Source organism: Aegilops tauschii, chromosome 7 (assembly GCF_002575655.3).
Source record: "Aegilops tauschii subsp. strangulata cultivar AL8/78 chromosome 7, Aet v6.0, whole genome shotgun sequence".
NCBI classification, from domain to species: Eukaryota; Viridiplantae; Streptophyta; class Magnoliopsida; order Poales; family Poaceae; genus Aegilops; species Aegilops tauschii.
The window spans coordinates 127,759,035-127,831,123 of NC_053041.3; the positions used below are offsets into that span (position 1 = coordinate 127,759,035).

Here is a 72,089-nt window from a genome sequence, read left to right on the forward strand (position 1 = left end):
CCGACCCTCTCCTGCTCCTCTCGCCGGATCTCGACAAGAGCCGTCCCTGCACCCTCTCGGTCCCTCCAGGACACGGACGATCACTGCTCCATGATCCAGACCCGTACCAGGAGGCGAAAGCTTCCAGCGAGCCACGATGATCCGAACTCCTCACCACAGATCCTCATTTGGGGGGCGAAGCGAGCACGCAGTGGCTCCGCCGGAATCCAAGCAGATTCTTCCTCGGCTTTTACGAGGGACTGGACCGATCTCGGGGACGGGCCCGCGGGGCTGATCGCGGAGCGCCTGCTCGCCGGCGACGTCGCCGACTACGTCTGCTTCCGCGCAGTCTGCCGTCCATGGCGGCTCTGCTGCACGGACACGCGCGCACACGGCATCCTGGATCGCCGCTTTCACCCGCGCCACTGGATCATGCTCAGGGAAACAGGAGACTCGCCGCGCCGCCGATGCTTGAACGTCTCCACCGGCTGCTCAAGATACGTGCACCTGCCGGAGCTCGACGGCCACGACGTGTTCGGCCCCACCACGGAGGGCCTCCTCGTCCTCCTCGACAGGGCCACCTGGGTGGTTCGCCTGCTGAACCCGTTCACCCGTCAGACGGCCAACCTCCCGCCGGCCACCACTCTCATGACCAAGAGGGATCGTCTGGATTCGTTGCAGGTGTCAGGCGCTGGCCTAGCCGACGACTGCACCATCGCGGTCTATTTTAGATCGATAAGTACGCTTGCAGTCATCAAGCCAGGCGATCCGCACTGGACAGTGGTTGACCGTGGCACTTGGCTCTTGCCAGCCATGTCTTTCGCCGGCCGCTTCTACTGCGCCACCACCTCGGCTGTTATGGTGGTGGAGACTAGTGCGGATCAGCCACCGCGACTGGTCATCGCCGCCAACCTGAACAGGCTGCTTTCCCCGATTATGGAGGAGACTATCCATCTGGTGGACAATGGCGGGGAACTGGTACTTGTGGACCGGCAATGCATCGGCGATATCGTCAAATAGAAAATACACCAGAAAATGCACCGTGTACCGAGTGGACTTGGATTCAAGGAAGACGGTGCGCATCCGTGGGCTCGGTGGACGCGCGGTGTTTATGGGCACTGAACTTGCTCTTTCCATCTCACCATCGGTGTTCCCGTCCATCGACGCCGATGCAATCTACTTGGGGTTTGATAGGCGGTTGATCGGTATGAGGGACAATAGCCTAATTCATCTTGTGGATAAAACCGCTGACGCTGAGCCTCGTCAACTTGGAGGAAGCATCGATGGCATGCCACTTTATGAACGCCTGTGTATTGATATTTATCTATATTGGTGCGTCGCTAGTTTTCATGACACCTTAATGGACATGGTCTGTAGCACCTTTCCTAACCGTGCGTTGGAAGCCCACACTCAACCCAAGGTCCAGACAGAAGCAACTCGACGCATCAGCAAGCGCACGCGCAAGCCAAGCAAGCGTTTCTCTGGCAGAGAGTGGGTGACGTCGTTGGAGTATAAAAAGGAACGACATCCAAAGAAGTGACCACATCGGAGATCGATCGCGGAATGGCAATGCAGGGCAGTGGACAGGTAAATTGCACACGGAACTTGCTCCGTCCGTGGGCTCGGTGGACGCGCGATGTTTATAGGGACTGAATTTGCTCTTTCCGTCTCACCTTCGACGTTCCCCTATATTAATGCCGATGCAATCTACTTGGGAAATGAGGGGCAGATGAAAGGTAAGATGGACAATATCACAATCCATCTGGTGGATGACATAGCCGACACGAATAAAGTATCGATGACAACATTTTATGAACCTCTGGGTCTTGATAACTATCTATCTTAGTGTGACACGGTTTATCGTGACACCTTAATGGACACAACGTGATCCATGGCTGATGAATACCTAGAAAACTATAGACGGGCCTCTCTCAATGCTCTTTGTTTGCCATCACGGAACCCGCCTGGCCGGCATATACGTCTATCGGCGGTGAACGAGGGACGGGTGAAGTCCAGCCATGGTGCCGTCCACAGGGCCCAGTTCCCGTGCCTTAAAAGTTGTAGACTCCTTTGAGAAAGGTCCGAGTGTAGATTGTAGAGAAGAACTTTGCTCATTGTACAATACTATTTACAGTACTAAATCACAGAGTACCTAGGATCATGATAGTTCGCGGTCCTTTTCTTTTTACAGCGCTGCTATACACACGATGGGCGGTGGACGATATGTGAACGACAATGTAGATCAGCTCGTCCATGCACAACACTGAAGTGAAGCAGACGGTTGGATTTGGCTGTCGTTCCCTTGTCGTGCAGGGACTGTCGTCTGTATAGTAGTTTCGTTCTTTTTATCTTAGATTATCATTCGATTGTCTTTGTCGGAGAACATGGAGGCGAAGGAGCACTTTATAAAGCCATCGGCGATCGATCCATCCATCCATCCCCAGCTTGATGCAAAGCGGCTCCATGGAGCATGATCACATGACTACATGAGCCCGTAGGCCACGTACGTACATAGGCCGGCCGGCTGCCTGCTTTCCTTTTCGTCTCGTCTCTCACAGCGTGCATGCATGGCGTTCATCTGCTTTAATTTAGCACCCTTTACAATACAACCGCACCTGCAAAGCCACCCACGATTAAAAGCACCCTTGCTTCACTCGCACTCCATCTATCTTGTTTCATGAGAGCTGTATTGTTACGCTCTTGGTTCGATCTAGTACAGGAAGTCTCTGATTTACACGAATTTGATAGGTAGCTAGGGTTCAAGCTGGAGGAAATGGGGATCGGGGGAGGAATAGCCGCCGCCGCCAGAGTCGTCTTCTCTCTTCTTGCCTTCTCCTTCCGTGCCTTCTCGCTTACGTACTCGCTAGGTTTCCCACTGGTGGGCCGGGAACCGAGAGCTGGGCTTGCGGTTGCGCTTGTTGGGTTCCTGGGCTGTTCCTTCATGAGGGCCGCGGGTAGAGGTGCTGGCAGGGGCGTAACACTCTCCCCTTCTTCAGAAACAGCTTGTCCCCAAGCTGGTGCTTTCGGGTAGTGCTGGCGCAGCTCGCGGTACACTAGTAGAAAAAGGGTCAAATGTCAAGCACATTAGTGCCGGTTTGCTTTTGAGCCGGCACTAATGTGTGCATTAGTGCCGGTTCCAACGGCTAGCCAGCCGCTTTCATTAGTACCGATTCGTGGCCGACCTTTAGCACCGGTTCGTGCCACGGACCGGTACTAAAGTGAGTGGTGGCAGGATGTTGTCAGTCCGGGGCCCCTCCAGCACCTTTAGTACCGGTTCATGGCACGAACCGGTGCTAAAGGTCGTCCTACATAAACCCTTCGTCCACCCGAGCTCGCTCTGTTCTTCTCCTTTCCCCTCTCCTCTCTGTTCTTCCCCTCTTCCTCTCGAGCTCATCACACATTTTGCCCAAAATTTGTCAAGATTTGAAGGCCCCCATCCATTCAAATGATCACAAAGGTTAGCAACTTTGTCCTTTCATCTCTCATTGCTAGATTAGCTCTTGCAATACTTTGTATAGTGATTAATTTATGAGTTTAGTAATTTGGTAGAAAATATATGTGCTAGTATTTGATTTATATGCAATTTGTGGTCAAAACTAACACTTAGTTTGCATATGTAGGTGTGGTTTACTTAGTGCCTTCTAAATCTCTGTCGTAACCACAGTCGATCGCCCGCACCGTTCCGTCGCCGGCACCACCTTGTGGTGAGCCTCTTGTTCATGAATGTTTTACATTACCAAATTGATGTTACTTAGTGCCTTCTAAATCTCCGTCGTAACCACAGTCGATCGCCCGCACCGTTCCGTCGCCGGCACCACCTTGTGGTGAGCCTCTTGTTCATGAATGTTTTACATTACCAAATTGATGTTTGTGTGATTTGGATATATAGTTACTCGTATAATTATCTTACCCGTACGTTGTTTGTTATACATAGTGCCATGGTTTGATATCCGTCCCCGTCGGCCCTCGTCCTTGTTATGATTCGGATGTGGTATATTCTCTTTTAAAACTAGTTGTTGCATTTCGTGTTTATGACAAATAATGCCCATCAAGTTGACATAGATATTTTTGTCTAGGAGGTTTGTGAACCGGAAATTCCAACCGACCCTATTGTCGAGAGGTTAAATTTAGTTGAAAGAGAAAACGAGTATTTGAAAAAAAAATGAAAAGAATTGAGGGGGAGAAGATGGAATTGGAGTTGCATGTTGCCGATGTCGTCGATGATCACAAGATCAAGATGGAGAAAATGCGCTTGAAGATTAGAAAGGTTAGAAAATATGCCATTGATAGTGAGGCTTGGTATCATTATGCTGTTGGATCAATTGTTACCTTAGTTGCGATCTTGATCGCATTTGTTGTTGCATTTAAATTCTTTAGTTAGAGAGTTATTTGTTTGTTGCATTTAAGTCTTGTATGAACTTTATGTATGAACTTGTATTAATTTGGTTTATTCGGTGTTGTGTAATGAAGATGAGCCAACAATGGATGTACGATGACCGATGCTCTCCTGAGTTCATTAATGGCGTGCAAACTTTTCTGCTTGCGGCTGAGGCAAACAAGCGGGCGGATGGTTTTATGCCTTGTCCATGTTTAGTCTGTAAGAATGATCACAATTACTCTACGTCAAGAACCATTCACGTCCACCTGTTTAAGTCCGGTTTCATGCCCCACTATAATGTTTGGACCAAGCACGGAGAAAGAGGGGTTATGATGGAAGACAATGAAGAAGAAGAGGACAACGACAGCTATCCTGGCCATGGGTTCCCTGAATACGATGATTCAACAATGAGGGAAGAAGCTGAGCTGGCAATGCGGGAAGAAGCTGAAAAAGAGGCATCAGATGAGCCCGCTGATGATTTAGGTTGGGCCATTGCTGATGTAAAGAGAAACTGCGCAAGTGATTTGGAGAAGAAGAAGTTGCAGCACATGTTAGAGGATCACAAGAAATTGTTGTACCCGAATTGCGAAGCTGACAAGAAAAAGTTGGGCACCACACTGGAATTGCTGCAATGGAAGGCAGAGAATGGTGTATCTGACAAGGGATTTGGAAAGTTGCTGGTAATGATAAAGAATATGATTCCAAAGGACAACGAATTGCCCGAGAGTACGTACGAAGCAAAGAAGGCTGTCTGCCCTCTAGGGTTAGAGGTGCAGTAGATACATGCATGCCCTAATGACTGCATCCTCTACGGCGGTGAGTACGAGGATTTGAACGCTTGCCCGGTATGCGGTGCATTGCGCTATAAGATCAGGCGCGATGACCATGGTGATGTCGAGGACGAGCGCCCCAGAAAGAAGATTCCTGCCAAGGTGATGTGGTATGCTCCTATAATACCACGGTTGAAACGTTTGTTCCAAAACAAAGAGCATGCCAAGGCGATGCGATGGCACAGAGAAGACCGTAAGAAAGACGGAAAGTTGAGAGTACCCGCTGACGGGTCGCAGTGGACAAAAATTGAGAGAAAGTACGGGAAGGAGTTTGCAGATGACGCAAGGAACGTATGGTTTGGTCTAAGCATAGATGGCATTAATCCTTTTGGGGAGCAGAGCAGCAACCATAGCACCTGGCCCGTGACTCTATGTTTGTATAACCTTCCTCCTTGGTTGTGCATGAAGCGGAAGTTCATTATGATGCCAGTGCTCATCCAAGGCCCTAAGCAACCCGGCAACGACATTGATGTGTACCTAAGGCCATTAGTTGAAGAACTCTTACAACTGTGGAATGGAACAGGTGTACTTGCATGGGATGAGCACATGGGGGAAGAATTTGACTTAAAGGCCTTGCTGTTCGTGACAATCAATGATTGGCCTGCTCTCAGTAACCTTTCAGGACAGACAAACAAGGGATACCGCGCATGCACGCACTGTTTGGATGATACCGACAGTATATATTTGGACAATTGTAGGAAGAATGTGTACCTGGGACATCGTCGATTTCTTCTGAGCAGGCATCCCGTAAGAAAGAAAGGCAAGCATTTCAAAGGTGAGGCGGATCACCGGACGAAGCCTCGCCACCGTACTGGTGCTGATGTACATGATATGGTCAAGGATTTGAAGGTAGTCTTTGGAAAGGGTCTTGGCGGACAACCTGTTCCGAATGATGCTGACGGACGCACACCCATGTGGAAGAAGAAATCTATATTTTGGGACCTGCCCTATTGGAAAGATCTAGAGGTCTGCTCTGCAATCGACGTGATGCACGTGACGAAGAATCTTTGCGTGACCCTGCTTGGCTTCTTGGGCGTGTATGGAAAGACAAAAGATACACCTGAGGCACGGGAGGACCAGCAACGTATGCATGGAAAAGACGGCATACATCAGGGTCATGCCAGCTATGCTCTTACCAAAGAAGAGAAGGAAATCTTCTTTGAATGCCTGCTTTGTATTAAGGTACCGTCTGGCTTCTCGTCGAATATAAAGGGAATAATAAACATGGCAGAGAAAAAGTTCCAGAATCTAAAGTCTCATGACTACCACGTGATTATGACGCAACTGCTTCCGGTTGCATTGAGGGGGCTTCTACCGGATAACGTTCGATTAGCCATTGTGAAGCTATGTGCATTCCTCAATGCAATCTCTCATAAGGTAATCGATCCAGAAATCATACCAAGGTTAGAGAATTATTTGGTGCAATGTCTTGTCAGTTTTGAGTTGGTGTTCCCACCATCCTTCTTCAACATCATGACGCACGTCCTAGTTCACCTATGCAAAGAGATTAACGTTTTGGGTCCTGTATTTCTACACAATATGTTCCCCTTTGAGAGGTTCATGGGAGTCTTAAAGAAATATGTTCATAACCGTGCTAGGCCAGAAGGAAGCATCTCCAAGGGCCATGAAAATGAGGAGGTCATTGAGTTTTGTATTGACTTAATTCCTGACCTTAAGGCGATTGGTGTTCCTGAATCGCGGCATAAGGGCAGACTGGATGGAAAAGGCACGCTAGGAGGGAATCAAAAAATATGTATGACGGACATTCTCTCACTGAAGCACACTACACAGTTATACAGAATTCCGCTTTGGTGGCTCCGTATATGGACGAACACAAGAATTTTCTACGCTCCAAACACCCGGAGCGGTCTGATGACTGGATTACACGTGAACAAACCAGGAGTTTCGCCGGCTGGTTGCAGACACGTACCATGCATGACGCCTCTATTGAAGATGACTTGTACTCGCTGTCCCAGTTACCATCTTCGAATATAATGACTTTCAAAGGGTACGAGATAAATGGTAATACATTTTACACGATCGCCCAAGATAAGAAGAGAACCAACCAAAATAGTGGTGTCGGCTTTGATGCAACAACCAAGACGGGAAAGGAAACATATTATGGTTACATAGAGGAGATATGGGAACTTGACTATGGACGTGGTTTGAAGGTCCCTTTGTTTCGGTGCAAATGGGTCAATATGACACGATATGGGGTAACGGAAGACCCGCAGTATGGAATGACAACAGTGGATCTCAACAATCTTGCGTATGCAGACGAACCATTTGTCCTAGCTAATGATGTGGCACAGGTTTTCTATGTGAAGGATATGTCTACCAAGCCGAGAAAAAGAAAAGATAAGGAAGCGAATGCATCATACGATGAGCCAAAGCGCCACATAGTTCTTTCTGGGAAGAGAAACATCGTGGGAGTGGATGACAAGACAGACATGTCAGAAGATTATGAAAAGTTTGATGAAATTTCTCCATTCACGGTGAATATTGACCCGAGCATCCAGTTAAATGATGAAGATTTTCCATGGCTACGACGCAAAGGGACATACGCGAAGAAAAAGTTTCACACCCAAAGATCTGGGATGTGATCGGCTTCACTATCATCACTTCTTCTGTGTTTCACACCTAGGAGGGAATCTCTGTAATAGTTAGGGTAGTTAAGTGTTTTGGCATTTGAAACGCGAAGAAATTTTATGTGCAAACAAATTCTTTCATGCATTTACTGATTTTTTCAGCTAAATGACCCTGAAATTGAAAAGCATTTCAAATGAACTCAGAAAAGGTTGAAAGTTGGCATGGTATCATAATTTCACCCACATAGCATGTGCAAAAAAGTAGAGAGGGTTACCGCAAAAACTGGATGCACTTCGTGTATAAAATGGACAATCTCTTTCGAAGTATCAGGGTTTCAGACGAAAACTCATCCGTTACAAAGGCATTTCATTTTTTAAATAACCTAAGCATTACCAAATTGAATATAATGATAAAACACACTAATATTAAACATAAGAAAAAGAATCACTGAAAATCTATTTTCAAAGTTAAGTTATTCACAAACTAGTGATTCACACAAATTTCAAATAATTCAAAATGTAAACTATTCAAATTTGTAAACTATCGGCACTAATAGAAAGTTTGTAATTTTTTGTACCTAAAGCAAAAATATTCACAAAGAAACTCTAAATACAGCAAAAAACAACTCAAAAATAAATAAAACAAAAATAAATGAAGCAAAAAAAAATAAGAAAATAAAAAAGCCCGCCTACTGCGCCACAGCGGCCTGCATACGACTAGAAACCCGACCTGTTGTTGGGCCAGGATGCAGGCACGCAAAGGCCCAATAGGCCCACAGGGCAGCATAGAAGAGGTAGGCCCACAAGGCCTGCAATAGAGAGGAGCTCGAGACAGCTGCCGCAGCGGGGCTTATAAGCAGGTCCGGGCGCCCTTCGGCTAGCGAGGTGGGACTAAACTTGCCCGCACCGCACCTGCGCCACCGCACCCCTTTAGTACCGGGTCGTGGCTCCAACCGGTACTAAAGGGGGTCTTTAATACCGGTTGGTGCCACCACCCGGTACTAAAGGTGTGCGCTTCCCGCCGCTTCGCCTGGCCAAAACAGACCTTTAGTACCGGTTGGTGGCTCCAACCGGTACTAAAGGTGGGTTCTATATAAGAAAACACTTCAAAAAAATTCGGCAGTTCGTTCTCCCTCTGCTTCTTCTCCTCTGCCCCGTCGCCGCCGCCCCTCGTCGCCGCCCCCTTCGCCGCCCCTCGTCGCCGCCCCCGTCGCCGTCCCCGTCGCCGTCCGTCGCCGTCGCCCCAGTCGCCGTCCCCGTCGCCGTCCGTCGCCGTCCCCGTTGCCGTCCCCTCTGCCGCGCCGTCCCGCCGCCTCGCCGTCGCCGTCGCCGTCGCCCGCGCTGTGAGCCCCTCTCCCCGGCCCCTCTCTTCCCTCCAATTGAAGCCACCGCGCCGCCGGGGCCGTAGGGTGCACACGCGCACGCGCGCGCACACACACACGCACACACACACAGGCACACAGAAACACACACACGATTCTGTTTTTCTGTTTTTTATACAAATGTTTTAGATGAATTAATTAATTAATTAGATTAATGTCAAATAGTATATAGAAATGTTAGAAATGTTAGAAATTTTAGAAATGTTAGTTTTATCTAGATGAATTCGATTAATTTCAAATTGTTATAGAAATGTTAGAAATGTTATAGAAATGGTAGTTTTTAGTTTCTTATAATTTTAGTTATAGAAATGTTAGCAGTTTTTCTGTTTTTTGGTTATAGAAATATTAGAAATGTTATAGAAATGTTAGTTATATATATAGAAATGTTAGAAATTTTAGAATTAGTTTTAGCTAGATGAATTAGATTAATGTCAAATTGTTAGACGATGATCGATGTTTTTTTTCAGTTTCTTATAATTTTAGTTATCACAATCCAATCATTTAAAAAATGTTACTTTTTGCGGGCATATAGTATTTGTTCTCGACGATGCCCGGCCCGCATCCTCACCGTCGACCCGTTCGCGACAACGTCCGGCTGACCCATGTCCGGGATTGGGCTCCGCCGGGCTGGCACTGGGAGGTGCTACCTGGAGGGGCGCGCCGCTTGGTGAGGAACCCGGCCTCGGGTCCCGTCGTCGACCCTGATCTCCTTTGGTGGCGTTCGCGTGGGCCACATTCGGTGCAGAGGGAGCCGGCCCCGCCGGAGGTGGTGCGTCGTCGTGTCAGGGAGGAGGACGAGCACGTCCATCGCTACATGGCTGTTATGGACGACAGGTTCTCCAATACCTGGCAGGTTCTTTGGGCAGATGACCGGAGATATGATCCTGTGATGGTTCCTTGTCTTTGGGTGTCCACCGCCCGCGCCCCAGGAACCGCGAGTGGCCTAGATTCTTCTATAGTATTCGATCTTTATTAGCTACCTAGCCAGTGATGTATTCGAGATTATATATTATTCGAGACGATGTATTCGAGATTATATATTATTCGAGACGATGCATATTATGTACTATATGATTCAGTTTTTCCTTATTGATTGCATCCATGCATTATAATTTGAATACTAAATTGTTTTATATTTCTTCGGTATTAGTTAAATAAAAGTTATGGCGGACAATACCGGCAAAGAGGGAGAAGAGGCCCTGTTCGAGATCATACGCAGCCCTAGCAGGCCAGATGATCTGAATGAAGAAAATGACGGCTCCCAATATCTGAACAAAACCGGGGAGGGTGATGATAAGATATTCGATCTCGACGACCGAGCTGATGAAGTCATGAACTATGATTATGATTATGATGACGCAGACAATGATTATGATGACGAATACAATGTTGATCTTGAAATAACAAAGACTACCGGCGAGGTATATTTATATAAGCAGGCATCTAGTGATCATCACATGTTTTTTTTATTTGAAGATATATTAACGAATCGATCTTTCTTCTTTCAGCCCTCCGGATTGAGCAAATCTGCTTCTACAGACAGCAGGACAAAGCGCGGCCCGGGCAAAAAGTTGAAGGAGGGTGTAAAGTACAACATCGATTCCATCAAAGCTAGTGGCGAACCCCTCATGCCTAAGAACATTGCGAACAAGTTCGTTCGTCAGTGCGGAGTTCTTGTGAAGGACCAACTCCCGATCTCCATTCAAGAATAGAAAGAGCCAAAAACTAAACGCCCAGATGTTACTTGGGTCGACGACAGAGCAAAACAAAAGCATTGGGAATCTCTGATGGAACATTTCACCCTAGCAGATTATTTCTCTGATGCAGATGTGCAGAAAGTCAAGGACGCTGCTCTTAAGAAGATGGCAATTGCATTCAACACCCACAAGAAAACTGTATGGGCCAACTACCTCGCTGCAGAAAGGAAGACTCCAGAATTCAAGGGAACACTGGAGAAGCAAAGAGAACACTGGCCCGCTTTCGTGAAATTCAAGGAATCAGAATTATCTAAGGAACGGTCGAGAAAAAACAAGGCCAATGCCGCAAAAAAGACGCAGTTCCATAGGCTGGGTCCAGGTGGCTACGCGGTGGCAATGCCTAAGTGGGATAAGTCTGAGCAAGAGATGGAGGATGCAGGGGTCACTCCAGTTACTAGGAGCTGGCCCCCCAGGTGCAGAACTTGGTTCTATGCGCATGGGGGGGGCGTTGGACCCGAAGACAAGCCTGGTTTCGAAGAAGGCAAGTCTAAAAGGAGCAGAACAAAAGTTACTTGACGCAATAGAAGATGCTCGAAAGGGGGTGTTCACGCCCAACAGAGAGAACGACGAGCTTACGCGCGCCCTGGGAAATCCTGAACACCCGGGAAGAACATGAGGCAAGGGCGTTATTCCCTGGTATGAGGGCTTTTCGGAATGGAATGACGACTACAGGACCCGTGCAAGAAAGAAGATGGAGGAGGAGAAGAAGAGGAAGCTGGAGGAGGAGCCGAGGAAGCAGGACGCGGAACGCCTTCAAGGCCTAGAAGCAAGGCACGCGGACTTGGCACTCAAATTCCAGCAGCAGCAGCAGATCGACTCACTTAGCCAGGAAAGGGGGTCTCAGCAGCGGCAGCAGCAAGCGGATGATCATGCAGCATTGGATAGCACCGTCCCATCCATGCCGAGAAGCAGCGTTGGTTCCGCCCCGGGCGACGCACTGCTGGATACATACCCTGTGGATGACATCATAGAGAACACTAACTGTGAGCTACACTTCAAAATGAAGAACATATCCATGAAGGTGGCGGACGCCGTTGCTTTTACAATTACCCCCTGAAGCAACCTTCCATTGCACCCCGATTCCAGAGGGCTATGCTCGTGTCTTGGTTGATGAGGTGGTGGACCCATATTCAGGGCTAGATCTTGACATTCCTGGAGGTGATTACGAGCACACACTGAGAGAGGCCATACATCGTATCATCCTATGGAGAAAGGATTGCATCATCTTTCGAAGTCCACCGACACCGCGTCTGCCGACTCCTCTCGAAGTCCGCCACCATGTCAGCAGACTCCCGCTCCTCCAAGTCCACGAACGCGTGAGCAGACTCCTGCTTCAAGTCCGGCACAGCGTCAGGCCATTCCTCCTGTTTCAAGTCTGACACCGTGTCAGGCCACACCTCCTGCTTCAAGTCCGGCATAGCGTCAGGCCACACCTCCTGCTTCAAGTCCGACACCGTGTCAGGCCACACCTCCTGCTTCAAGTCCGGCACAGCGTCAGGCCACTCCTCCTGCTCCAACTAAGCCACGTCAGCTGTCTCCGCCGCCTAAGCAATCGCAGAAGAGACACGCCGCAGTTATGGTGCGTAGCGGTACGAGTCGAGGTAGTACAGAAAGTACAGGCGAGACAAGCGATATAAATATGGTCCAAGCAGCCTCACTCCTCTTCCTCAGAGGCCTTACGACATGACCGAGGAGCAAAACGATGCAATAGTGCGGGCCGAAGTGGACGCTCATTTTCGACCGAAACCGGCAACGCCGCCGAGGGAGAAAGTGCCTGAGGAAAAGATTAACCACTTCATTCGTATAGCTAGACCACCAGCTCCCAAGCCTGTTGACTCAGACTATGAGCGCCAAATCAGGAAGGCACATCGAGCACGACTACAGAAAGAAGCGAGCTCGAGCTCGAGCCAACAAGCAGCTGTCAAAAAATGCGGGAAAACCGTTCCCCAGCTGGGAGAACAGGCGGCGCAATCGACCCCCCCCCCCCCGCTTGTTGTGCCAACAACTCATGAGAGTACGCGCGCCCAATATTATTGTGGGCAAACTGTTTACGTTCCCGAGCTGGGCGATGTGGTAATAACCGAGGAGCATATAATGCAGGCTGAAATGCTCAAGATCACTGTTGGACAACTCCTCGAGATCGAGCCCATGTCTCCGCTTAGAGAGGAGGAAATAAAACGGAAATATGTCCGGGGCCAACCTTTGGTCGAGCCCGAGGAGGTCAAGAACCTCCCAACGAGAATGTATGAATTGCATGATTGGTACATGAAAATTACCAAGATTTCCAATCGAGAGTCCCTCATGGTGCAAGTCGAGGAAGATCATTACTTCAATAAGAAAGCTCTGTCCGTTGAGTATTCAGAACTATTTCAGTTATTCAATCAAGATGCACTCGACAAATCTATCGTCAGTTGCTATTGTCTGTAAGTGATTTCTTTCTGTAATTTAAGTCTCAAGCTAGCTCTAGTGCTCATTGATTGATCATTAATTACCTGTAATTATATATCCTCACTATATATTCTTTTCTGTGGTATTATGCAGGATGAAGATTTATGAAATGAAAAAAGCTGGACGCTATGGCATTGGGTTCATTGACCCAAATACCGTTAATGAATACACATGGAAATTGGAATGGTGTAGACAAGATGTAGAGAAATGCATGCTAGAGTTCTTGAAGCGCCTCAATAGCAATGAAGATATACTACTTCCTTACAACTTTGAGTGAGTCACACTGTCTTGTACTACAAATTCTGTTTTTGCTTACTAGCTAGATGTTAATAAGTAGTTTAGGGTTATAGTTGATTGGTGTTATGCACATGCCCGCTTAATTTATACATGCAAACGTATGCGCATGCAGCTTCCACTGGATCTTGTTAGACATTAAAGTTGACGAAGGAAAAGTTGAAGTACTAGACTCACTACTTAAAAAAGATAGTGACTATAGCATCGTGAAAGGGATAGTCAACAGGTAATTTCAATCATTATTAACTATATCTCGGCCTATTTAGTTCGTCATTTCCTGATATGAACTATTTTTAATAACCCCTTTATTAATTTTCTTTGCCGGCGGGCAGGGCTTGGGCAAAGTACATCAAGGTGACTCCAGGAAAATGGCAACAAAAGCTATGTTGGTATCGACCCAAGGTAAGTAATTAAGTAGTACTAGCTAGCTACCATCTCTTTAATTCTTGTTTCAATACCATTAATTAATTAACATGCTTGATTAATTATTATCTGATTAAATTCTATTCTCGTAAAGGCCCTGAAGCAAGCGTCGGGGACTGAAGTGTGTGCATACTACGTTTGCGAGAACATTCGCATGTTGGCGTCCGAAAGGAGCAGATCTGATGGACAAGACTGGGTACATTTGCCAGAACACTATTCACAAATCTTACATGATTGTCGATATCTAGTCACACAACTAATACACATGCATATTGATCTCCTTCTTAACAGTTCAAAGAGGTGCGGGACCAGCTCCTACCAGAGGAGCGCATACGAGCACTTCAAGAGGAAATAGCGGGATTTTTGCTCGACCAGGTCATAGATCCCAAAGGAGAATACTATTACCCGCTACCGCCCCCATGAACCACTTGTCATCGTGCTCCGAAGGCACCAAGGCAACATGTAGGAGAAATTGTATATATATACATGTGTATGTGTGAATAATTAATGGTGGTTGTGAGACATTCGATTATATATATATGATCGATTCTATGAGAAAATCTATTTATATATATGCATAACGTGTACAATATGTAGTATCGTAAAATACCAGCAAACAAAAAAGAATTAAATGGAAAACACAAAATTAATGGAAAAATAAAAATTGAAACCAAACCCCCCCAAACATTTAGTACCGGTTGGTGCTACCAACCGGTACTAATGGTCTACCAGCACCCGGGCCTGGCTCGTGCCACGTGGTGGCACTTTAGCGCCGGTTCGTGCCGAACCGGTAGTAAAGGGGGGGGGGCCTTTAGTCTACACTCTTTAGTGCCAGTTGCAGAACCGGCACTAAAGGCCCTTACGAACCGGCGCTAAAGCCCGGTTCTGCACTAGTGGGTCTTTCCAGGTCGCCAGCGATGCTGGCTGCGCCGTCCAGCGGACCAGCACTTGCTCCACTTGAGTCTTGCCGCGAACATGAGGTCGAGTGTCGAGGATCTCCTCTGGCCTAGGACTTGGTGTTGCGTCCTCCGACAAGTCCGGGACCGCCTGCTCCGTTGGTGGAAGTGCGCGCCAAAGTTGGGAGACGTGGAAGACAGGGTGGATGGTGCACGTCACCGGCAGTCGAAGCTTGTACATCACTTGTCCGACCCGTTTGATCACCTGGAAGGGACCAAAGTAGCGAAAGGATAGATTTGGATTAGCGCGCGTTACCAGAGAGCGCTGGATGTAGGGCTGCATTTTGAGGAAGACCCATTCGTCGACATCGAATGTGTGCTCGGACCGGTGCTTATCCGCGGACTGCTTCATCTGTTGCCATGCGCGGAGAAGGTGCTGCCTGAGCAATGCTTCTATTTGCGCCCTGTCTTGGAGCCAGTCTGCGAGGTCTGGTGCCGCACATGCCATGGGGTCGATGATACCAAAGTGTCTTGGTGCATGCCCGTAGAGTGCTTCAAAAGGGGACGTGCCCAAAGCTGAGTGAGGAGAGGTATTGTACCAGAATTCTGCAAACGCTAGCCAAGATGACCACTTTGATGGGCAGGCATGCACAAAACAGCGGAGGTAGGTTTCGAGGCACTGGTTCACGCGCTCGGACTGCCCGTCCGTCTGAGGGTGGCGCGCTGTGCTCATCTTCAACTCAGTATGTGTCAGCCGGAATATCTCCTTCCACATGGTGCTGGTGAAAATGGGATCCCGGTCGGACACAATTGCCTCTGGTAGCCCGTGCAGCTTGTAGATGTTGTTGACAAAGGCCAATGCCACTTGGAAGGCTGTGAAGGGATGGGACAACGGTATGAAGTGAGCATACCGGGAGAATTTGTCCACCATGACCAGAATGCTGTTGTAGCACGTTGATGGCGGTAGTCCCTCGACGAAGTCCATCGTGATTAGTTCCCATGCTTGCTTGGGCACCGGTAATGGTTCGAGCATACCGGGATAGCGCACGCGCTCGGGCTTGGCCTGCTTGCATATCTGACACTCCTCCACATACAGCTTCACGTGTTGCTTCATGCCTGGCCATGTAAAGAGCCTCCTGACCCTCCTGTAGGTGGCATTGAATCCCGAATGACCCCCAATGGCTTCAGAGTGAAGAGCAGTGAGCACTTGCTTCTGTAGTACTATGTTGTTGCCCAGCCAGACGCGCCCATTTTGCTTGATGATACCTTGCTGAAGGGTGAAGCCGTCATGTCCCTCTGGTTTGGTCGCCAGCCGTGCCAGAAGTTTCTGAGCTGCGGCATCTTTGTTGTATCCCTGCTGGACTGCCTCCACCCAGACCGGTACTGCTACGGTCACTGCAGCAAGATCACCTTTGGGAGGCCCTGGGTGCCTTGACAGAGCATCAGCCACTCGATTGTCCACACCTCGCTTGTACACAGTCCGGTACCGGAGCCCCAACATCTTTGCCATGATCTTGTGTTGCCATGGAGTGGCCAGCCGCTAGTCCTCAAGATGCACCGGACTTCGCTGGTCCGTGTGGATGATAAACTCATCATGCTGTAGGTATGTGCGCCAGTGATCCACAGCCATCAGAATTGCAAGCCCTTCCTTCTCGTAAGTTGATAGTGCTCTATTTTTGGGGCCCAATGACTTGCTGAGAAATGCCACTGGGTGTTTGCCCTGGCGCAAAACTGCTCCAATGCCTTTGTCGGATGCGTCCGTCTCGATTTCGAACTGCACCTTGAACTCTGGTAAGGCCAGGGCGGGGGCTGTGACCAGCGCCTTCTTTAGCTCCTGAAAGGCCGCCTCTTCTAGCTCTGTCCAACAGAATACCGTGTTCTTCTTCAACAAGTCTGTCAGTGGTCTGCTGATGATGCCAAAATTCTTGACAAATTTGCGGTAGTACCCTGCGAGGACGAGAAATCCTCGTACTTCCTTGACGTTGGTTGGTGTCGGCCAGTTTTGGACTGCTGCAATGTTTTTGCCGTCCGTGCGCACACCTCCCCCCGCTGATTTCATGGCCCAAGTAGGTGAGACTTGGGCGAGCAAACGAACACTTACTCAACTTGATCTTCATCTGTTGTTCATGCAATATTTGGAAAACTTGTCTCAGCAAGCGGATGTGCTTCTCCATAGTAGCACTGTAGATGAAAATATCGTCGATGAAGACTAGGACTCCGTGTCGGCTGAGGGTGCCATCATGATATTCATCCCCCCTTGGAACGTTGACGGGCCACCCGTAAGGCCATAGGAGAGAACCCGGAACTCGTAGTGGCCGTTGTGGGTCTTGAATGCCGTTTTGTGCTCGTCTTCGGGTCTCATGCGAATCTGGTGGTACCCCGAGCGCAAGTCGAGGCTGGTGAAGAACTTGGCGCCCGGAAGCTCATCAAGGAGCTCATCGATGACTGGCAAGGGGAATCGATTCTTCACGGTCACCGCGTTCAGGTGCCGGTAGTCGACACAAAAGCGCCAAGTCAAGTCCTTCTTCTGAACCAGCAGGACTGGCGACGCGAAGGGACTCGAACTGGGCACAATAATGCCCTGGGCCAGCATGTCTGCCACCTGCCGTTCCACTTCATCCTTCTGGGCCGGACTGTAGCGGTATGGCCTGACATTGACCGGCTTCGCTCCAGGCAGAAGAGGAATGGCATGGTCGAAGGCGCGTCGGGGAGGTAACCCGCGTGGCTCCTCAAACAAGTGTTGGTAGTCTCGGAGCAGGTCGGCGACGTCCGCAGGCACTGGCAGCTCTGTAACTTTGACTCCCTCCACAGTCGTCGCACAAAGATGAACGACACGCGCCACGCCCGAGCGCTGGAGGAGCTGGTTTAGATCATCTCCGGATAGTTGCTGGCATTGTGTAGTATCCGCTCGAGCTCCGTGCAGTTGGACTTGTGTGCCGCCATGGTCAAACTTCATGGTCTTCTCCTTCCAGTGCACACTCATTGGGCTGTGCTGGGCGAGCCAGTCGATGCCCAAAAAGACGTCGTAGCAGCCCAAGGGGAGGACCTTAAGGTCGGTGTGGAAGGTTACCCCTTGCGTGCGCCAAGGACAGACCGGCAACTCCCTGTTGCACTTCATCACTCCGCCATTTGCCACTCTGACAGCCATAGTGCTTTTGCACGCCTCCACACCTTGCAAGTGCTCAGCTAGACTCTCGCAGATGAAGCTGCGTGAGGAGCCGGAGTCCACAAGCATCAGCACTTTGTGGTCCTGAACCCACCCATGAAGGCGCATGATGGTAGGTGACTCGGCTCCTTCGATCGCCTCCTGGGAGATGACACAGCAGTCAGCCCCGTCTTCGCTCGGTGTTGATTGTTATGGGATGGGCTCCTCTGGCATGTGCATCTCGTTGTTCATCATGTCGATCAGCTCTTCCACCACGTGGAGTTGCACGGTTGGCCCACACCGGTGATCGCGCCCCCACCGTTCGCTGCAGGTGAAACAGAGGCCGCGCGCTCGGCGATATGCACGGAGCGCTGCGACTCTGTCCTCAGGTGGAGTGTGTGCCGCCTCGATGGCACGACGATCCGCGCTGCGCGATTCCGTTGGTGCTACCGGTTTGGGCGGCGCCTGCACCGGCGGAGGTGGTAGAGGTAGCGCCGTGCGCGGCACCGACCTCGTGGCAGAGGCGGCTCTGAACCGGCGATCCTCGCGTTTGTCCTCCCTCCGCATCGCCTCCATCACTTCTTCCTGCAGACAAGCAAGGTTGACAGCAGTATCGAGTGTTTTTGGACGATGCATTACCACAGCTGCACGAACTTCCTTCTGCAGTCCATCGATGAAATGAGTAATGAAATAGGTAGGTTCCCAAGATGCATGATGAGCCATAAGATTATGCATAAACTGAGTAAATTTTTCTGCATACTCCGTCACCGTTCCGCTCTGCTGCAGCCGGTTGAACTGGCGCAACAGAGATTGGAACTCCTCCCGCCCAAACTCCTCAGAGACCGCGTTAGCAAATTCCTCCAACTCTTGGTAAGCGAGGTGAGCATTGGTAGATTGTAACCATGATAGTGCCCCGTCGATGAAATACATCGAGGCGCAGCTCACCCAAGTATCCGGACTCAGAGTACAGACTCGAAAATAAGCCTCGCACTTCAGACACCACGCGCGGGGTCCATCCCCGTCGAACAGAGGAAATTCGAGGCGCGGTGGTGGGGGATAGCGAGAAAAACCAAACCCCCTCTCTCCCATGAATGAAATCTCTCTAAACGGATGACGGGAATCGAACGTACCCGTGACCGGAGGCGCCCGCGGGGATCGGTACCCCGGTGACATCCCCCGGTGATCTGAGGTCCTGCCGTGGCCAATTGGCCCGTGGCTGCCGCCACCATGCGCTTGCGGCCCTTCCGGCGGCTGCGCCAAGCTCGACTCCGCCGCATGAGGAATCAGGGGCGGCAGATCCAGCAGCCGGACCGGTGGTTGGGATGGTGGCGGCGGTAGCGGGGGAGCTGCTGGCGCACCCTCCGCGCTCTTGCCCTTGTCCAACAACAGCCCGCGCAGATCGCCCACCTCCGCGCGCAGCTCGTCGACCGACCGCTCGATCGCCGGCTTCCACCCTTGGAGATCGAGCACGACCGGGTGGATCGCGTCGATCTTCGCTGACATGGCCGAGATGGCCGCCGTCAGGTCTGCTAAGGCCTTGGTCTGTTCCTCCATCGCGGTTGCCTTGCCGTGCCTGGTCTGGATAATCGACAGAAATCGGCCGGCCAGCTTGCGCCAAATCGGACGAGATGTGGTGGGGAAAAGGCTCTGATTACCAACTGTTACGCTCTTGGTTCGATCTAGTACAGGAAGTCTCTGATTTACACGAATTTGGTAGGTAGCTAGGGTTCAAGCTAGGACGAAATGGGGATCGAGGGAGGAATAGCCGCCGCCGCCAGAGTCGTCTTCTCTCTTCTTGCCTTCTCCTTTCGTGCCTTCTTGCTTAAGTACTCGCTAGGTTTCCCACCGGTGGGCCGGGAACCGAGAGCTGGGCTTACGGTTGCGCTTGTTGGGCTCCTGGGCTGTTCCTTCATGAGGGCCGCGGGTAGAGGTGCTGGCAGGGGCCGTAACATGAATACTCGACGGCTTCTGCTTGGAGTGCTCGACCATATCGGCCAAGTGTTGGCAGAAGGGTTAAATTTTGAAGTGATTTATCTCAACGGTGAATCAAGTAGCTAGGGAGATACTCCGTATAAGACAAAGTGAATTATTGGGCATCTAGACAAATAAGAGCGACACGTACTTGGAAGCTGGATCGGAGCTTGGAGAAGGAACCCCACACGCTGCCACGCACGTATTTGAACAGTCTTTGTGATAGTACGTACATGCATGGGTCCTCACCTTTCGTTTAGGAGGGGAAGCATGACGCGACATGCATGGGCCCTTGATCACTAGGAAGAGGATGGCCGACCATGAGAGTTTTGGGGTGCATGCGATCTGAAAAGAATGTTCTAGGTTTGTTGCGCTTGATTATATTGTACACTATGAGAAACACTGATGATACTGCTTGATAACTATGTTCCACTAGATCCGCTTCTCGAGGCACATGCATTATTTATTCTTCAGTAGTACATCTAAAAATTCTTATGTATGTATACTCTTCTTTGCTTAGTCAATGCATGGCAGCATGATCCATATTTCCATTTGTCATGGAGATAGGCAAGCAGTGAGTGAAAATCCGCCTAATTTCTCCACCAAATTCACAAGTCTGGAGCTGCGGCGTAGTGGATCATTGACTAGTGTGTATGGTGGAGTCAGGCACTCTGAATCGCAGTGAGTTCGTACCTAAATACCGCGCCGTCTTGTTCTTGGTCACTGGATCGGTGCGCGTTCTTTTCATCACATCACGTAGCGTCGTTGCCTCCTCTTCACTACTTGGATGTGGACGGTGCCTCCTCTTCACTACTTGGATGTGGACGTAAAAAATGGGTTAGTTCCGAACCGAATATAGAATGTGGGAAATCGAGGCTTGTGAAAACGAAGCTTAACGTCTCGAAAAGCGCTGCTGTTTACCATGTCCATGTGCGAGGAGAGTAGCGGGAGCCCATCTCTAATGCAAAAGCAAAAGCGCCGCGCCGGTACAAATAGCTTTTTTGGGTGAAACGATGTCCTACCTTGCTAGGAAATATTTCACCTGCTAATAACTTTGTTATGGTACGTACTCCCTCCGTTTCAAAATAGATGACTCAATTTTATACTTATTTTAATATAAAGTTACTATAAAATTGGATCATTTATTTTGGAACCGAGGGAGCACGTGATACCGTTCTTTGTCCTGCGGAGAAAAATATGGCCGGAGCTGAATTAATCAGGCAGATGCGACCGGCCGGGATCTGAACAATGAGTAACGAACAAAGGCAGCGTGGCGTGCTGATGACGTCCCACGCAGCGGCCTGAGTAAACCTGGCTATTTCGGTTGGGTTATCGCCGTCGTCGTTGTGGCAGGCCACGGGGAGACGACCACGCGTACGGCTTTGCCGGATGATTGTGCCGGGGACGGGCTGTGCCTGTGCGCGATGCGCACGCGGTTTCCGCGGCGTGCTCCGTGCCCCCGTTTTTTTAGGCCATGTAAGACGACTATAAAATATACATTTTACATCTATAGAAGGCCCCCAACAGTAATCGAGAAAAGAATTAATGATATTTTCTCGTACTAGCAACCCATTTAATACTTGCATGCATGCCTTTATAATGACACTAGCTACTTTCTCCACTCAGTTTCCTTGCATGCATGATCCGTATTAATGATCTCACTAAATGAAAAGAAAAGTTGGCTTGCAAAGTATGCATTAAATTTTACCTTGGTACCTGTAATATGAGTTTGCGGCCTTGTATATAAAAATGGAGGGAGTACAATTCTTTTAAGGCATGTACAATGGTTCTATCTTAAGAATGTCACGTAGGATAAATGATGAGATGGAAGAGAGAAGTCATAAGAAAAGGCTTGTTTTATCTTATTTATTGAAGACAAGAGGTCATCTCTTAGCATCATATGTCTCATCACGTTTTTAGGAACAACTAGTTTTGAAGATAAGGCTAAGAGATGACTCATTATAGACATGTTTTTTTGTCATCTCTAAATTACACGCAAGATTTAAGATAAGACTATCTTATCGACCATTGTACATGCCCTTATGCGGCGAAAGCACGGGGGCCATGACGCCAGCCAATGGCAAAGATCTCGCCTGATGACCATAGTGTTTGTTCAGGGTCATGGTTTTTTTTTGCGGGTAAGGGGGTCGGGGTTTCTTTCTTCTTTTTTGAGGGAAGGGTCAGGGTTTCTAATATTTGTCGGCCATGGCCAGTGGTCTACTTGCATTTTTTCTTCTAAAACTAGGCAAAAGACTTGTCATTTTCATTAATTAAGAAAGAAGATTTAGACAAAAACTGTCAAGAATTACCCTCATGGCATTACAAAACTCAAGTGTGCAGCCTCATCGAAGGCCCAAAGCCTGGCCTCCTCCTTGATCTTCGAGATAATCACTATTGTCGGGGCACCAATGTTGCTGAAGACTCTGGCACTCTGCTCTTCCCAAACTTCTCACATTTTCTCCTAACCCACGTGATTAAAGGTCAATCACCGTATGTCTTTGTCGTTCTTTGCAAGACCCATTTGACCGTATCAGAGGCAAGGAGTCAAATTCGACCAAAGTTTGTGTTTCAAATGTTAGCTAGAAAAGCCGCGTTTGCTTTGTCGAAGAATTGAAGATGGGTGTGGTTTTGACAGAGTGGTGGTAGTTCTTTTAGTGGCAGGAGGGTTTTGTCGGTAAATCATGCAATTGGACAACTATGGATATAACGACAACAACCTGAGTGGTTTGGCGATCATGACAATTGCACCCAATTATCTGAAAGCGTCAATGAATTCACCTCCAGCGGCGAGAACATGGATTAATTCGACCACACTTTGATATGGTGAAACTCAAGTCGATGCCTCATTTGATTGTGATGCTAGACCAGGATTGGCCTGAACTAACATTCAAGATGACTATGGCCTTTTGTATCGTGACTAGCTCATGGGCTTTCGAGCGTGCTGCGATGGTTGGTACCCTAGAAGCAATGTCCCTTAGGTTTGGGTTCATGCCTGCAAAGAAAATCGGCTAAAGTCAAGTAGTGTCAACTCAGACTTCTCGGTGGTGATTGAATAAATGATGAACGGTCAGTAGTCCCTCGAGAGTGCCGTGAACAATTTTGAAGAACTTTGGTGAAAAGTTTACCAAGGCGATGCTACTTCTTAAGCTTGCGTTGGTTTTTCCCGTGAAGAGAAAAGGGTGATGCAACAAAGTAGAGATAAGTATTTCCCTCAGTTGAGAACCAAGGTATCAATTCAGTAGGAGAAGCACACAAGTCTCCAATAATTGCACCTCCACAAACAAACAACTACTTGCATCCAACGCGATAAAGAGGTTGTCAATCCCTTCAGAGTCTCTTGAGTCTCCCAAGGTATCAATCCAGTATTTCCCTCTCTGATTGCAGGTGCCTCCAGAGTCTGTGGATCTGCAATATACCTGAGAACAAGCACCAAGGCTCCCAAGAAAATCCCTTCCGAGCTTCAGCAGATCGCACCAACCACACCAAACATGGCGTGTCTCGAAACCGCATCATCAACATGTACCTTTACACAGCCCGTATCTGGAGCCTGCTATTGGGTCGGCCTGGGGATTACAGCAACAACTGGTTTTGAAATTTTTGTGTTCGCAAACCTGGATTTCGGCAAGATAGCTTGTGATGAAACCATGGTCGATAGCTGTTGCTTTGTGTTTAGCATGGTTTCAATATTCAGAAGGCAGACTCTCTTTTTGCAAGATAGCTCCATATATATGGCCCAAAACATGAAAATTCAATTTGGCTCCCGGGAGCACAGGCTCCCAGGCCCAAAAAAATTGAGACATTTTTTTTGTGATCTTTGTCACATGCAAATGCTACCTGTAAATTTTGAGGCAAAAAGGTTAAGCATTTTGTCCCTGTGCAAAAAATAAATAAATCAAAGACCAAATGTCACCCCAATTTTATTTTTTTCACCGACGAAACACCTCTGGTCTGTCCCGCATGAAAATTGTCAAGCATGCTTGCGACATCAACACGATCATCTACAATTTTGTTCAGATTTTTTTTAAAACATTTACTATTATTTTTCATGGTACTGTTCACCCGGAGCATGTGCTCCGGGAGCCAAAACGCCGCTCCCCCAAAATGCAACTTCCCTTTTTTTTTGGTAGAGAGACCGCCAATATTAGGAGGCCCATCAAACCAAGTGGAGCCTTAGCTCCATATATATGGGCCATATTGGATAGAACCCGCTGAGCCGTTGCAGGTATCTAGCCTATATTTTTCTCCAAAAAATAAGTAGCTAGCCCATATTTCCCTCAGCTTATCTCGGAAACCCGGAAATGGGGCAATTCAGCAAACCAGCAAAATTCCAATAAATGTTCTGGACACCATCACATCCCGGCAATGCCCTCTCACTTATCACTATGAATCCTCTTAGCACACAAAATTCCAATAAATGCTCTGGACACCATCACGTCCCGTCGGCATAGGGCCATCGGCAACATATCCGTCGGTGTAGCCCGGGAGGCCGTCGGCATAGATGCTATCCCGACGGTGCCCGTACATCTATGCCGGCCGTCGGCAACGTCCTCGCCTAACGGTGGCCGCCGTCAAGTGCTGCCCAAACAGCCGCGCGCCACATGGCATGTGTATGCCGACGGCTAGGCCGTCGGCATAGTTTTGAATCTATGGCCGTCGGCATACATATGCTACACGGCGCGCAGCTGTACCTCCTAGGGCAGGGCTATGCTGACGTCCTGGACGTCAGTGTAGTTTCAAAACTAGGCCGACGGCACAGCCCTGCCCCAGGAGCTACAGGTGCTCGCCACGTGGCACCTGTGCCGACGGCTAGCCGTTGGCGTAGTTTGAAACTATGCCGACGGTCTTGCCGTCGGTATAGGTGCCATGTGGCGAGCACTTGTAGCTCGCGCCAGCCCTATGCCGACGGCAAGGTTGTCGGCATAGTTTGTGTCTGTTTTTTTCTGTTTCTTTTCAGCTCAATTCATTTCAATATATACAGCATATATAAGAATCTACAACAATATATGCATCACACAACAATATATGCATCATCACACAACATAAGAAGCATCGCAAAGCATAAGCATATAAGTATCATCACCACCAAGCATATAAGAATCTCACAAACAACAATAAGTAACATCACAAGCATATAAGTATCATCACCACCAAGACTGCCACAAGTCACCCAAAGGCTTAAGAGCCAGGACGTCGAGCACCGCGGAGGTCGTCTCCGCCAAGTCCGCCGAAGTCCAGGTCGTCACTACTAGAGGCAGCGCTGCCGCCAAGACTGCCTCCGCCTCCGCCTCCGTGGATCGGAGTGATCGGGCTCCGTGACTCGGGAGTGCTGCGAAGACCACCACCAACGGTAGATCCACCGGTTCCCTGGATGTTGAAAAGACATGTTAACGGGATATATGACTGTGTTGAATGAACGATATGCTTTGGGTCAATAGATTGGGGATGAACTAACCGGCGAGGGGCCAGCGTTATATGCTAGAAACTCCTCAAAGTTAAGCAACCTTGGTTATGGTGGAGGAGATGTTGCTGGTTGCAATTGAGGAACCCTACCGGCCGCCATTTCCTGAAGAGCGTGCTGCATCATGCGATTGTTCTGCTCATGGAATGCAAAAAGTCTCTCGTGCCACGCCATGGTCTCCTAGCGTGTGTACTCCATGTAGGCCTATGGTATGACATGATGGAACTCATAAAACTACTCAATGCGGAAAATAAAGGGAGCAATGAAGATAAGAGGGAAAATACTTACATATTGCCGCTCCTGAAAGAGGGATTGTGACTGCGCACTGGTCATGGGCATGCTCATGTGCTGGCTCAGGCTCGGGTCAATAGCTCGGAGCTGTGTGTAGGAGATAGAAGGAGTGATCACAGCACCCAGAACCGCCTCCCGACCGTGCTCCTTAGGCCCCATGCCCACCACCACCCTCTTGTCCAGATCCGTCGCAATGGGGTAAGGTGTGCCAGGATGTAACCTCAGATACCCATCGGAGTAGGCCTTCTTCCTCTGCGCGGTCTTGCCGTAGTACTTGGGCTCGCCAGGCTTGGAGTCCTTCCGCGTATGGGCGATCTCCCACACCTACATGTGTGAGAGCGGCCGCTTCAGTTTCTCCTCCTGCACCACCAAACAGAGGTTAGTCATACATAAGAAAGTGACGGTAAATAGAAGAACAAGAATGTTTAATGAGGTTAGTCATACATTAAGTGTCTTGTGGAGAAAGTGGTTTCGGTTTCCCTGAGCATGTACTCCCTCCTTCCCTCAGTTAGCCTTATTTGTGATGCTCGTAGCCGCCTAGGCTCCATCCTTATCACACCAAAGATCCACCAATGCCGCCCAGGACTCGTCTTTCCCTTAACACCAATTTGGACACACCTACATAATGAAAGCATAATGGCATCTCAACACGAAACGTTGAAATGTACCACAAACATCGGAATGAAAAATCTTTTATACTTACCGCCAAGTACTCGTGCCACTCCAAGGTAATGCCCATCCTCCGCGCACTAGTAGAAAACGGGGCAAAGGTCACAGGGCAGTTTTCACATTAGCCCCGGTTCAGTCACGAACCGGGACTAATGTGAGCATTGGACCCGGTTCGTGAGCCCAGGGGGCCGTCCGGGGCCTCGTGGGCATTGGTCCCGGTTCGTATGGACCCTTTGGTCCCGGTTGGTGGTACAAACCGGGAACAATGGGCCACGCTCCTGGCCCACCACCCTTTAGTCCCGGTTCATACCACAAACCGGGACTAAAGGGCGCGGCCAGTGTTTAGTCCCACCTCGCCAACCGAAGGGGGCTCACACCGGTTTATAAGCCCGTCCCTCTCTGCCTTTTAAAGTGAAAATAGATGCCCTTATACAGGGAATTTGACCTAAATTCATAGTAAATTTCATAGAAATTTATTATGAAATTAGGTTGAATTTTCTCTATAAGCGCATCTATTTTCATTTTTTTATATTTATAAAATAAATAAACCTTAATAAAATAAATAAAACTAAATAAACCTTAATAAAATAAAATAAAATAAACTATAGTAACTACAATAAATAAACCTTAATAAATTAAGTAAAAATAGCAGCAGTAAAATAAATAAAAATAGCAGCAGTAAAATAAATAAAAATAAAATGCGTCTGGAAGAGATTGTCCGTTTTGTACACGAAGTGCATCCAGTTTATGCTGTAACCCTCTCAACTTTCTTGCACAGGCTATGTGGATGAAATGATGATATCATGCCAAACTTTCAACCTTTTCAGAGTTCATTTGAAATGCTTTTCAATTTTAGGGTCTTATAGCTCAAAATAATTAGTAATGCATGAAAAATAACAAATGAAGTCAGAAAGGATTGAAAAATGATGATGTGGCTTTGAATGGTGCATTTTGAACACACAAAAAGTCAGGAGTTCAAATAAGTTTTAAAAAATGAAATCCCTTTGTAACAGACGAGTTTCCGGATGGATGAAATCCTGATACTTTGAAAGAGATTGTCCGTTTTGTACACGAAGTGCATCCATTTTATGCCGTAACCCTCTCAACTTTCTTGCACATGCTATGTGGATGAAATGATGATATCATGCCAACTTTCAACCTTTTCAGAGTTCATTTGAAATGCTTTTCAATTTTAGGGTCTTATAGCTCAAAATAATTAGTAAATGCATGAAAAATAACAAATGAAGTCAGAAAGGATTGAAAAATGATGATGTGGCTTTGAATGGTGCATTTTGAACACACAAAAAGTCAGGAGTTCAAATAAGTTTAAAAAAATGAAATCCCTTTGTAACAGACGAGTTTCCGGATGAAATCCTGATACTTTGAAAGAGATTGTCCGTTTTGTAACATGCCATTGGTGGCACGAACCGGGACCAATTCCACCCTTTGGTCCCTGTTGGTGCCACGAACCGGTACTAATGAGGCTGTGGCCCCACGAGCACCTTTAGTACCTGTTCGTGGCACGAACCGGTACTAGAGTTTCTTACTAGCTAAGCAGTTTTTTAGTCCCACCTCGCTAGCTGAGAGGCACTAGGAGCGGTTTATAAGCCCTGAGTGCAGAGACGATGAAGAAGAGGCGCAATGCTCACGTTGCTTAGCTTCAAGCCTTGAGGAATAAGGTAGACTGCATCGAGCTATGTGCAGTGCAGTCTACACTATTTCGAAAGGCTTGAAGCAAATCAACGCGCATTGCGCCTCTTTTTTATTTTTAATCATTAAAAGCAAAAAGAATTTTCATAAAGAACTTTTTTTGATAGAAACTTTAATAGCAGAAAGAATTATCATAAAGTAAAATAAATAAGTAATGAGAAACAAAACAAAATAAAATTAATAAATTTTTTGTTGTAAGTAGAAATAAAACAAAATAAATATAGCAAAAAAGAAAATAAAAAAACTAAATACAGCAAAAAGTATTTTCATAAAGAACTAATGGCACTAATAGAAAGTTTATATGTTTTCTAAAACTAATGGCACTAACAGACACTTTATAATTTTGCTGACCTAAAAGCAAAAAGAATTAAAAAATAAAGCAAAAAACAAAAGAAAATAAATAATGCAAAAAATTTAAAAAACTGCCACCTATTGGGCCACCACAGCCTGAATACGACTAGAAACCCAACCTGGGCCAGGATTCAGGCCCGCAGAAGGCCCAATAGGCCCACAGACAGCACAGTGTGACATTAGGCCCGTAAGCCTGCATTTGAGAGGAGCTCGAGAGGGCAGCCGCAGTGGGGCTTATAAACCACTCCGAGCCCCTCTCAACTAGCGAGGTGGGACTAAACTTTTGGCCGCGGGCAGCGCAAGGCCTTTGGTCCCGGTTGGTGGCACCAACCGGGACCAATGCCCCCCCTTTAGTCCCGGTTGGTGCCACCAACCGGGATCAAAGGCCTCTGCTTCCCGCCCTTTGCGCTGGTGAAAAGAGGCCTTTAGTCCCGGTTGGTGGCACCAACCGGGACCAAAGGGTGGGTATTGGTTCCGGTTGGAGCCACCAACCGGGACCAAAGCCTTTGCTATATAAGTAGCACTTTGGAAATTTGCGATGTTCCATCGCCAGTGTCCCCCCGCCCGACGACGCCGCGAGCTCGATCTACGCCGCCAGGCTGCCCCGTCATCGTCGCCGTCGCCCGTGCCCCCGAGCCCACGCCATCGCCCGTCGCCGTCGTCCTCCGCCCCCCGCCGCCGTCGCCGTCGGCATCCGCCGCGCGCCCCCGAGCCGTCGCCCCGTACGTCACCGTCGCCGCCCTCCGCCCCCGGCCCGCCGCGGTCGCCGTCGCCCTCCGCCACCCACGCCGTCGCCCTCCGCCACCCTGTGAGCGCCGCCCCGATCCCCTCCTCCTCCTCCCTGTAATATGGATGTGTAGTTAGATTTGTGTAATTAGATTTGTATGTGTAGTATTAATTTGGATGTAATTAGATTTGTATGTGTAGTATTAATTTGGATGTGTAGTTAGATTTAGTTGTTGTAATTAGATTTGTATGTGTAGTATTAATTAATTTGGATGTGTAGTTAGATTTGTAATTTAGTTGTATTAATTTGGATGTGTAGTTAATTAGATAATTTAGTTGTTGTAATTTAGATGTGTAGTTTAGATTTTTTTGGTGATATTATTATTGAATATGCAAATGTTTGTATGTTCATATGCAAAGAATATATCAATTTTTTCATAGAATTTTTATGATTTTTTCTGTTGTAATTTTGTTCATAGAATTTTTATGATTTTTTTTGTTCATAGAAATTGTGTATGATCAAAGTCATTTATGTATGTTCATATTTAGAAGAAAAAGAAGGAGAGAAAAAAGGAAAATAAGAAGGAGAAGAAGAAGAGAAGAAGAGAAGAAGTGGAGAGGAAGTAGAGGAGAAATAAATAAGAAGATGAAAAAGAAGAAAAAAAAAGAGTAGAAGAAGAAGAAATAGAGGAGAAGAAGAAGAAATAGAATAATATATTATTCTATTGTTTCTTCTTCTCCTCTATTCCTTCTTCTTCTCCTCTTTTTTTCTATTTTTTTCTTCGATCTCCTCCTCTATTCCTTTCTTCTTCTCCTCTTTTTTTGCGTCTTCTTCCTCTTCTTATTTTTTATTGGGTATGTCATTGTCGATATATGTACCCCCCTCCCCGATAACTTTTAGTAAGTACTACCTAGAAAGTGTTTAATAGAATTAGTTAGAAAAATAATAGAACTAGTTAAACTAGCTAGTTTATTTTTAGTAAGTACTACTTTATTCTATTTATAGTAAGGAAATTAATAGAACTAGTTTGTTTTTAGTTAAAGCAATTATTCCCGCATCGACGTCGACGATGCCTATCCTGCATCCTCGTCGTCGACTCGGCGGAGGAGGCCGGCTTGATCAGAGGGGCCATGTCCGGGACTGGGCTCCGCCGGGCTGGTTTTGGGAGGTGCTACCTTCCGGTGGGCGTAGGTTGGTGAGGAACCAGCCCGTCGTTGACCCGATCCTTGTTTGGTGGCGCTCGCGTGGGCCAGTGATGGTGCCGAGGCTTCCGGACACCGCGGAGGAGGTACGTCACCGTGTCAGCGAGGAGGACCAGCACGTCCGTCGCTACATGGTTGCGTTGGAGGGCAGGTTCGACAGTACCTGGCAGGTTCTTCAGGGATCTCACTGGAGCTATGATCCTGTGATGGTTCCGTCCCTTTGGGTGTCCACCGCCTGCGCTGATGTCCGTTGGGCGCTACTGTTCTAGCTGTACTAGCGATGCTATATGTATGATGGTATTCGAGGTGTATTAGTGATAATATTCGGCGATGTACGGACGCATGGAGATGATGTAGTTTTGCTTATAATTGAATGCATCCTAATTTGAATACTACTTTATTTTGTGATTTGATTTTGCTTATTGAATGCTCAAAGTGGAAAACTACTCCGATCCTACTTTGAATGCTAAAATTGGAGAGCACTATGATTAGTTGATAGCTTATATGGTTTTTGTTTTCGCAGAAATCTAGGAGCCCCCCGGCCCCTCCATCATCCCCGCCGTCGTCCCCGTCACCGCCCCCTCCGACATCGAGGTGAGACCAGCCAAATCCTCTTTTAGAAAGATAATTAAACGATATTTCGGGTTGACTGTAAGTCTGTCGAGTCTCCACCATACATGAGAGGGCGAAGAATCCCGACTGTGTTGTCGTGGGGGTAGCTTCTCCTTCGTTCCCGTGTGCTAGACAATTTGGTGTAATGCACTAGAGAACGAAAGGAGGAGCTACCATCACCGACGGTCGCAAATGTCAGAGAGGAATCAGTGAGGGAGAGTTCCACCATATATATGAGAGGACGAAGAATCCCGACTGTTGTCGTGGGGGTCGCTTCTCCTTTGTTCCCGTGTGCTAGCTAGACATTTTGGTGTAATGCACACGGGGACAAAGGAAGGAGCGACCATCACTAACGGTCGAATGTATACACCACGTGAGCTGAGAGTTTTCAAGAAAAGACTCGACAAACCGATAGTCAACCCGTGATGAATAATAATGATCTAACTTAGGTTTTTTAGTACATATATTTAATTGTAGATGTTTAATATTTGAATTATATATGAACATAGGAAATGTCGTACTCGGACGACGAAAGTCTCCCAGGGGAGTGCGACTGGTGCCACGACGACCGAGGTCAGTGCGACATGCCTCACCTGGACGAAGATCGGCGCTTCAGTATTAAGCTGGAGGAGACGTTCGATGTTGAAACGGTACGCAACGACGACAAGTGTTATTTTTTCGTAATTAAGCATGACTTCAACTATTTCAATGTGTACTTTTCATCTTTTACAATTCGGCTAGCTTATCCCATGCCATGCAAGACGCTACGTCTTGGAGAGGATGGGTTTTGAAGACCATGAAAGTATGGAAACAAAGAAAATTCACCTAAGGACCCATCATGATATAGATTTTGAAGTAAAGCTGTATAATTCTGAGAGCGTAACCCATTTTGGTTGCAAAAATTGGAAGCATTTTGCAAGATGTATGGTTTTGATGAGGGTATGCTTGTCACCATGGATCTTGGTGATCCTGACATCGAGCAAGAGAATATGGACATTTGGGTCCTTGTTGATACGCCTCCAATTCTACCGCTATGTGAGTTTCTCAAACATAGTTATTAGCTAATTTATATTGTTCATTTCAAAATAGTTGACAGCTTATTTTCATTGACAGCTTATTTTGATTGTTCAAACAATGTGCGGAACATGGTAGACAGAACCTACTACACCGATGGCTCTGAGTTAACTTATAAGGAGAAAACTCATCTGGTCGGATTTTGTACTGATATTGAGAATTACAATATCTACAATCAAACTCCTCATCATTTTGGTCCTCCATACGTGCCACTAGTGCACGTGGTGAACTACGGTAACTACTATGGAGATACCCTGGTAAGATTTCTTACTATTACGACATCCGTGCATATTTTGCATAGTTCTAAAACTAGTGCATTATCATTGCTAACTATGAAGTTATTACTATGTTTTTCAACAGATAATCCCAGAGGATTGTGTGCCTCATTTGATGTATCAGAATGGTAGGCTTGATGTTTTGAATATACAACCAGGTCATCCTACGAATCTCAACTGTCCATACCGGATTTCTAAAAGAAGTGGAGACATGCAAATCAAAGAATGGAAAAAATGTATGGACAGTCGCAAGGAGCTTCTTGGAAGCAAAAGGAAGCGAGGCGCAAGAATTGGAGACAGGATGATCTCCATTCTCCATAATGGAGAGTCAGGGTCTATATTGTTTTATGCTATTTTACCTTAAAGAGGGTATTTCGGTCCTACCTAATACTGATGATCATGTGCTAAGAACAATTAAGTAGGGTTGGTTCGATGACTGTGAGGATGATGATCGTATGACTTGTTAGGAATAACGAGTAGAAGTTGTATGATGATGATTAGTAGGACTTGTTATTATATATGATGATGCATGATGCGTGCATGAAGAGTTATTATATATCAGCGGGTGAAATGAACATGGATTGGATTGAAGTGAAGGCAACATGCATGTGGTGCGTGTCGAAAGTAGTACAATCCAAACTTGATCAAGTCCGGATTAGTATTACTTTTGACATGCACCACATGTTGCCTTCACTTCAATCTAAGCCATGTTTAGGCATAGCAGTACATAGCGTGGGTAAACCAAGCACGGAGATATAAGAGAGGACACTTATCTCTAATAGCTACCTAATAACAACCTAAATTAACCCCCCAAAACCCCCAACCCCCCCCCCCCTTTCAAAAAAAAAACAAAAACCTCAGCTCCTGCCAGGTGCTGACGCGTGGATGCCTATTGGTCCCGGTTGGTGGCACCAACCGGGACCAAAGGCCCTCCTGCCTGGGCTCCCCGCACCGGCCACGTGGACGGCCTTTAGTCCCGGTTCGTGTAAGAACCGGGACTAAAGGGCTAGGGCATTAGTAACGACCCTTTAGTCCCGGTTCCTGAACCGGGACTAAAGGCCCTTATGAACCGGGGTAAAAGCCCCTTTTCCTACTAGTGGCGCTTCTTCCTTGGTCATCTTCACACCAAGAGCGTTGATACATCCATTTTGCATCATGTTTTCTTACTGTTATTTATAATGTTTTTATCCATAATAATGCTTTTTGGAGTAATTCTAATGCCTTTTCTCTCATTATTTGCAAGGTACACACCAAGAGGGAGAATTCCGGCAGCTGGAAATTTGGACCTGAAAAAGCTACGTCAGGCCACCTATTCTGCACAACTCTAAATGAGCTGAAACTTCACGGAGATTTTTTTATGGATTATTAATAAATATTGGAGCCAATAACTACCAGAGGGGGGCCACCAGGTGGGCACAACCCACCTGGGTGCGCCAGGCCCCCCTGGCGCGCCCTGGTAGGTTGTGGCCTCCTCGGCCCACCTTCGGTGCCCATCTTCTGGTATCTAAGTCATTTTTACCTAGAAAAAATAGGGAGAAGACTTTCGGGGCGGTGCGCCGCCATCTCGAGGCGGAACTTGGGCAGGAGCACTTTTGCCCTTCGGCGGAGCGATTCTGCCGGGGGAACTCCCCTCCCGGAGGGGGAAATCATCATCATCATCATCATCACCAACAACTCTCCCATCTTGGGGAGGGCAATCTCCATCAACATCTTCACCAGCACCATCTCATCTCAAACCCTAGTTCATCTCTTTTATTCAATCTTGTTACCGGAACTATAGATTGGTGCTAGGGGGTGACTAGTAGTGTTGATTACATCTTGTAGTTGATTACTATATGGTTTATTTGGTGGAAGATTATATGTTCAGATCCATGATGCTATTTAATACTCCTCTGATCATGAGCATGTTTATTATTTGTAATTAGTTACTTTTGTTCTTGAGGTCACGGGAGAAATCATGTTGCAAGTAATCATATGAACTTGATATGTGTTCGATATTTTGGTAGTATGTATGTTGTGATTCCCTTAGTGGTGTCATGTGAACGTTGACTACATGACACTTCACCATATTTGGCCTAAGAGAATGCATTGTGGAGTAATAAATAGATGGTGGGTTGCGAGAGTGACAGAAGCTTAAACCCCAGTTTATGCACTATTCCGTAAGGGACCGATTGGATCCTAGAGTTTCATGCTATGGTTAGAATTTATTATTAATACTTTTCTCGTAGTTGCGGATGCTTGCGGGAGGGTTAATCATAAGTAGGAGGATTGTTCAAGTAAGAACAACACCTAAGCACAGGTCCACCCACATATCAAATTATCAAAGTAGCGAACACAAATCAAACCAACATGATGAAAGTGACTAGATGAAATTCCCGTGTACCCTCAAGAACGATTTGCTTACTATAAGAGACCGTTTTGGCCTGTCCTTTGCCTCAAAAGGATTGGGCTACCTTGCTTCATACTTATTATTACTATCGTTACTTGCTCATTACAAATTAACTTGCTATCAAACTACTACGCTACTTACAATTTCAGCACTTGCAGACATTACCTTACTGAAAACTACTTGTCATTTCCTTATGCTCCTTGTTGGGTTCGACACTCTTACTTATAGAAAATAGCTACAATTGATCCCCTATACTTGTGGGTCATCAAGGCTATTTTCTGGCATCGTTGCCGGGGAGTGAAGCGCCTTTGGTAAGTGGAATTTGGTAAGGAAACATTTATATAGTGTGCTGGAATTTATTGTCACTTGCTACTATGGAAAACAATCCTTTGAGGGGTTTGTTTGGGGTATCTTCACCTCGTCCGGAACCACAATTAGCTACCCCTCAACCTACTGCACCTACTGAAACATATTGAATATGAAATTCCTTCGGGTATGATAGAACAACTGCTAGCTAATCCTTATGCAGGAGATGGAACCGAACATCCTGATATGCACTTGATATATGTAGAACAAATTTGTGGATTGTTCAAGCTTGCAGGTTTACCCGGAGATGAGGTGATGAAAAAGGTTTTCCCTTTATCTTTGAAGGGAAAATTATTGGCATGGTATAGGCTATGTGATGATATTGGATCATGGAATTGGAATCGTTTAAAATTGGAGTTCCACCAAAAAATGTACCCTATGCATCTAGTTCATCGTGATCGGAATTATATATATAATGTTTGGCCTCGTGAAGGAGAAAGTATCGCTCTAGCTTGGGGGAGGCTTAAGTCAATGTTATATTCAAGCCCCAATCACGAGCTCTCAAGAGAAATTATTATCTAGAACTTTTATGCTCGGCTTTCTCGTAATGATCAAACCATGCCGGACACTTCTTGTGCTAGTTCTTTTATGAAGAAAACTATTGAATTCCGGTGGGATATTTTGGAAAGAATTAAACGCATCTATGAAGATTGGGAACTCGGCGAAGGTAAAGAGTCACGTATAAAGCTTAAGTATGATTGTGTTAAATCTTTTATGGATACCGATGCTTTTCAAAAGTTTAGCACTAAATATGGACTTGACTCTGAGATAGTAGCTTCCTTTTGTGAATCATTTGCTACTCATGTTGAACTCCTTAAAGAGAAGTGGTTTAAATATCACCCACCTATTAAAGATGAAATTAAAGACCCAATACCAGTTAAAGAAGAAATTATACTCTATAATGTTGATCCAGTTGTTCCTACTACTTATATTGAGAAACCCCCTTTTCCTGTTAGGATAAAGGAACATGCTAAAGTTTCAACTGTGGTTAACAAAAGTTATGTTAGAACACCTAAACCAGATGAACATATTAGGGTGGAACCTAATGTTTCTATGGTTAAAGATCTCTTGGAAGAGGATATAGATGGGCATGTTATTTACTTATGTGTAGAAGCTGCTAGAATTGCTAAACCCGATAAAAGGGATAAATAAAGACCAGTTGTTGGCATGCCTGTCATTTCAGTTAAAATAGGAGATAATTGTTATCATGGTTTATGTGACATGGGTGCTAGTGTGAGTGCTATTCCTTACACTTTATATCAAGAAATTAAGAAAGACATATCACCTGCAGAGATAGAAGACATAGATGTTACTATTAAACTTGCTAATAGAGACACCATATCACCTTGTGGGATTATTAGAGATGTTGAAGTGTTGTGTGGGAAAATAAAATACCCTACTGATTTTCTTTTTTCTTGGTTCCCCACAAGATGACTTCTGTCCCATTATCTTTGCTAGACCTTTCTTGAACACAGTTAATGCTAAGATAGATTCCAAGAAACAAACTGTTGGTGTTAGCTTTGGTGATGAGTCTCATGAGTTTAATTTTTTCCAAGTTTAGTAGAAATCATCATGAAAAAGAATTGCCTAGTAAGGATGAATTAATTGGTCTTGCTTCTATTGTTGTGCCACCTACTGATCCTTTAGAACAATACTTGCTAGATCATGAAAATGATTTACATATGCATGAAAGAAATGAAATAGATAAGATTTTCTTTGAAAAACGTCCTCTACTTAAGCACAATTTGCCTATTGAAACTCTGGGAGGTCCTCCTCCACCTAAAGGTGATCCTGTGTTTGAATTAAAACAATTGCCAGACACTTTGAAATATGCTTATCTTGATGAAAAGAAAATATATCCTGTTATTATCAGTGCTAACCTTTCAGAACATGAAGAAGAAAGATTATTGAAAGTTCTAAGGAAGCACCGAGCTGCTATTGGATATACTCTTGATGATTTAAAGGGCATTAGTCCCACTCTATGTCAACACAAAATTAATATGGAACTTGATGCTAAACCAGTTGTTGATCACCAACGTCGGTTAAATCCGAAGATGAAAGAGGTGGTAAGAACGGAAATATTAAAACTTCTGGAAGCACGTATAATCTATCCTATAGCTGATAGTAGATGGGTAAGTCATGTTCATTGTGTACCTAAGAAAGGAGGTATTACTATTGTTCCTAATGATAAGAATGAACTCATTCCACAAAGAATTGTTACAGGCTATAAAATGGTAATTGATTTCAGAAAATTAAATAAAGCAACTAGAAAAGATCATTACCCTTTGCCTTTTATTGATCAAATGCTTGAAAGATTATCTAAGCACACACACTTTTGCTTCCTTGATGGATATTCTGGCTTTTCACAAATACCCGTTTCTCAACCTGATCAAGAAAAGCCTACTTTTACTTGTCGTTTTGGAACTTATGCTTATAGACATATGCCTTTTGGTTTATGTAATGCACCTGCTACCTTTCAAAGATGCATGATGGCTATATTCTTTGACTTTTGTGAAAAGATCGTTGAGGTTTTCATGGATGACTTTTCTGTTTATGGGAAGTCTTTTGATGATTGTTTAAGCAACCTTGATCGAGTTTTGCAGAGATGTGAACAAACAAATCTTGTCTTGAATTGTTCGAAGTGCCACTTTATGGTTAATGAAGGCATTGTCTTGGGTCATAAATTTTTTGAAAGAGGTATTGAAGTGGACCAAGCTAAGGTTGATGCAATTGAGAAAATGCCATGTCCTAAGGAACTAAAAGGTATTCGTAGTTTCGTAGGTCATGCTGCTGTCTATAGGAGGTTTATTAAAGACTTTTCTAAAATTTCTAGGCCTCTCACTAATCTTTTGCAAAAGGATATTCCCTTTGTTTTTGATGATGATTGTTTAGAAGCCTTTGAAACACTCAAGAAAGCTTTAATCTCTGCACCTATTGTCCAACCACCTGATTGGAACTTGCCTTTTGAAATTATGTGTGATGCTAGTGATTATGTTGTTGGTGCTGTTCTAGGACACAGAGTTGATAAGAAATTGAATGTTATTCATTATGCTAGTAAAACCCTAGACAGTGCTCAAAGAAATTATGCTACTACTGAAAAAGAATTCTTAGCAGTGGTGTTTGCTTGTGATAAAATTAGACCTTATATTGTTGATTCCAAAGTAACTGTTCACACAGACCATGCTGCTATTAAATATCTTATGGAAAAGAAAGATGCTAAACCTAGACTTATTCGTTGGGTTCTCTTGTTACACGAATTTGATTTGCATATTATTGATAGAAAAGAAGTTGAGAACCCCGTAGCTGATAACTTGTCTAGGCTTGAAAATGTGCTTGAAGACCCACTACCTATTGATGATAGTTTTCCTGATGAGCAGTTAGCTGCAATAAATGTTGCTAATAGTACTCCTTGGTATGCTGACTATGCTAATTACATTGTTTCTAAATATTTACCACCTAGCTTTACTTACCAACAAAAGAAAAAATTCTTCTATGATTTAAGACATTACTTTTGGGATGACCCACATCTCTATAAAGAAGGAGTAGATGGTATTATGAGACGTTGTGTACCTGAGCATGAACAGGGACAAATTCTACGAAAATGTCACTCCAAATCGTATGGAGGGCATCATGCTGGAGATAGAACTGATCATAAGGTTTTGCAATCTGGATTTTATTGGCCTACTCTCTTCAAGGATGCTCGTAAGTATGTCTCATCTTGTGATGAATGCCAAAGAATAGGTAATATTGGTAAGCGTCAAGAAATGCCTATGAATTATTCACTTGCTGTTGAATCATTTGATGTTTGGGGATTTGATTACATGGGAACTTTTCTTTCCTCTAATGGGTATACACATATTTTGGTTGCTGTTGATTATGTTACTAAATGGGTAGAAGCTATTCCAACTAGTAGTGCTGATCACAACACCTCTATTAAAATTCTTAAGGAAGTTATTTTCCCAAGGTTTGGAGTCCCTAGATATTTAATGTCTGATGGTGGTTCACACTTTATTCATGGTGCTTTCCGTAAAATGCTTGCCAAGTATGATGTTAACCATAGAATTGCATCACCCTATCATCCTCGGTCTAGTGGTCAAGTTGAGCTTGGCAATAGAGAAATAAAATTAATTTTGCAAAAGACTGCCAATAGGTCCAGGAAGAATTGGTCTAAGAAATTAGATGATGCACTTTGGGCTTATAGAACAACATATAAAAATCCTATGGGTATGTCTCCTTATAAAATGGTTTATGGAAAAGCTTGTCATTTGCCTCTTGAGTTAGAACATAAAGCATATTGGGCAGTTAAAGAACTCAACTATGATTTCAAACTTGCTGGTGAAAAGAGGCTATTTGACATTAACTCATAAGATGAATGGAGAACCCAAGCTTATGAAAATGCAAAATTATTCAAAGAGAAAGTTAAAAGATGGCATGACAAAAGAATTCAAAAACTTGAGCTTAAAGTTGGAGAATATGTTCTTTTGTACAACTCTCATTTTAGATTCTTTGCAGGAAAGCTCCTCTCAAAATGGGAAGGCCCATATGTCATCGAGGAGGTTTACCGGTCTGGAGCCATCAAAATAAATAATTCCGAAGGTACTAACCCGAAGGTTGTCAATGGACAACAAATAAAGCATTATATCTCAGATACGCCTATTAATGTTGAAAGCAATATTATCCAAACTTTGACACCGGAAGAACACATAAAAGAGTCCTTCCGGAACACTCCAGAATCGTCAAAATAAGGAGGTACGTGATACGTTAAGTAAACGGATTCCGAAAAATCCGCAAAAATATTTTTTATCAGTTTTGGAATATTATAGAATTTTGGAAATAAACAAATTTCCAGGAAGCGTCCCCTGGTGGGCACAAGACACCAGGGCACGCCAGGCATGCCTAGCGCGCCTAGGTGGGTTGTGCCCACCTGGGACACCTTCCGTACCCCGTTTTTCTTCCATGTACTTGTCCCCCAAGATAAAAAATCTATATATACTTCCCGAACCTGTTAACCACCGTACCGCGAAGAAATCCTCTGTTCTCTTTTCTTGTTGTTTCTGGTCAGATTTATCAAGCCAGGCATCATGTCTTCCTGCCGCTCCAACAAGATGGAAGAAGATGCTTGGCTGATGAAGATCGAGAGGAAGAGGGAGGAGCCTACGGACGCTGTCAATGGAGGCAAGGGCAAGGAAGCTACCGTAGATCCATCCCCGGTGGCAGCACAAGCACTGCTAGCCGAGGAGGAGGAAGAAGATATCCTTAAGCCCTACCTTACTCATCTTACTCGTGCTGAGATTGAAGCTTTTCGCGTCATCGAAATAGTTTGTATACAAATAAGTATCTCACTCGCGAAAATATTCTGCATCAAGAGCATCATCACCTATCTCACCTATCCCCGGAGCGTCATCCGTCGGTTGGAGAACCTCTTGATCCTTAAGGATAGGATCGCTTCATCACCACCACCATCTTCTTCACCACCAAAGGAGAACTAAGTATCGGGTATGGGCACTCCCCTTGGCTTCCGCCAAGCTTGGGGGAGGTGCCCCGGTATCGTATCACTCCCTATGTTTTTGCTTTACTTATCTCAGTTCGATCCTTTTGCTTTAGATGAAATAAAGTTAAGTTTGATCCTTTCTTCTTTGTGAGTTTGCTTAGTGATATATCATTGTAATCGTGTGCAAGTTATATAATAAAATTAGTTTGAGTTTTTACTTTCTTTACTTTCATGTTGCAAATAAACAAAAGAAATAAAGAAAAGAAATAGAGAAAGAAAGCAAATAAAAGAAAGGAAATGAATCAATAAGATCATATACTAATCCTATGGTAGGTGATAGCACCACATAAGGAAAAGTATAAGTAAGAAAATTTTATTAGAGATTGACAAACATAGCATTAGTCAATGATGCAACTCATGCAAGAATTAATAAGGGAAGGGAAGATTCACATATAAATATACTATCCTAGAAATCTTTTGGGATTGTGAGCCCTCATCAAAATATTATATGCCAAAATTGTTGATCTTGGACAAGGAAGACAACGTAATGGTTTATGTTTGTTTATATTCACATAGAAGTCATATTGTCATAGATCCTTCAACATGTTGTGCTTGCCCCATATCTTTGCTAGCCAAAAACTCCGCACTAAGTAGAGATACTACTTGTGCATCCAAAAACCCTTAAACACAAATCTTTTTCAAGTGTCCACCATAGCTACCTAAGGGTTGAGCAAGATCCCTCAAGTAAGTTGTCATCGGTGCAAAAAGGCAATAAAAATTGCTTCTAAATGTGTGAGATTTTTTAGTGTAAGAGAAAATTGAGCGTTGCACGAACTTGGATGACAAAGAATAAAAGCGACAGACTGCATAATAAAGGTTGCCATCTTAAGGGGCAATGTAACGTGACGTTCTTTTGCACTAAGGGATTGAGCATACAAACAAATAAGCGCATGGCAACCTCTGCTTCCCTCTGCGAAGGGCCTATCTTTTACTTTTATGTATTTACTTTTATGCAAAGAGTCAAAGTTTTCCTTCTACTCCTTTTAACTTTCTCTTTTGTCAAGCATCATGTGGTGAGGAAAGATCTAGGCACATATGTCCAGTTGAATATAGATAGCATGAGTTATTATTGTTGACATCACCCTTGAGGTGAGTATGTTGGGAGGCGAAACTATAAGCCCCTATCTTTCTATGTGTCCGGTTGAAATGTTTTTCTCATGTGTACAAGGTGAGTGTTAGCAATCATAGAAGACTGTATGATGGTTGAGTATGTGGATTTGCCTAAAGGCTCCGACACGTGACCCTTCCTGAAAAGATGATGAATTGTAGTTGCAAAGTTGACTGAGAAAATAGTTTCTTGGTTGCTAATAGAGTTTTTGCCTTATACTTCGATTATGTGATGAACTGTTACTTATTCATGGGAAGTGTATGATAGAAGTTCTATGATAAAAGTATTATGTTTAATTTTGTTGCTGTTATAATAATCAACATGATGCTTCTATGTCCATATTTTGTTTTTATCGACACCTCTCTCTCAAAGCATGTGGACATGTTTTTTGATTTCGGTTTTCGCTTGAGGACAAGCGAGGTCTAAGCTTGGGGGAGTTGATACGTCCATTTTGCATCATGTTTTCTTACTGTTATTTATAATGTTTTTATCCATAATAATGCTTTTTGGATAATTCTAATGCCTTTTCTCTCATTATTTGCAAGGTACACACCAAGAGGGAGAATTCCGACAGCTGGAAATCTGGACCTGAAAAAGCTATGCCAGGCCACCTATTCTGCACAACTCCAAATGAGCTGAAACTTCACGGAGATTTTTTATGGATTATTTAAGAAATATTGGAGCCAATAACTACCAGAGGGGGAGGTGGGCACAACGCACCTGGGTGCGCCAGGCCCCCCTGGCGCGCCCTGGTAGGTTGTGGCCTCCTCGGCCCACCTTCGGTGCCCATCTTCTGGTATCTAAGTCATTTTTACCTAGAAAAAATAGGGAGAAGACTTTCGGGGTGGTGTGCCGCCATCTCGAGGCGGAACTTGGGCAGGAGCACTTTTGCCCTCCGGCGGAGCGATTCTGCCGGGGGAACTTCCCTCCCAGAGGGGGAAATCATCATCATCATCATCACCAACAACTCTCCCATCTTGGGGAGGGCAATCTCCATCAACATCTTCACCAGCACCATCTCATCTCAAACCCTAGTTCATCTCTTGTATTCAATGTTGTTACCGGAACTATAGATTGGTGCTAGGGGGTGACTAGTAGTGTTGATTACATCTTGTAGTTGATTACTGTATGGTTTATTTGGTGGAAGATTATATGTTCAGATCCATGATGCTATTTAATACTCCTCTCATCATGAGCATGTTTATTATTTGTGAGTAGTCACTACTGCAGGATGGTCCAAACGCGACACTACGATCAAAGACCCTTCGACGAAACTGTGTGCGATGCCATAATCGCAAATGGTGGTGTAAAAAACCCATCAAAAAAGGTGCAAAACGTTTGTGATGACGGATGCATCAAACACAGTTCAGAATTTAGTTGCGTGTGCGATGCAGGGCATACCGTTCAGCTCAATTAACTATTTGGGATGAGGAGGAACAAAAGAAACGGGCAGCCAGATGAAGGCATGTGCGATATACAGCATACGGTTCACTGGGATGAACTGTGTGTGATTAGGAAACACAATGGAAATGGTTCAACTGAACAGGATGTGTGTGATACGCGGCAAACAGGTCGGTAATCAGAAATGTGTACGAAGACCAATAATAACACAAACGATTGATGCTAATAAGCCGTGTAAATTGACCTGTCTACAGTAGAATAACAAATATATATATATATATGTATATATAACTGAAATAAACATCCGATTACATAAGTGACTATACAGATCATTCTGAAGGAAATATGCCCTAGAGGCAATAATAAAGTTATTATTTATTTCCTTATTTCATGATAAATGTTTATTATTCATTCTAGAATTGTATTAACCGGAAACATAATACATGTGTGAATACATAGACAAACAGAGTGTCACTAGTATGCCTCTACTTGACTAGCTTGTTGATCAAAGATGGTTATGTTTACTAGCCATGGACATGAGTTGTCATTTGATTAACAAGATCACATCATTAGGAGAATGATGTGATTGACTTGACCCATTCCGTTAGCTTAGCACACGATCGTTTAGTATTCTGCTATTGCTTTCTTCATGACTTATACATGTTCCTATGTGTCGGGGATATACCCCGCGGCGTAAACCGGCCGGAAGTATAACCCGGCTGGACTTGGCGGTTTATTTGAGACCCCGCTGACACTTGGCGATTCACCGGCGACCCGCACAGACCAGACGGTTTACAAGCAACCTGACTGAACATTATGATTCACTGGTAACCCGGCGGGCGGGACAGACGGTGACAAGGCCCAAGGCCCAGAAGGCCGGTTCATGTTATGGTGGGCCGGTTTAAGAGGAAAGGCGTGAGGAATATTTGTCTTACAAGGAGTTAAGACCTGGACTTGTATCCGGTTTTTATTAGAGATAGACTAGTCCTAATCCTAATAGGACTCCACATGTAACCCGCCCCTTCAAGATATATAAGGAGGGGCAGGGCTCCCCAAAGAGGGACAAGCAAAAAGAAACAATCTCTAGGGCTAGACACAAAGAGCCAGTTTACGACGACTCCCTCATGAGCGTAATGAGATCTAGCCTCAAACAACATGTAGGGTTATTACCGGATGATGTTTCCCGGGGCCCGAAGCTGTCTAAACCATTGTCTTGTGCATTGATCCGCCCTGCGTCTCTCATCCCAATCAACCCCTCTCAAGCTACTACATAGATGCGCTGGCCTCACGACTAAGTCCTCACCCTAGGGCATCTGCCGTGACAATTCCACGACAGTTGGCGCCCACTGTGGGGCTTGCGCACGGTGGTGTTGAGTTCTTGAAGGGATCACTTCACGGGACCGAGAAGTTCGCGATTGAAGAAAAGCCGGTACGAGCAATCGCATAGGAACAACCTTGCACTGAGCCGGCAAATTCATCATTTTGTGTGATCAAAGTGGTGATTAGCTTTGGATCTGACATTACCAATTGGAGAGAGGAGATTAGCTAAGCAAAGCAATCCAGCGGAACAGACAAGAGATTGTCTGCACACACGCAGATCACCCGAAACCGCAGCTATGCGTCGCCAAGGGTACCATGAGTTTTTCCAATTAGAAGAAACAACGGCGTCTCAGCCTCGAGGACTGATCCCACATGAAGCCTCAAAACATCCATTGGAGTACTACTTTGACTCAAATATGGATCAAGTCAACACGATCCGAAAACGGAGCCAGCCACGACCCGGACTCCTCGGCCGCTGAGTCGCCGCTGCCGAGTCGCCCGCGGCCCTGGGCCGCCGTGCCGAGCCGTCGTCGACCGTGCCAGGCCAACATTGCCACTGCCCCGAGCCACCCTGTTGAGCCGTGCGGCGCCTTGCACCTCCGCCGCCCGTTCGCTCCTGCGGCCTCAAACACCTCGCCTCGACGGCCGCCCTCGAAACACCGTCACGATCGTCACTCGCCGTCGTACGAGCTGCCGCCTACCTCTGCTCTGCGGTCTCACGACGAGCCAACCGCCATCGAGCCGCGCTTGCAAGCCGCCTCCTAGGAGCCACCGCAAGTCGCCGAGACTAAGAAGTTTCCTGCTATTGATTAAATTTGTATGTAGAGAATGAAGATCGGTTCCTCTGCAATCTGCCAAGATGGATGCAAACGTCCGCTGTTCTACTACTGTCAATTTGCAAATCACCTCTGTACACATACGCTTTGCCTGCTGCGAGCTTGCCGCCACTCCGAGCCGCTGCTGCGTCCTGCCTCAACTCGCCGCTACAGCCTACTTCGCCGTCGCGACCTTGAGTCAGCCATGTTTCCGTTTCTGCAGAATGTCATATCACACAGCCATGTTGCCAGCTGCCGTCTCCACGGCCGCGCGTCGAGCCGCTGTCGCCTTCACCAGTTTCTGCTGCTGTCAACCCGGTTGCCGCGGCCGGTTCACAAACACCCACAGTTGTGGAGATTCGTCGCGCGTATCAAGGATTGTGCTGAGTCAGATCGTTCCAAAAGAAAAGGGAGCAATTGGTCAGTATCAAAGACGTTGTCAACACATGTAGACGAGGTCAACCCAGGAGAGTATGTATCTTGCAAATCGTGACATGCAACCAAAAGTGGCAAAGGCACATCGTGACGATACTCAACTGGACACACCGTTGCTATCTCCGCTTCGCTGAGTTGCTCCCCTACTGAGCTGCTGCCGTCGAGCCACTGCGGCTTGCTTCGCTCGCTCCGAGCTACCGCCAGTCGGCGCCGCCTGCTGCTGCTTCTGCCAAGTCTCTTTGCCTGCGCGGTCTTGAGCCTCCGCGGCAAGCCGACAAAGCCACCGCGGCCCCACCGCAGCTGGCATCTGTTGACTCGTCGACGACGCAAGCATATACACCAGCTTGCTGGTCCAGGGTCTGCTGAGGCAAAAAGCAGTCATCACGTACTTCTGGCCGGGCCAGGCCACGGGCCTGTCACCTGTAGCCCCCACGGGCCAAGCCACTATGAGATTATGCAACTCCCGTTTACCGGAGGAACACTTTGTGTGCTACCAAACGTCACAACGTAACGGGGTGATTATAAAGGTGCTCTACAGGTGTCTCCAAAGGTACTTGTTGGGTTGGCTTATTTCGAGATTAAGATTTGTCACTCCGATTGTCGGAGAGGTATCTCTAGGCTCACTCGGTAATGCACATCACTTAAGCCTTGCAAGCATTGCAACTAATGAGTTAGCTGCGAGATGAGGTATTACGGAACGAGTAAAGAGACTTGCCGGTAACGAGATTGAACTAGGTATTGAGATACCGATGATCGAATCTCGGGCAAGTAACATACCGATGACAAAGGGAAGAACATATGTTGTTATGTGGTTTGACCGATAAAGATCTTCGTAGAATATGTGGGAGCCAATATGAGCATCCAGGTTCCGCTATTGGTTATTGACCGGAGACGTGTCTCGGTCATGTCTACATAGTTCTCGAACCCGTAGGGTCCGCACGCTTAAAGTTTCGATGACAGTTATATTATGAGTTTATATGTTTTGATGTACCAAAGGTAGTTCGGAGTCCCGGATGTGATCACGGACATGACGAGGACTCTCGAAATGGTCGAGACATGAAGATTGATATATTGGACGACTATATTCGGACACCGGAATGGTTCCGGGGGTTATCGGATATATACCGGAGTACCGGGAGGTTACCGAAACCCCCCGGGGGTTTAATGAGCCTACATGGGCCTTAGTAGAGAAGAGGAGAGGCGGCTAGGGCAGGCCGTGCACCCCTCTCCCTCTAGTCCGAATTGGACAAGGAAGGGGGGGGGCGCCCCCCTTTCCTTCCTCTCTCTCTCTCTCCTCTTTCCCCCTTCTCCTAATCCAACAAGGAAGGGAGGGAGCCCTACTCCGGGTGGGAGTAGGACTCCTCCTGGCATGCCCCTCTCCTGGCCGGCCGCCTCTCCCCCCTTGCTCCTTTATATACGGGGGCAGGGGGCACCCTAAAGACACAACAATTGATCATTGATCTTTTAGCCGTGTGCGGTGTCCCCCTCCACCATAGTCCACCTCGATAATATCGTAGCGGTGCTTAGGGGAAGCCCTGCGTCGGTAGAACATCATCATTGTCACCACGCCGTCGTGCTGACGAAACTCTCTCTCAACACTCGGCTGGATCGGAGTTCGAGGGACGTCATCGGGCTGAACGTGTGCTGAACTCGGAGGTGCCGTGCGTTCGGTACTTGATCGGTCGGATCGTGAAGACGTACGACTACATCAACCGCGTTGTGCTAACGCTTCCGCTTTCGGTCTACGAGGGTACATGGACACACTCTTCCCTCTTGTTGCTATGCATCACCATGATCTTGCGTGTGCGTAGGAATTTTTTTGAAATTACTACGTTCCCCAACAGTGGCATCCGAGCCTGGTTTTATGCGTAGATGTTATATGCACGAGTAGAACACAAGTGAGTTGTGGGCGATACAAGTCATACTTCTTACCAGCATGTCATACTTTGGGTCGGCGGTATTGTTGGATGAAGCGGCCCGGACCGACATTACGCGTACGCTTACGCGAGACTGGTTTTACCGCCGTGCTATGCACACAGGTGACTAGCGGGTATCAGTTTCTCCAACTTTAGTTGAACCGAGTGTGGCTACGCCCGGTCCTTGCGAAGGTTAAAACATCACCAACTTGACAAACTATCGTTGTGGTTTTGATGCGTAGCTAAGAACGGTTCTTGCTCAGCCCGTAGCAGCCACGTAAAACTTGCAACAACAAAGTAGAGGACATCTAACTTGTTTTTGCAGGGCATGTTGTGATGTGATATGGTCAAGGCATGATGCTATATTTTATTGTATGAGATGATCATGTTTTATAACCGAGTTATCGGCAACTGGCAGGAGCTATATGGTTGTCGCTTTATTGTATGCAATGCAAACGCCCTGTAATGCTTTACTTTATCACTAAGCGGTAGCGATAGTCGTAGAAGCAGAAGTTGGCGAGACGACAACGATGCTACGATGGAGATCAAGGTGTCGTGCCGGTGACGATGGTGATCATGACGGTGCTTCGGAGATGGAGATCACAAGCACAAGATGATGATGGCCATATCATATCACTTATATTGATTGCATGTGATGTTTATCTTTTACGCTTCTTATCTTGCTTTGATTGACGGTAGCATTATAAGATGATCTCTCACTAAATTATCAAGGTATAAGTGTTCTCCCTGAGTATGCACCGTTGCAAAAGTTCTTCGTGCTGAGACACCACGTGATGATCGGGTGTGATAGGCTCTACATTCAAATACAACGAGTGCAAAATAGTTACACAAGCGGAATACTCAAGTTAAACTTGACGAGCCTAGCATATAACAGATATGGCCTCGGAACACTGAGACCGAAAGGTCGAGCGTGAGTCATATAGTAGATATGATCAACATAGTGATGTTCACCATTGAAACTACTCCATCTCACGTGATGATCGGACATGGTTTAGTTGATATGGATCACGTGATCACTTAGAAGATTAGAGGGATGTCTATCTAAGTGGGAGTTCTTAAGTAATTTGATTAACTGAACTTTAATTTATCATGAACTTAGTCCTGGTAGTATTAGCATATCTATGTTGTAGATCAATAGCTCGCGTTTAGCTCCCTATTTTATTTTTGATATGTTCCTAGAGAAAACTAAGTTGAAAGATGTTAGTAGCAATGATGCGGATTGGATCCGTGATCTGAGGTTTATCCTCATTGCTGCACAGAAGAATTATGTCCTTGATGCACCGCTAGGTGACAGACCTATTGCAGGAGCAGATGCAGACGTTATGAATGTTTTTACAAAAGCTCGGTATGATGACTACTTGATAGTTTAGTGCACCATGCTTTACGGCTTAGAATCGGGGCTTCAAAGACGTTTTTTTAAACGCCACGGAAGATATAAGATGTTCCAAGAGTTGAAATTTGTATTTCATACTCATGCCTGTGTTGAGAGGTATGAGACCTCTGACAGTACTTTGCCTACAAGATGGAGGAGAGTTGCTTAGCTAGTGAGCATGTGCTCAGAATGTCTGAGTACTACAATTACTTGAATCAAATGGGAGTTAATCTTCCAAATAAGATAGTGATTGACAGAGTTCTCTAGTCACTATCACCAAGTTACTAGAACTTCGTGATGAACTATAATATGCAAGGGATAAACGGAGACGATTCCCAAGCTCTTTGTGATGCTGAAATCGACGAAGGTAGAAATCAAGAAAAGCATCAAGTGTTGATGGTTGACAAGACCACTAGTTTCAAGAAAAGGGCAAAGGGAAGAAGGGGAACTTCAAGAAGAACGGCAAGCAAGTTGCTACTCAAGTGAAGAAGCCCAAGTATGTACCTAAGCCTGAGACTAAGTGCTTCTACTGCAAAGGGACTGGTCACTGGAAGCGGAACTGCCCCAAGTATTTGGCGGATAAGAAGGATGGAAAAGTCAACAAAGGTATATTTGATATACAGATTATTGATGTGTATTTTACTAGTGTTCGTAGCAACCCCTCGGTATTTGATACTGGTTCAGTTGCTAAGAGTAGTAACTTGAAACGGGAGTTGCAGAATGAATAGAGACTAGTTAAGGGTGAAGTGACGATGTGTGTTGGAAGTGGTTCCAAGATTGATATGATCATCATCGCACGCTCCCTACACTTTCGGGATTGGTGTTGAACCTAAATAAGTGTTATTTGGTGTTTGCGTTGAGCATGAATATGATTTGATCATGTTTATTGCAATACGGTTATTCATTTAAGTTAGAGAATAATTGTTGTTCTATTTACATGAATAAAACCTTCTATGGTCATACACCCAATGAAAATGGTTTGTTGGGTCTTGATCGTAGTGATACACATATTCATAATATTGAAGCCAAAAGATGCAAAGTTAATAATGATAGTGCAACTCATTTGTGGCACTGCCGTTTAGGTCATATTGGTGTAAAGCGCATGAAGAAACTCCATGCTGATGGGATTTTGGAATCACTTGATTATGAATCACTTGATGCTTGCGAACCGTGCCCCATGGGCAAGATGAGTAAAACACCGTTCTTTGGAACTATGGAGCGAGCAACAGATTTGTTGGAAATCATACATACAGATGTATGTGGACCTATGAATGTTGAAGCTCGCGGCGGGTATCGTTATTTTCTCACCTTCACAGATGATTTAAGCAGATATGGGTATATCGACTTGATGAAACATAAGTCTGAAACATTTGAAAAGTTCATATAATTTCAGAGTGAAGTGGAAAATCATCGTAACAAGAAAATAAAGTTTCTACGATCTGATTGTAGAGGAGAATATTTGAGTTACGAGTTTGGTCCTCATTTTAAACAATGCGGAATAGTTTCGCAACTCACGCCACCTGGAACACCACAGCGTAATGGTGTGTCCGAACATCGTAACCGTACTTTATTAGATATGGTGCAATCTATGATGTCTCTTACCGATTTACCACTATCGTTTTGGGGTTATACATTAGAGACAACTGCATTCACGTTAAATAGGGCACCATCTAAATCTGTTGAGACGACACCTTATGAACTTTGGTTTGGCAAGAAACCAAAAGTTGTCCTTTCTTAAAGTTTGGGGCTGCGATGCTTATGTGAAAAAGCTTCAACCTGATAAGCTCGAACCCAAATTGGAGAAATGTGTCTTCATAGGATACCCAAAGGAAACTGTTGGGTACACCTTCTATCACAGATCTGAAGGCAAGACTTTTGTTGCTAAATTTTGGATCCTTTCTAGAGAAGGAGTTTCTCTCGAAAGAAGTGAGTGGGAGGAAAGTAGAACTTGATGAGGTAACTGTACTTGCTCCCTTATTGGAAGGTAGTTCATCACAAAAATTTGTTCCTGTGACTCCTACACCAATTGCTGAGGAAGCTAATGATGATGATCATGTAACTTCAGATCAAGTTATTACAAAACCTCGTAGGTCAACCAGAGTTAGATTCGCACCAGAGTGGTACGGTAATCATGTTCTGGAGGTCATGTTACTTGACCATGACGAACCTACGAACTATGAATAAGTGATGATGAGCCCAGATTCCGCGAAATGGCATGAGGCCATAAAATCTGAGATGGGATCCATGTATGAGAACAAAGTGTGGACTTTGGTTGACTTGCCCGATGATCAGCAAGCCATAGAAAATAAATGGATCTTCAAGAGGAAGACGGACGCTGATAGTAGTGTTACTATCTACAAAGCTAGAATTGTCGCAAAAGGTTTTCGACAAGTTCAAGGTGTTGACTACGATGAGAGTTTCTCACTCGTATCTATGCTTAAGTCTGCCCGAATCATGTTAGCAATTGCCGCATTTTATGAAATCTGGCAAATGGATAAACAAAACTGCATTCCTTAATGGATTTATTAAAGAAGAGTTGTATATGATGCAACCAGAAGGTTTTGTCAATCCTAAAGGTGCTAACAAAATATGCAAGCTCCAGCGATCCATCTATGGATTGGTGCAAGCATCTCGGAGTTGGAATATACGCTTTGATAAGTTGATCAAAGCATATAGTTTTATACAGACTTGCGATGAAGCCTGTATTTACAAGAAAGTGAGTGAAAGCACTACAGCATTTCTGATAAGTATATGTGAATGACATATTGTTGATCGGAAATAATGTAGAATTATTCTGCAAAGCATAAAGGAGTGTTTGAAAGGAGTTTTTCAAAGAAAGACCTCGGTGAAGCTGCTTACATATTGAGCATCAAGATCTATAGAGATAGATCAAGACGCTTGATAAGTTTTTTCAACGAGTACATACCTTGACAAGATTTTGAAGTAGTTCAAAATGGAACAGTCAAAGAAAGAGTTCTTGCATGTGTTACAAGGTGTGAAATTGAGTAAGACTCAAAGCCCGACCACGGCAGAAGATAGAAAGAGAATGAAAGTCATTCCCTATGCCTCAGCCGTAGGTTCTATAAAGTATGCCATGCTGTGTACCAGATCTATTGTATACCCTACACTGATTTTGGCAAGGGAGTACAATAGTGATCTAGGAGTAGATCACTGGACAGCGGTCAAAATTATTCTTAGTGGAATAAGGATATGTTTCTCGATTATGGAGGTGACAAAAAGGTTCGTCGTAAAGGGTTACGTCGATGCAAGTTTTGACACTGATCCAGATGACTCCAAGTCTCAATGTGGATACATATTGAAAGTGGGAGCAATTATCTAAAAAAGCTCCGTACAGAGCATTGTTGACATAGAAATTTTCAAAATACATACGGATCTGAATGTGACAGACCCGTTGACTAAACTTCTCTCACAAGCAAAACATGATCACACCTTAGTACTCTTTGGGTGTTAATCACATAGCGATGTGAACTAGATTATTGACTCTAGTAAACCCTTTGGGTGTTGGTCACATGATGATGTGAACTATGGGTGTTAATCACATGGTGATGTGAACTATTGGTGTTAAATCACATGGTGATGTGAACTAGATTATTGACTCTAGTGCAAGTGGGAGACTGAAGGAAATATGCCCTAGAGGCAATAATAAAGTTATTATGTATTTCCTTATTTCATGATAAATGTTTATTATTCATTCTAGAATTGTATTAACCGGAAACATAATACATGTGTGAATACATAGACAAACAGAGTGTCACTAGTATGCCTCTACTTGACTAGCTTGTTGATCAAAGATGGTTATGTTTCCTAGCCATAGACATGAGTTGTCATTTGATTAACGGGATCACATCATTAGGAGAATGATGTGATTGACTTGACCCATTCCGTTAGCTTAGCACACGATCGTTTAGTATTCTGCTATTGCTTTCTTCATGACTTATACATGTTCCTATGACTATGAGATTATGCAACTCCCGTTTACCGGAGGAACACTTTGTGTGCTACCAAACACAACGTAACTAGGTGATTATAAAGGTGCTCTACAGGTGTCTCCAAAGGTACTTGTTGGGTTGGCGTATTTCGATATTAGGATTTGTCACTCCGATTGTCGGAGAGGTATCTCTGGGCCCACTCGGTAATGCACATCACTTAAGCCTTGCAAGCATTGCAACTAATAAGTTAGTTGCGAGATGATGTATTACGGAACGAGTAAAGAGACTTGCCGGTAACGAGATTGAACTAGGTATTGAGATACCGACGATCGAATCTCGGGCAAGTAACATACCGATGACAAAGGGAACAACGTATGTTGTTATGCGGTTTGACCGATAAAGATCTTCGTAGAATATGTGGGAACCAATATGAGCATCCAGGTTCTGCTATTGGTTATTTACCGGAGACGTGTCTCGGTCATGTCTACATAGTTCTCGAACCCGTAGGGTCCGCACGCTTAAAGTGTCGATGACAGTTATATTATGAGTTTATATGTTTTGATGTACCGAAGGTAGTTCGAAGTCCCGGATGTGATCACAGACATGACGAGGAGTCTCGAAATGGTCGAGACATGTAGATTGATATATTGGACGACTATATTCGGACACCGGAATGGTTTCGGGGGTTATCGGATATATACCGGAGTACCGGGAGGTTAACGGAACCCCCCGGGGGTTTAATGGGCCTACATGGGCCTTAGTGGAGAAGAGGAGAGGCGGCTAGGGCAGGCCGCGCGCACCCTCCCCCTCTAGTCCGAATTGGACAAGGAAGGGGGGCGCCCCCCCCCTTCCTTCCTCTCTCTCTCTCCTCTTTCCCCCTTCTCCTAATCCAACAAGGAAGGAAGGGAGTCCTACTCCTCTTTCCCCCCTCCTCCTGGCGCGCCCCTCTCCTGGCCGGCTGCCTCTCCCCCCTTGCTCCTTTATATACGGGGGCAGGGGGCACCCCAAAGACACAACAATTGATCATTGATCTTTTAGCCGTGTGCGGTGCCCCCTCCACCATAGTCCACCTCGATAATATTGTAGCGGTGCTTAGGCGAAGCCCTGCGTCGGTAGAACATCATCATCGTCACCACGCCGTTGTGCTGACGAAACTCCCCCTCAACACTCGGCTGGATCAGAGTTCGAGGGACGTCTTCGGGCTGAACGTGTGCTGAACTCGGAGGTGTCGTGCGTTCGGTACTTGATCGGTCGGATCGTGAAGACGTACGACTACATCAACCGTGTTGTGCTAACGCTTCTGCTTTCGGTCTACGAGGGTACGTGGACACCATGATCATGCGTGTGCGTATGTATCACCATGATCATGCGTGTGCGTAGGAATTTTTTTGAAATTACTACGTTCCCCAACACATTCGCACACACCTCAATAAAGAATTGCATGCATTCTAACGTAGGAGAAACGATCGTCTAGTCATCTACTTCTTGTGACGCTCCCGCCACTGCTATGTGGCTCGATCCCTCGTCTGGGTCAGGAAGAAGACAGATCCTCATGTCAACGATCCGCCTGTACATCTCGTAGCTTGTGTACGCGTCCGTGGCCGCATACTTGACATGTTGTTCATCCAGTCTCTCATGGCACACACTGTGCCAGGCGTTCTTGTCCTTATTGCTCTCTTCCTTCATCTTCACGTAGTAGGGGTCCATGATGGCCGAGGCGAGGTCAACCAGGGAGTTCAGTTTGTTTTTGCCGCTGCCCCACACCTTGTAGTGGCGCTGGATGTTGACAAGATTCGGGCATTTCAAGCCCGAAACCTTGAGCGCTTTTAGATTGTTGGTGGTGTCCACCGCAGCGAAACTGTAGTCGGAGCTGTTGATAAACCTGGAGAAACGCTCGCAAGGCGTTGTGGCCAGGTGGTAGTGGTAGATGAGGACGTCATGTCGCACGCACAACTGGGTGACGGCAACCTTCTGATCGTGCCCGGCACGACCCATGGTGTACACGAGGTCGAAGCCGACCACTTGGTACTTGTCCTCGGCAAGGAACTGCTCCATAGTTTGGATGGAGCTCTCTACCGAGACTGGATCATTCGTGTACACCACCGAGAGAGCCTTCCCCCTCACACGGGTGTCCACGACGTGTTGCGTGGTGAACTGCAAGCCGTTGTTGTCGTTAGCCACTGGGAGCACCATTGGAGCCACGGGGAGCGCCATTGGAACAGCTGAATGTCCTCTCTATATGTGTCCTCGTGGGTGTGCTTATTGTGTCATGTGAGACGAGAGATGAAGGTAAATGGCCGCAGGAATAAAAGGGGGTCGGGCGGCGTGGATTCTCTGCCGCATGGCAGTTTTTGCAGCGCGTAACTTCATCGTCGCGCCGCGCCCGGCGCAACCGCATGCACACAAACGTGCGTGATCGTGTGCTGGCCCCAACCACTGGAAGCGCGCGTGGAGGGATGAGGGCAGAGCACCCGGAGGGATGCGAGAGCAGAGCGCGCCGCGGCCGCCTGACCACAAGCAACCACACACATAGAGCCGTTGAACACGCAAGAAATGGTCGCCTACAAGCTGGCCGACAGTTGTGTTGCTGCGTAGAGAGCGGCCGTGTGCTACCACCTCCGTGTAGTCTATAGTCTCCTTTATATTGTGTGCCATACTTTGCCCTCAAATTCTACAAACAAAATGTTAATGCATGTTATAAAAATTATATAATTGGAAACTATGTTCAAATACAAATCCAACTATATAATCTTTGGCGACATGCATTCGTATTTTATTAGTTAAATGATACTTATAAACCAGGACGGTGGTATAGTAGGTAATTAAATCGCAAATGTTTTTTATTAACCGTATGTGTACGTGGCCTTTCGTCCTCCTCTCGCACGTCTTGTCACCCCGCTACTGCAGACGGCTTATAGCGCAAGCTTGCGCAGCGCGCGGGGGCGTTCTTTTGGCCAAACGGTGGCGCCAATGAATCATCGGTGAGCCCGTCCCCGCGCAACCTCACAAGTTCCCGCGCAAGCTTCCCGACCGACTCGGTGAAATCCCCCAAAATCCCAATGCTTACTGGCCTGCTATAGAAACCCTCACGGCCGGCGAGTCCTGCGTCGCATTTTCCCCTCCCTCGATGTAGCTTATCTCGTCTGCTTCTCCCACAATCGCCAATGGCACCGGTCCGTCGTCGTCGCTCAGCCATTCCGCCATCATCAGAGGACACTCCAGCTGGGAGGCTACACCGCGGCGGCGGCGCAGTCCCCAGCGCAGTGTAGTGCGCGTGGCGTCCCTGTTGGGTGTGCGCGGAACACCCAGCACACGCTCCGCCACCGGTGCCCGTCGGCAGCTGTTGCCGACCTTCGTTGCCTCCACACCACCGTCGAAAGCCAGGATCATTGCCCGCTCCGCCGCCGCGGCCCGAAGGCGGGAGGTGGCCGTCATGGCCGCCACTCCACTGCCGGCCACCGTGGCCATCACCCGCTTCGCCACCGCGGCCCGAAGGCGGGAGTCGGTGGTCGTGGCCGCCACCCCGTCGTCGGCCACCGTGGCCGCCAGCCCACCGTCGACCGTCGGGATCATCACCCGCTCCGCCACCACCGCCCGAAGGCGGGAGGCGGAGGTGGATGCCCGCACGTGCGTCAGCGACCTTGCGCGCTACACCGAGTTCCTGCGGGAGGAGGAGGAGCGCCTCGTCGAGCACGCCAAGAGCCTTACCGCCGTCGTGGCCGCGGCACACGCTGCCTCAGAGGGTAGGAATAAGGAGATCTACGAGGAGAACCCCGCTGCTTCGAGAGGGGTCGTCTGGAGCGGCAGAGGGCGTTCGAGGTGAGCGTCGCTGAAGCTGCAACAATGGCAAGCACTGTATTGCGGTTGCCCAGCTCGTCGGTAGGCTCCTCCTCCTCCGCCTCTTACTGAGTGCACTCGATAGAGGAGAGGCAGCCGGAACTAGGACAAAGCCCCTCCGCAGTAGTAGTAGTATTTAGGGGCTATTTTGTTCAGTTCATCTGACTATAGATGTGGTGGAACTGTACAACGTACTTAAAATTAGCTAGTATGTATAGTTGAACTAGGTATTTCAGTACTTGGTTGGCAACAATTGGGGAAAAGTTTGGTCGGTTCAGCTGTCGAGTTGAACTGTTTCTATAAATTAAGAATGATTGCTTAATCTATGAATGAAATCTATGCTTAATTACTGACTTTTAGTTGCAAAAATTTGATAGTGCTAGTGATTTTTAGCTGCATATTTTGACAAATCGCAGTGTTACAAGGATTGACAAATCTTACCAAATTGTTTGTACGTGGTTGCACACGGGTGCTACCTCTTGAGCACTGCGTTGGTTTTCCCTTGAAAAGGAAAGGGTGATGCAGCAAAGTAGCGTAAGTATTTCCCTCAGTTTTTGAGAACCAAGGTATCAATCCAGTAGGAGGCCACGCACGAGTCCCTCGCACCTACACAAACAGATAAATCCTCGCAACCAGTGCGATAAGGGGTTGTCAATCCCTACACGGTCACTTACGAGAGTGAGATCTGATAGATATGATAAGATAATATTTTTGGTATTTTTATGGTAAAAATGTAAAGTAAAATAGAAAACAATAAAAATAACTATGTGTTGGAAGATTAATATGATGGAAAATAGACTCGGGGGCCATAGGTTTCACTAGTGGCTTCTCTCGAGAGCATAAGTATTACGGTGGGTGAACAAATTACCGTTGAGCAATTGACAGAATTGAGCATAGTTATGAGAATATCTAGGTATGATCATGTATATAGGCATCACGTCCGAAACAAGTAGACCGACTCCTGCCTGCATCTACTACTATTACTCCACACATCGACTGCTATCCAGCTTGCATCTAGAGTATTAAGTTCATAAGAACAGAGTAACGCTTTAAGCAAGATGACATGATGTAGAGGGATAAACTCATGCAATATGATATAAACCCCATCTTGTTATCCTCGATGGCAACAATACAATACGTGCCTTGCTGCCCCTACTGTCACTGGGAAAGGACACCGCAAGATTGAACCAAAAGCTAAGCACTTCTCCCATTGCAAGAAAGATCAATCTAGTAGGCCAAACCAAACTGATAATTCGAAGAGACTTGCAAAGATAACCAATCATACATAAAAGAATTCAGAGAAGATTCAAATGTTGTTCATAGATAAACTTGATCATAAACCCACAATTCAGCAGTCTCAACAAACACACCGCAAAAGAAGATTACATCGAATAGATCTCCACGAGAGAGGGGGATAACATTGTATTGAGATCCAAAAAAAGAGAAGAAGCCATCTAGCTAATAACTATGGACCCGAAGGTCTGAGGTAAATTACTCACACATCATCGGAGAGGCTATGGTTGATGTAGAAGCCCTCTGTGATCGATGCCCCCTCCGGCGGAGCTCCGGAACAGGCCCCAAGAAGGGATCTCACGGGTACAGAAGGTTGCGGCGGTGGAATTAGGTTTTTGGCTCCGTATCTGGTAGTTTGGGGGTACGTAGGTATATATAGGAGGAAGGAGTATGTCGGTGGAGCAACAGGGAGCCCACGAGGGTGGAGGGCGCGTCCAGGGGGGGTAGGCGCGCCCCCTACCTCGTGCCCTCCGTTTTGATGTCTTGACGTAGGGTCCAAGTCCTCTGGATCACGTTCATTCCGAAAATCACGTTCCCGAAGGTTTCATTCCGTTTGGACTCCATTTGATATTCTTTTTCTGCGAAACTCTGAAATAGGCAAAAAACAGCAATTCTGGGCTGGGCCTCCGGTTAATAGGTTAGTCCCAAAAGTAATATAAAAGTGTATAATAAAGCCCAATAATGTCCAAAACAGAATATAATATAGCATGGAGCAATAAAAAATTATAGATACGTTGGAGACGTATCAACGGGTCATCCAAAACAACCGTTTGCGTTGAAGGGATGCACAAATCCTGCGCTGCTCTCACTTTGCAGACGGGTGTTCTATCTAAAACATTTGCAATCAAGAGCTGCAGAAATGCTGCTCGACACATTTTCTCTTGGCTTCCTGGGGAAGCTGTCGGTTTGCATACGGGTGTTCTAACTAAAATGTTTGCGATGAGTGTTTTTCATTTAAAACCCGAAGTAAACTGTGGCTTGAGCGCCATTAATGGAGAGGATGCGAGCAAGGCGAGCGGCCATGGAAGTCAAAGGGCTCGCTTCCCAGTGAGCCTGCGCAGCGTACAGCTCACACGCTTCCCGGTGAGCCTGCGCATTCGAGGACAGCTTGCACGCCTCTCGGTCAGCCTGCGCATCGGACGGTGCTCGCACGCCTCCCATTCAGTCAAGGTCAAGCAGCTGTCCGCACGACACCTCCTACAGCCATTAAAACCAAGACACGTGGCGTCACGTGAATGGTTAACAGAACGCACATGGTTTGAATTATACAAACGTTTGAGATATTAAAGTGGCAGCTATATTTTCAAAATGCCTTTGTTGGCTGTCATTATTTGAGTGCGCCTTCTCTCAAAATGGACATGAAAAATACCACAGCATGTCGGGTGCCATTCCATGATAGCATGCCAAGTTTCATGAATTTCAAACGAGTTTTGGATTTACTAGAATTTAAAAATAAAGTATCTCAATGTTTTGCCGGCAATCAACGGTGCCCTAGTGTTTGAAATTCATCCCATTTCTTGCATGGGACCTAAGCATGCACCCAAGGACACAGATTTGATTTTTCAACCAATTTATATGCACTGAAGCATGTGCCTGTAGTTCAAATTTGAATTATGCACATAAATGCATTGAAAATTCAGTTAATGCATAAAAATGTCCAAACGAACCCCGAAAAATCACAAAAATTGACACAACACTCCTGTTGTTCTATGTTGACACAAGAAAAATTTTGGAAGCAATAAGAGGCAATGGATATAGTTTTGTCCCCAAAGGTGGGACGTTCCCTACCGAAACCATCATGCTTGTTGTGAGAAGCTCTGGTTTGTGAGAAGCATATACCCAGACCTGCCCCAAATGGGACAAAATTTTTACCACGGCATGTTGATGCCGCTCCATGATAGCATGCTAAGTTTCATGAATTTCAGACGAGTTTTGGATTTACTAGAATTTAAAAACCAGGCATCCCAAGGGCACATATTTTATTTTTCAACCAATTTATATGCACTAGAGCATGTGCATGTAGTTCAAATTTGAATTATGCACATAAATGCATTGAAAAATCAGTTAATGCATAAAAATGTCCAAACGAACCCCGAAAAATCACAAAAATTGACACAACACTCCTGTTGTTCTATGTTGACACGAGAAATTTTTTGGAAGCAATAAGAGGCAATGGATATCGTTTCGTCCCCAAAGGTGGGACGTTCCCTACCGAAACCATCATGCTTGTTGTGAGAAGCTCTGGTTTGTGAGAAGCTCTGGTTTGTGAGAAGCATATACCCAAACCTGCCCCAAATGGGAATTTTTTTTTTACCACGGCATGTTGATGCCGCTCCATGATAGAATGCCAAGTTTCATGAATTTCAGACGAGTTTTGGATTTACTAGAATTTAAAAACCAGGTATCTCAATGATTGCGGCCGAGTTACGGTGGCAGGGTGTTTGACATTCATTCCATTTCTTGCATGTGACCTAAGCATGCACCCAAGGACATGGATTTGATTTTTCAACCAATTTTTATGCACTGGAGCAAGTGCATGTAGTTCAAATTTGAATCATGCACATAAATGCTTTGAAAACTCAGTTAATGCATAAAAATGTCCAAACGAACCCCGAAAAATCACAAAAATTGATAGAACACTCCTGTTGTTCTATGTTGATACGAGAAGAAATTTGAAAGCAATAAGAGGCAATGGATATAGTTTCGTCCCCAAAGGTGGGACGTTCCCTACCGAAACCATCATGCTTGTTGTGAGAAGCTCTGGTTTGTGAGAAGCATATACCCAAACCTGCCCCAAATGGGACAGAATTTTTAGCACGGCATGTTGATGCCGCTCCATTATAGCATGCCAAGTTTCATGAATTTCATACGAATTTTGGATTTACTAGAATTTAAAAACCAGGCATCTCAATGTTTTGCCGGCAATAAATAGTGCCCTAGTGTTTGAAATTCATTCCCATTTCTTGCATGGGACCTAAGCATGCACCCAAGGACATAGTTTTGATTTTTCAACCAATTTATATGCACTGGAGCATGTGCATGTAGTTCAAATTTGAATTATGCACATAAATGCATTGAAAACTTAATGCATAAAAATGTCCAAACGAACCCCGAAAAATCACAAAAATTGACACAACACTCCTGTTGTTCTATGTTAACACGAGAAATTTTTTGGAAGCAATAAGAGGCAATGGATATCATTTCTTCCCCAAAGGTGGGACGTTCCCTACCGAAACCATCATGCTTGTTGTGAGAAGCTCTGGTTTGTGAGAAGCATATACCCAAACCTGCCCCAAATAGGAATTTTTTTTTACCACGGCATGTTGATGCTGTTCCATGATAGCATGCCAAGTTTCATGAATTTCAGACGAGTTTTGGATTTACTAGAATTTAAAAACCAGGTATCTCAATGTTTGCGGCCGAGTGACGGTGGCAGGGTGTTTGACATTCATTCCCATTTCTTGCATGGGACCTAAGCAGGCAACCAAGGACACAGATTTGAATTTTCAACTAATTTATGTGCATTAGAGCATGTGCCAGTAGTTCAAATTTGAATTATGCACATGAATGCATAGAAAACTCAGTTAATGTATAAAAATGTCCAAGCGAACCCCGAAAAATCCCAAAAATTGACACAACACTCCTGTTGTTCTATGTTGACACTAGGAAAAAATTTGAAATCAAGAAGAGGCAACGGATATCATTTTGTCGAGAAAGGTGGGATGTTCCCTACCGAAAGCATCATACTTATTGTGAGAAGCTCTGCTTTATGAGAAGCTTATACCCAAACCAGCCCCAAATGAGACAGAATTTTTACCACAGCTTGTTGATGCCGCTCCATGATAGCATGCCAAGTTTATGAATTTCGGACGAATTTTGGATTTACTAGAATTACAAAAGAAAGTACATCGACGTTTGCCGGAGAGCCACGGTGCCGTGGTGTTCGAATTTCATGCCCATTTCTTGCATGGGAGATAAGCATAAACCCATGGACACATATATGATTTTACAATCCATGTTGGTGCACTTGGGCATGTGCATGTAGTTTAATTTTGAATTGTGCACCTGAAACGGCTAGAAAACCAATTTAATGTATAAAATGTTCAAACGAACCCTGAATAATTCCAATTCTTTTACGATACACATATAGTTGCATGTTCACTCCAGATAAAAGGTATAGCAATCCAAACACCATCCATTGCCGCATTGACCCCATTATGTAATTCAAATCAAGATGAAAAATCAAGTAGATCACACACAGTTTATTATCACCAACCGTGTGAGATGCAGCACAAAATATCCTGGAGCACCGTCGGTGTATAGTACGCCTATGGCTTACACAAGAAGGTGCGTCAGCTACAGTCCACAGCCGGCGTCTCAAGCACACTAGCCCGCTCCCCAAATATCTTTTCACTGTTCAATCGTTGCCGGTGAATGATGGGCACGTGGACCCGCGTCGTGAGGGCAACTTCGGTGGCCCACTCCGGCGAGAGCGCGGCCGCAGCCGCCATGCGCTTGCTAACAAGGTGCATGAGCGCGGCCGCAATCTACGACCGGGCGGCAAATTCAACCCAAACTGCCGCTGTTGCTTCTCAGGTGGCGGCAGCAACATCTGCCTTGGGGATAGCAACTGGCGAGAGCGACACAACAGCTGTCCGTTTCGCAGCGGCGGCCTTAGCCCTGATTGAGGCCGCCCACGCCCAGCTCCTGGTAGTCACCGCACAAATCGAACGAAGCTTCTCCGACAATGGTCGGCAACCCATGGTCGAAGAGCTGGCAGTCGCCGAGAGCGTTGGAGAAGCCGTCCGTTCCTCCGCCGCATACCTTGCGACGACGGAGCCCGTCCAAGCCCAGATCGTGTCCGCCCACGGCCAGCTCGTGGCGGCCTTTTCTAAAGAGATGGCGCACGCGGATGGCGAGATGCTTGCCGAGTATGGTGCGATGGATGCCATGGAGCCCCTTCCCTAGGAGACTGTCGGGCGCGAGCTGGACATGGAGGCGGCGGCGGAGATCGACGAGCACCATGTTGGGGAACGTAGTAATTTCAAAATTTTCTACGCACACGCAAGATCATGGTGATGCATAGCAACGAGAGGGGAGAGTGTTGTCCACGTACCCTCGTAGACCGAAAGCGGAAGCGTTAACACAACACGGTTGATGTAGTCGTACGTCTTCACGATCCGACCGATCAAGTACCAAACGCACGGCACCTCCGAGTTTAGCACACGTTCAACTCGATGACGTCCCTCGAACTCCGATCCAGCCGAGTGTTGAGGGAGAGTTTCGTCAGCACGACGGCGTGGTGACGATGGTGATGTTCTACTGACGCAGGGCTTCGCCTAAGCTCCACGACGATATTATCGAGGTGTAATATGGTGGAGGGGGCACCGCACACGGCTAAAAGATTGTTGATCAATTGTGTGTCGAGAGGTGCCCCCTGCTCCCGTATATAAAGGTGCAAGGGGGAGGCCGCCGGCCTAGGAGGTAGAGGCGCGCCAGGAGGAGTCCTACTCCTACCGGGAGTAGGACTCCCCCTTTCCATGTTGGACTAGGACTGGAAGGGGAAGAGGTGGAGGGGAGGAAGGAAGGGGGGCGCCGCCCCCCTCTCCTTGTCCTATTCAGACTGGGGGGAAGGGGGGCGTGGCCCTGCCCTAGCCTCCTCTCCTCTCTTCCACCTAGGCCCAATAAGGCCCATTAAGTTACAGGGGGGTTCCGGTAACCTCCCGGTACTCTGGAAAAATCCCGATTTCACCCGGAACACTTCCGATGTCCAAACATAGGCTTCCAATATATCAATCTTTGTCTCGACCATTTCGAGACTGCTCGTCATGTCCGTGATCACATCCGGGACTCCGAACAACCTTCGGTACATCAAAACATATAAACTCATAATATAACTGTCATCGTAACGTTAAGCGTGCGGACCATACGGGTTCGAGAACTATGTAGACATGACCGAGACACCTCTCTGGTCAATAACCAATAGCGGAACCTGGATGCTCATATTGGTTCCCACATATTCTACGAAGATCTTTATCGGTCAGACCGCATAACAACATACATTGTTCCCTTTGTCATCGGTATGTTACTTGCCCGAGATTCGATCGTCGGTATCTCGATACCTAGTTCAATCTCGTTACCGGCAAGTCTCTTTACTCGTTCCGTAATACATCATCCTGCAACTAACTCATTAGTTACAATGCTTGCAAGGCTTATAGTGATGTGCATTACCGAGTGGGCCCAGAGATACCTCTCCGACAATCGGAGTGAGAAATCCTAATCTCGAAATATGCCAACCCAACAAGTACCTTTGGAGACACCTGTAGAGCACCTTTATAATCACCCAGTTACGTTGTGACATTTGGTAGCACACAAAGTGTTCTCCGGTAAACGGGAGTTGCATAATCTCATAGTCATAGGAACATGTATAAGTCATGAAGAAAGCAATAGCAACATACTAAACGATCGAGTGCTAAGCTAACGGAATGGGTCAAGTCAATCACATCATTCTCCTAATGATGTGATCTCGTTAATCAAATGACAACCCATGTCAATGGCTAGGAAACTTAACCATCTTTGATCAACGAGCTAGTCAAGTAGAGGCATACTAGTGACACTATGTTTGTCTATGTATTCACACATGTATTATGTTTCCGGTTAATACAATTCTAGCATGAACAATAAACATTTATCATGATATAAGGAAATAAATCATGGACTTTATTATAGAACAACCACAGTGAAGAAGATTATCTCATTTCTTTTGGATGACTTCGTTTAGTTGGCTATTACGCAAGTCGGAATGAATTAACAAGTACAGAAATGAATATCTCAGCAAAAAGGTCTCCTCGCAGCTTCCCAAATACAAATGGTCTCAGGAAAAAGGCAAATATGCAATAATTTTGTGTTGGTTCAAATTAGGTAAAGTGGGTAACTACTAAACCAGAGGATGTTGCATGCCATTTTTGTTCATCGGCCTGGCATGATTTGGATTGTTGTAGAGGTAGGTTTCATCACCTCATGTAATATATAATTTCAGCTTCATTTGCGTGCACCATTAGCATGATAAAATTTTCAAATTTCTCATTTTCTTGGTCGTAGGTCGGCGTGAATGAAGAGCTAGCTTGGGAAGACGCAGTCGATTATTATTGCCTATTTCTCTATTGAAAGGTGTTGCTTCTTTCATCTTGACAGGTACATGTGTGTATTATGGATACTTTTATTGTGATGTTTCTTCTTTGTCACAGAGACTTTGACATTGTTATACATATTAGTCTTTTCTCATTTCACTTCACTTTACTATTTAATTTTTTGTTGAAAGAAGAGTGAGTTCAGCCATGAACATGCTTGGTTATATAATTATATGCTTGCACCTCAACGACAGTCGACGCCTGCTTGTCCTGCCAGTTCTCAGGTGGAAGGTGGTGACCAGGAACGCGCACGTGGACGATGGCTGGGATGTGCTATTACCCGTGCACAGGTACCAACTTCTGCACCATCTTTTTCTCCCTAAAATCCCTTGCCTCCCCACCCTTGCTTTGGGTTTGTTATTAATTTTGTTCTTTGAAGAGAGAATGAAAGCATCATTGAAATTGCAGAGGCAGGTTACTCACTTCTAAACCATCTCTTTATTCATGGGTAAAATATACCTTCAGAAACAACAGATTCTTACAAAATCAGGTGTGGTTGGTTTTAAAGAATAGCAAAGAACAAAATGATCATGGGCTGATTTTATTTTTATTCTCTATGGTTTACTGGTTAGCTTCATTGCCGAATATCGATTTCCATTTGTATTAGTTTAACGAACTAATCTTGTTGCTGGCTAACTTTTGTAGGACTCCCTATTATCTATTATGGGAATGGTTATTTGCCTGCTCTTGCAGATAAAGCACCTGATTTGAATTATCTACAAGATAAAGTTATGCAAGATATTTGCATTGAGAAAGCTGTGGCATTTGCATATTTACCATACACAATATAGGTAGAATAGTGTTTGGAATGATAACTGCGGCTTACTTGGTCTTTCCAGCTTTGGCATGCTGGGAGTCCCCACTCTCATGTTGTTGGAGCTGTGACATACATGTGGCGGGTATCCTCAATAGGGAGTAGAAAATTGGAGGCCAAAGAAGCAAATTTGTCCAATTCTGAAACTAAATTTTGTGAAGGAGGCCGATGTTCATTACAACACCAATAGGATGGGTGAAGGTCTGGATGCAATAAGAATTGCACGTGGTAAACATGTGCTTCCTCTCTATCTGTACAATCAGAGTTCTCGCTTTTCTTTGTGTGCTCTTTGTTTATCCATTTTGTTGTGTTTAATGGTGCTTACATTCAGTTGACTTCAAGTAAACCTGTCCATTTATTTTTATTCAGATAGTTCAGATGTCCAGCGTTTATAGCATACACATCAGTACTGGGGTTTAAGACTAACAATAGTAGAATAACTCATGCCATATCTCATGATTCATATGTCATGATTCATATGGGAGTCTCCCTGTCCAAGTATAACCATGAGTTGACAAGATATTATTAACAAGAAGATATAAATCAGTTTTGTTGTTTCATCGTTAAAATATCATTAGTAATTTAGCAAAGTCAGTTTTTTTGTTTCATGATTTTAACATAAAGTTAGTAGTTTGACAGTTCGTAAATTCTACCGAGGGACACCCATCTACTTAATAAGAGTATCTTGACACTCCACATTATCTGAAAGGAAAAACATATCAGCTGTTGGTTTGCTTAGTTTATCTTATGCAACTCAGGGCTTACTTATTTAAGACAATTATAAAAAACTAATTTCTTCCATGTAGTAACGCTAACCACTCTTTTATCACCATTCAATGTGTGGCCTCACATTGCAGATGCAAGATTCCAGTGTTCTGAAGTCATGGGATGCAAGGCTATGCAATCTCTTAACAGTATATTGCACCCAGTTAGCAAGTAAGTTCTTTCTCTTTCTTTTTTATTTCTTGTTTGCATTCAGAAGAATTATGTCTAGGCATACTAACCTACATTTTTCTAACGTGTGCTTCTCAAGGATGATCTACATTTGGAACAAACTCTTGGAGGAGGAGACTTGGTTTCAACTATTGATGAGGCACTATCCGAGGAGAGACAGTAGATAAATGCAAATGTCCCCCAGCGCCAGAGGAGATCCTTTCTATGGAGAAACACCATATACGTACATAATTTTTACCTGGATTCTGGAAACGACCAAGGATAAGCAACTCAAGCGAAAGATTACTTTGGTCGATCCTGCCGTGTTATTCTTCTCAAACATGCTAAAGAAAGGTTCGTACGATTGGTAGTCGACTAACTTATATAACATGCACACATTACTCTGTTTTTCTAATGAGTGTATGTGGATGCATACAAATAGTTTAGTAGCAATTGCTATTCTCTACTTCTTTAGTGAGTATATGAGGATGCGTAATAGTTCTGTGCTTTTCATGGATATATGTTGAAGCATGGAAAATGTATATGGTGTGTTTCATTTCTGCTCATCCTGATTTAACCAAACCATCCCCATGCATTTGAGGTTGTTGTGCCTGTCAGGTTTGGACATGTCCTTATTAATTTGTACTAAATCACTAAACTAAACTTTATAAATAAAATAGCCTCCTCCTCCTTTCCAACAACTTATTTATTATTAGAGCAAGCAACGACGTGTTAACATGCTCGCTTTCTTGTGAGCAGTACTTTAGTTTAGATTGACATATACTCTTAGGTATATAGCATCTTGGCCTACCTCTTGCCTATTTCGCATAGATAGATGGTTTGCTTTGGCCGGAGAGGGATTAGATAAGGCCTATGAGTCCTAAGGAAGCGTGATAAGCAAGCAGTACACTTCTATTTACTATTAAGCGGCAACTGAATTTGTAATAATGGTGTTTCAGGGATGATACAATCAATCCAACTGTTACCTTTGGTATGCTTTTTGGATGGACTAATCTGAAGATGCTGGCTAGCTTGCACCGCCATCATACAGTCTAGAAGAAAAGGCAAGGATTACAGGGAAAATAAAGGTGCAATGTGCCCAATATTTTTTACCTTTTGGCGAAGTTTTGGTTCTTGCGCAAGAAAGTAACACCATTAATATACCTATTGGTCCTTTTTCCTAGGCAATTCGCCATCCGGAGAGCTGCCAACTAATACATTTTTGTACTTCCTCTGTTACAGAGGTAAAAATACTACTGCTTTTCGAAAGCTTTTTTTGTTGCATGTTTCCCTTTCTTAATCTTCTATTTGTTCAAATGTACATACCTGAGCTTATAATCATTATTGCACAATGAATCTCACCATTCTATCGTTTCCTGAAAATTTATACTCACATAGTTCTATTTTTCTTATTGGCGATCTTCTGTTTGGCCTTCATTTGGTGTGCATATAGCAGGGGATATTATAGGCTTATTTTTTTCTATTTGTTCATGCACTAATGCATAAATCTTTTGGTTATGTTCTTATTATTTAATCTAGAGCTATGCAATGAGAACCATGGCTTTAGTGTTCAGGTTAGTGCCATATAGAGTGAAGAACCCTTGGCATCTTATCTAAATTCTTCAATCCTATATTATGTGTGCCCAGTTAAAGTTAAGTACCTTATACGAGTACCTTAATTAGCCACTTCTGACTATTGATTGTTTGAACTATTGTAGTAGGACTCAGACTTTCAAAGTTATTAGGCATGTGGACATGTCTTTATTTTAGTTTGTACAATTTTGTGTTCTTTTGGCTTCAGGTTGCTCCCGCCGAGAAAGCACAGTAAACTCAGATGATTTAATTAGAAAATACTCTTCAGCATCTGAAACATCTAAAGGCCGTCACTCAACTAAGTATCTTATAAAATATACACATCTGGAAGATTGGAGCAGTCCCGGCCACTAATTAGTGTTCCTGTGTTGAATCACTCAGCTAAGTATCAACACTGCCCTCGAGACTTGACTATTAGCATAGTAGCAAAAAGCTCACACACAAAAAATCTACGGATTCATCAAACACCGAAGGAGGTTAGTTCTCACCTGAGTGGCAACGGCGGCTGCCATGGTCTTGCTAAAGCATCCCTTGCCGTGAAAAGTTACCAGCTTTAGGGAGTGTTGGCATAGCCGAAACTGACGCCACCTACGGCAGGGAGCGACAGCGGCAACTGAGGATTTGGCTCGCCGGTACAAGCAGCAGCGGCACCATTTGCCGGTTCTGTGGCTCCAAGCTACAGCCGTAGCTGTCGGGCCACCAAGATGCAGATGGAGCTGCAATGCCTCTGAGCTGCAGCAGGAGCCGCTCTGCTGCCAAGCTGCAGCCCAAAGCGGCGTCGCCGGGCACCACCAGGTGCTTTCTCACTTACAAAGACGATGAACTGGTGGATGGAACAAGACCAACAGTCAACCACATGGTGACCTCTGGCGTTACACTGTGACGCGTGTGTATAGGTGTCGAGAGTGTGTGGTTCTTTGTCCCAATGGCACAATTGTAATTTTGTTTATCTTGCTAATTTACACTGCATGTACTGGTATGATCTGTACCGTTTCGTGATATCTATTCCTACTTATCTTGACTTCCTTTTAGCCTGTACCATATAATAATTATAATAATAGGATATAAGTATCTATTAAGTTAATTTTAAATCTGTCGCTTTTTGCGCCATGGGCGTGCTGCTACTGGTGTAAAAACAGTTTTATCAAAAGAACTAAAGTAGTAGCTAATCCAAGCATTGAAGAATTGATGCAGAGGTTACACTATATTACAGAAGATAGTTTCTGGTGCCCTTCAGTCTACATGTCCTAACCAACAGCAGCCACCTTTTGTTTCGTATCAATCAATCCAGTATCTTTGCCCTTTTGACGTTGCTCCGAGCAAGATATCTATAGCCTTTAGATTTCCATTCGTGTATGATACTGCATGTACACTTTAGACCTCTTTTTTTTGCGAAATCACTTTAAACCACGGGAGGCATTTTGGCTCCCGGGTGCATTTGCACCCGGATGAATAGTACCCCAAGAAAACAATTTAAATATTTTCAAAAAATTCTAAAAAAAATTGTAGATGATCATGTTGGTGTAGCAAACATGCTTGAAAAATTTCATGCGGAACAGAGCAGCAGTGTTTCGTCGGTGAAAAAAACAAATTTTGGGTGACATTTGGTCTTTGATTTGCTTTTTTTGCGCAGGCAAAAATGCTTAACTTTTCTGTCTCAAAATTTGCAGGTAGCATTTGTATGTGACAAAGATCAAAAAAAATTTGTCTCAATTTTTTTGACATTTGAAAAAATGGCCCCGGGTGCAAATGCACCCGGGAGCCAAATTGACTTTCCGCCGTAGACCTCATCACTGTCTCAAAACAAGTTTGTGATCACTTGTTCTATATATGTAATCAACTGCCCTTCTACTAATATTTTCAGAAGACTATTTATATATGTTTACACTGGTTAGAGAAAATCATGACATTGCTAGCAACAATTTTTTTCCATATGTTTTAATCTGTCTCTAGATATTTTTATGTGTACTTTTCAATACTTGGCTTGCTCTCGTCCTTTGCGCCATTGGCTGGATGGTTAGTGGGGGATACGGTGACCCCCCTCACCACCGACGACCAAGTGATCGCCGGTGGAGGGGGGCGCCGATAGACGGTGCCTGAAGGATTGGCTCTCTTGGCGACGGCTAGGGTTTCTGGTTGCTTGCCTCGGAAGAAAGCTAGGCTTAGTTCACATGCACGGAAAATGTCAATCTTTCAAAAAAAATCATGATCGATTCCTTTGAGCTGGTGAGTCCGGTGCCCCCGCGAGTACATGTGTGACACCTCTGATTTAAAAGGTCTTCTGTTTGTTTATATTATCCTCTATTTGATTTTGCAAACTCTTACCATGATCTGATTATCTATTCACCATAGACGAACCACTGTGTCGCAAGCACAATAAGCCATACGAGTATACTCAATCCGAAAGTTCAAAGTTAAGAAAATCAATCTAAAGCCAGGAAAGTACATTCTCTGTGGTAAGGGCTACATTACTCTTCTCATTCCGACAACTCTCACAACAACTGCTAAAAGATATAGCTTTATACAATTTAACATAGGTGAGCCTTGCATCCACTACTTAGATGAGTTTAGTCGCCACATTGTGTAGGGCACCACAGTTAAGCTCTACAACCATAATGTTCGTAGACTGTGAAAGATCATCCACAGCACCACCACGCCTGATCGCTACTATGTGTGCCACATGACAGAAACATTTGCAACAGACCGCAAAAGAATGGTAATCTTTTGCAATTGCTCTGTCCAATTTCATACAATAGCATAGTATAAAATGATATAGTAACTAACCTTTACTGTTATTTTCAGTACTTTAGCGTTCCCTTTTCTATGGGTTCCCTTTTCCCACACATGGATGCTGACCGTGGGGAACTGCCAATCACTACTGGAGATGGAACTACCGTTGTCACAACCCGCTTTATCAAGGGTGTTGACAAAAGGGCCACCATCACTAAAGGCTGGAGCAACTTCTTCCGTCAGGCACACATGAACAAGGGCAAGCATATGCTTTCGCCTTCAAATGCACTTCCAAGGGACTATGCCTGATCGTCTACTCAATATAAGAAAACTGCAAAAGCTCCTTGTTATATAACTTAATATCAGTATAAATGCCTACCAAGACTTCTGTGTTTATCATCCTTTTGGATCTTATGTAATCCCCTAAGACCATCATGTGCATTTAGCTATCGGTTATTTGCTACTTAGACTGTTGTTTAGTATGCTTTTGAAACAACCATGATAAAAGAAATATATGCTTTCGTCTTCAAATGCACGTCCAAAGGCCTCTATATGATTGTCTATCCAATCTAAATAGATCACAAGAATCCTTTCC

General features: G+C 45.3%; 1 protein-coding gene and 1 long non-coding RNA gene across 2 annotated transcripts; one reads left to right on the forward strand and one right to left on the reverse strand.

Moving 5' to 3' along the window:
- Nucleotides 1-16,515: 16,515 nt before the first annotated feature.
- Nucleotides 16,516-17,034, reverse strand: LOC141026921 (uncharacterized mitochondrial protein AtMg00860-like). Its single transcript, XM_073503804.1, has one exon. The coding sequence runs from the start codon at nucleotides 17,032-17,034 to the stop codon at nucleotides 16,516-16,518; it is 519 nt and encodes a 172-aa protein (XP_073359905.1).
- Nucleotides 17,035-67,477: 50,443 nt separating this feature from the next.
- LOC120969447 (uncharacterized) lies at nucleotides 67,478-69,084 on the forward strand. The gene is made up of 4 exons (XR_005763679.2): nucleotides 67,478-67,525; nucleotides 68,131-68,259; nucleotides 68,356-68,415; nucleotides 68,973-69,084. It is a non-coding gene; the product is annotated as an uncharacterized lncRNA (long non-coding RNA).
- Nucleotides 69,085-72,089: the final 3,005 nt, after the last annotated feature.

Excerpts from the sequence above, each read along its gene's own strand:
- LOC141026921 (XM_073503804.1), bottom strand. The coding sequence starts at position 17,034 with ATGAAATCAGCGGGGGGAGGTGTGCGCACGGACGGCAAAAACATTGCA.